Consider the following 72,089-nt stretch of genomic DNA (forward strand, 5'->3'; position numbering starts at 1 on the left):
TAAAGTCCATTAAAAGACTAAGTTTCTATTTGACTGGAGACCATTTTGGATGGCCCTTAGAGCAGAGAGCTGGCTCCATGGAGCTAAGCCAGCCTGCAGAGTCCAGGCTTGGGACTGATGTCATCTTTCTTGACAGACAAGATGAGCACTCTATGTACACAAGATACTTAGTGATATTTCTGGGTATGTTGACCCCTTGATGGTAAGTATCTTTTGTTCAAGTGTCCTCTGACATCTGAGACTCAATTATAAATATATAAAGCTATGGGGTTGGGCTGGAGAGAGGCTAGGCCCTTCTAGGAGTGCCCCTCCCTCCATCAGGGCTTCTGTGGTAGCTCAGTGGTAAAGAATCTGCCTGCAATGTAGGAGCCATGGGTTTAATCCTAGGTTGGGAAGATCCCCTGGAGAAGGAAATGGCAACTCACTGCAGTATTCTTGCCTGGAGAAATCCATGGACAGAGGAGCCTTGCAGGCTATAGACTATGGAGTTGCAAAGAGTTGGGCATGACTGAATAGCTAACACTTTCACTACCTCTATCATGCTCCATTTCCAGCCTACTGATTAAGTCAGGCCTCCTCTGCTGAATCTTAGCCATGACGTATGTAGAATATCTATTCCTAATTTATGTTATGAGATAATGGAACTTCATGGGCTGCCCAGGTGGCTCACCTGGTAAAGTACTTGCTTGCCAATTCAAGATATATAAGATACGCAGGTTTGATCCCTGGGTTGAGAAGATACCCTGGAGAAGGGCATGGCAACTCACTCCAGTATTCTTGCCTGGATAATCCCAAGGACAGAGGTGACTGGCAGGCTACAACCCATAGTGTCACAAAGAGTCGGACACGACTAAAGTAATTTAGCACATATGCAGTGGAGTTTCAAAAGATTGTATGTGTCCTTACTACTTCTCTGCATATAAGTTTTACTTTTTTTCCTAATAAATTCTATAATCTATCTCTAGCACTCGAGTTAAGTATTGGTGACCCTCTTGAAGACACTATTTCATAATTTAACTAAAGCAGATAAAATGGTCAAATCATCTGCCTCATAGATCACTTGCAACTGTTCCATATTCTACAGCATTCCAATAGGCAGACACACATAAAACATTTCAAGAAGCCACACACCACCATACACCAATGGCAAAATCTCATAAAGTCTTCAAGTCTTTCTGAGGAATGAGAAAATGAAAAATCCCCTATTTTTATCAAAATAAAAAACAACAAAAAGTAGATCAAGCAAAATCTGTTCTATCTCCCACTTGCTGCCTACAAATTACCCACAGGGAAAAAAAAGAATCCCAAGATATCCTAGAACTGCTTAACAGCATCTGTAACACAATTTATGTATCTTCACAAAGTTTATGTGTAATGTTAAGTCTCCACTTATTTTAATGTTTTCTTTTTTTCCAGGTTAGCAAAATTGTCTCAGTTCCTTCTAGTTCTAGAAGTCTGCCTTTCTGGTTGCTTATAGTATATATAAGAAATGATACAGGATTCATTGAAACTTAAGATAAAATGCCTGGCTTTCTGTATTTTCCACCCTTTTATCAGATGCTCTAGAAAGGGGGTTTTAACACATTATTGAAATAATGAATAATGTCATTTTGTGTCAGAGCACTACTGGTAGCCATTGCATGTTTCCACAATCATAACCAGAGTGGAAACATGAATTTCCTTAGTATGTCCCAAATATTCCAATATCAGCAATGAAATATGCTCCTTTTGATCAAATGCCAACAATGTATTTAGTAATTTGTTATGAAAGCTGTTAATTGGTATATGATCAGACAGAAATTGCTTTTAAAATAATCCCTGACATTTCTATCATAAATCATCATGTCACATTCCACTCTATCATGGTAGTTTATAAGAAAAGAGCATAAACATGACACAATTTGTCAATAAAATCTAACAGAGTAGAGTACCATATGATATGACACAAGATTGAAGAAGGAAGTCAACAACTTCAGATTAAAATGTGATGGCCAATTGCCATGAGAAGCTAACCTGACTTTTCTGTGACAATAACACTGTTAATGCTGAATTAAATGCAAACATACTTTAGTAAATACTTTAATTTCTTCAAGTGGAATAAATAGAATGCTTTCCCCTTCTCCCCAAATTAAGAAAACTTAATTGCATATATCTTAGTAATAAAAGTATCATTCCAAAATAGACATAGAAAATAAATATGTACAGAAATGAAAAAGTGTTTTATGCCTCAGATACCTGAGGAAAATTAAGTTTCTTAAGGATATTTTGATTTTATCTCATTTTATCAGTGTGCTCATGGGGATGTAGGGAGGTCAGTAATCACATAGAATTACGGAAAGATTGATTCCAGTCCTTTCATAGTAGAATGCAAAATGCCATGTTTTATCTATTCATTTAGCTTTGCTGAATAGATTGTTCTTTCTTTCTCTTTCTAGCTTAGATGAAGAGCTAACCCCAAATGACATAAAGAATACTAGCTTGTGAACGCACCAGATGTTTGATGCAATATGCAAAACCTGTCACACAAAGTAGGAGAAAAGTTATTTTTAAAAGAATATGAATATATAACTCTGATTCATCTGCTTTTTTTTCAGACCATACGCAGATTTCTATATAAATTATAAAAGATGGGTCCTTAGATGAAAGCTGTTTATAATTTGTGGAGACCATTTTCTTGTCAACTTGGTAATCTTTCTCATAGAGGGTTCATTATTAGGCAAACCAATTAAGTGTGCTCAGAGTAAGCCACATATGCTAAGTACACAATTTGTATAAAATTCTAATATGTTCATTACCTTTATACCAGTGATTTTTTTTTCCCCCTGATTTGGAGTAGTGGGTTCATTTTTTAAATAAGAATTTTGTGTTAAAAATGGCATGTTGAAATGCCTGACATGAGAATTCTCAAACTGTCTTAACTAGATTTTGGCATTTAATAAGCTGTAAACTGCTGAAGCTATTTGCAGATGAAGTCTCATTTTTGTCCATCAGCAGGGGGCTGGAAGCATAATTAATTGAGTGAAAGTTAAAAGACGGACAGCACGGTTACATTTATGCAAATACTGCAGCAGAACATCTAATGAAAGAGAAAAATAGCTTGCAACCAATTGGTTTGGTTTTGGACCAAAATCCACAGGGTCCATTTAAACATTGCAGATTGTGCATCTGACAATTAAGACTTATAGTTTTTTTTTTTTTTTAATACTACTGTGATAGTAGGAAGTGTAGGCAAAAAGTTGAAGTCCAGAGAGACAATTCTATTTCTGCTCTCATCTTTCTTACCTCTCATGAATGTTAAAATATCCTTGCAAAAAAATCAGAAACCAAATGATGCATGTGTGTGCAACCATATGCCAGGCTCTGCTATTTGTTTCTTTTATTCATATCCCAGGCATATGTACCCTTGCACACCAAAGGTTCCATTTAATTAAAGTTAGTTAAAAGCTTAGACCACAGAGATCAGGACAGCTGCTGGAGATATTAACCTGGTTGCTGTTTTGGGACAGCACAAAGCCTTTGCTGGTATTCTCATCTCCTATTACATATTTTGGTGGGGTTTATCCCAGTAGTTGTTTGCCTCTGAAGACCACTGACTTTTCCTTGAATGCTTGGGAAACATTAGCTTCTCCAGTGATCAAAGGAAATATCAAATTGAAACTTTGCATATTCCTCATTCGTATGTTTTTCCTCATGACTGTAAGGATGTGCATGACTACCTAAGTGATTGTTTTTTTACTGTCTCTTTGTATGTGTATTTGATTTGTTGGCTATTCAGCAAGACACTGCTTCCCACAAAGAAATTCCTTAAGAACTCTTGTTTTTTGTTCTCATACTTCTGTTCTTAGGGCAGGTCCTGTTTAGGTAGTTGAGATTTAATTCTAACCTTTTTCTTTTCTCTTTTTTTAATGCTACACAATTTAGATTTGTTACCAAAGCAGGAATGGGTTCTATGTGCATGTCATAGAATTTTATATGTGACTCTCTTTGAAGAATCATAAAACACAACTTTTGTGGTAATATCCTTTTCTTCAATTAGAAATGTCACTAATATTTCTATTCAAAGTTCTATGAAACAAAGTTTAATCTTTAAAATCAAGAATACATTATTTCTGATGTCTGTCTGGGGATAACACTGTATTTAAAACAAAACAGAAATAAAAAATGTCCTTGACATGTTCTCAGTAAATGATTATAACATGTTTTTAAAATAATCTAAATTCAAAGATAGGTAAGCATTAAAATATGAGAGCATAGAAAACTTAAAGTATGAATTCACATGGAGGCTTTCCGGATTTAATTGAACTTCACATATTATTTATGTCCCATGAAATTCTACTACTTATTATAAAATGTATTTTTGTATAATTGCTTCCTTCATTCAAATCATTAAGCCCATGGTGAAAATATTTTTAGCATGTTGTCATGATTTTTTTCATAAACATATTTTAATTAATCCTCAGAAGTTTAATTTCAAATGTGGAATATGATTGCATAACTCCCAGAGTTACCAACCACTTTGTTTCTAAAAATAATGTCCCTTTAAAAATATATAGCTACTATATATATTGGGCTTTCTTTTGCACTCTAAATACTGAAATATTTTGTTTTATAAAGATTAATACTGAACAATTTTATCAATAGCATTTCACAAATTAGTAAAATCTGCTGAAGAAATTTTCATATGAACACATGTAGCAAAACCAAGTGCATTATACATATATAGACTAAATTCTATATATAATATAGAGAATCCCATGGACAGAGGAGCCTGGTGAGCTACAGTCCACAGAGTCGCAAAAAGTCAGAAATGACTGAACTGATTTAGCGCACAGCACACACATACACACATACATATGCATAATGATATATCCAATCCTGAGATATTTTTGCTTGCTTTATTTCATTAAGTGGAGGGTCAGGAAAATGTTTCTAAAGTAACTCCTGTTTAAGGCAAGTATTTATCCAAACAAACATAATTTCCCAGTCTTCTAGTTATTGGGCTTCTTTGGAGGCACAGTGGTAAAGAAGCCACTTGCCAACGCAAGAGATGTTGGTTTGATTCTTGGGTCAGGAAGATTTCCTGGAGAAGGAAATGGTAACTCACTCCAGTATTCCAGCCCAGAACTTTCCATGGATAGAAGAGACTGGAGGGTTACAGTCCATGGGGTCACAAAGAGTCAGATATGACTGAGCATGCACTCATCCATACACATATTAGTTATGATTATGCTTTTATATATATTTTGTAAGTGAGATTCTGTTAATATGAAGCACAAGTTTGTTATTGTTGTTTAGTTTAGGCTTTACTTCAACAATAATTTTATTTTTATTTTGGTGAAGGAGAACAGACTTAGATTTGTGAAGACATTCCAGAATTTCACATCATTCTAAAATGTTTAAGCCTCATCATTTTAAATATTCCTTTCCATTAATACAGAGTTTTAATGTTCCATTATGTGGATGTTTCATTCCACAAAGAAAACATGTAAGTTGCTTATGGTGATATAGAACTATTCTTTGGTTGAACAATTTAAATGTAAAACACTATGTTTGTTGCCAAAATATTAATAATACTCTGGCTCATCTGAAAATATTAGAAAGGTATATCTACTTTGTCATTACATTAACATTTTATTTACATTTCTATATATTCTTACCTAAATTACACAAAAATTCTTCTTTACGATGTAAAAGAGGAATTATAATAGCAAATGGGAATTTAAGCCAAATAAATTCAGAGGACATTTATCTTAAAATACAAACCTAGACATTTGAAGAGAAAACATCTATTTTTTATGCTAACTAGTTTGAATGATAACCCATTCTATGCTAAACTAAAGTAATAAGAACTATATCTTGTTTCTTGTTTTCAAAGATGATGGAATTAAAAAAGATAAGGCAAGAAAAGTATATAGCTTTAAATTTTCCAGGTAGTAATTACTTAGCATATATGTTACTTTTGATTAATAGTAAGTTTTCTAGCTAAGGAAAAGAAAAATAAAGAAAAAAAAAGGAATATCTGTCTTTTAGTACTCATTCCTCTGAAATAAGTACCAGTTTAGAATACAAAAAAAAAAAAAAAGGCAATAAAATTTCTGCTGGTTTTGAGTTAGTCAAACTTTTAACTCCTCTTTTCTTGGAAATCTCATAAAGCTGAACATGATAAATAGAAAAGTACTTCTAACAGAGTTGTTTGCCAAACTTAATCTATCAAGGTAGAATATTAAATGTTAAAGACAGTATTATTGTGATGGGATTAAATACTACATTTATGAACACAATTAGAGTTTTGCTAGTATTTACTCTTTTTTTTTTAAACTGTATTATTGAACATGGCCCCACACAGCAGAAGAAGACCCAGATTTCCACTCAGTCGGTCACTCCCATCAGGAAGCTTCTGTAAGCCACTTATCCTTATCAATCAGAGGGCAGACAGAATGAAAACCACAATCACAGGAAACTAACCAAACTGATCACATGGACCACAGCCTGGTCTAGCTCAATGAAGCTATGAGCCATGCAGGGGAAGGCCATCCCAGACAGACTTTTATGGAGGAGAGTTCTGACATAACATGGTCCACTGGAAAAAAGGATGGCAAACCACTTCAGTATTCTTGCCTTGAGAACCTCATGAACATTATGAAAAGGTAAAAAGATATGACAATGAAAGATGAACTCTCCAGGTCAGTAGGTGCCCAATATGCTATTGGAGAAGAGTGGAGAAAAAACTCCAGAAAGAATGAAGAGATGGAGCCAGAGCTAAAACAACACCCAGCTTTGGATGTAACAGTTGATGGAAGTAAAGCTTCCAATGCTGTAAGAAGCAGTATTGCATAGGAACCTGGAATGTTAGGTCCATGAAATCAAGGTAAATTGGAAGTGGTCAAACAGAAGATGGCAAGAGTCAACATTAACATTTTGGGAATCACTGAACTAAAATGGACTGGAATGAGTGAATTTAGCTCAGATGACCATTATATCTACGATTGTGGGCAAGAATCACATAGAAGAATGGAATAGCCATTGTAGTCAACAAAAGAGTCCAAAATGCAGTACTTGAATGTAATCTAAAAATGACAGAATGATCTCTGTTCGTTTCCAAGGAAAACCACTCAATATCACAGTAATCCAAGTCTATGCCCCCAACCAGTAATGCTGAAGAAGCTGAAGTTGAACAGTTTTATGAAGACCTACAAGACCTTCTAGAACAAACACCCCCAAAAGATGTCCTTTTCATTATAGGAGCATGGAATGCAGAAGTAGGAAGTCAAGAGATACCCGGAGTAACAGGCAAATTTGGCCTTGGAGTACAGAATGAAGCAGGGAAAAGGGTAATAGAGTTTTGCCTAGAGAACACACTGGACATAGCAAACACCCTCTTTCAACAACACAAGGGAAGACTCTACACATGGACATCACCAGATGGTCAACACCAAAATCAGATTGATTATTCTTTGCAGACAAAGATGGAAAATCTCTATGCAGTCAGCAAAAACAAGACCAGAAGCTGACTATGGCTCAGATCATGAATTTATTGCCAAATTCAGACTTAAATTGAAGAAAGTGGGGAAATCCACTAGACCATTCAGGTTTGACCTAAATCAAATCCCTTACGATTATACAGTGGAAGTGACAAATAAATTCTAAGGGATTAGATCTGACAGGCAGGGTGCCTAAAGAGCTATGGACAGAGGCTCATGACATTCTACAGAAGGCAGGCATCAAGATCATTTCCAAGAAAAAGAAATGCAAAAAGGCAAAATGGTTATCTGAGGAGGGGTTAAAAATAGTTGAGAAAGGAAGAGGAGCTAAAGGAAAAGGAGAAAAAGAAAGATATACCCATTTGAATGCACAGTTCCAAAGAAGAGCAAGGAGAGATAAGAAAGCCTTCCTCAGTGATCAAAACAGAAAAATAGAGGAAAATAATAGAATGGGAAACTCTAGATTCTCTTCAAGAAAATTAGAGATACCAAGGGAACATTTCATGCAAAGATGGGCTCGATACAGGACAGAAATGGTATGGACCTAACAGCAGCAAAATATATTAAGAAGAGGTGGCAAAACACACAGAAGAACTATACAAAAAAGATCTTCATGACTCAGATAACCACGGTGGTGTGATCGCTAACCTAGAGCCAGACATCCTGGAATGTGAAGTCAAGTGGGCCTTAGGAAGCATCACTACAGACAAAGCTAGTTGAAGTGATAGAATTCTAGTAGAGCTATTTCAAATTCTAAAAGATGATGCTGTGAAAGTGCTGTACTCAGTTCAGTTCTGTTCAGTTGTGTCCAACTCTTTGCAACCCCATGGACTGCAGCATGCCAGGCCTCCCTGTCCATAGCCAACGTTTGGAGTTTATTCAAACTCATGTCCATTGAGTCAGGATGCCACACAGTTATCTCATCCTCTGTTGTCCCCTTGTCCTCTCACCTTCAATCTTTTTCAGGATCAGGGTCTTTTTGAATGAGTCAGTTCTTTGCATCAGGTGGCCAAAGTATTGGAGTTTCAGCTTCAGCACCAGTCCTTCCAATGAATACTCAGGACTGATTTCCTTTAGGATAGACTTGTTGTATCTTCTTGAAGTCCAAGGGACCCTTAAGAGTCTTCTCTAACATCACAGTTCAAAAATCATCAATTCTGTGATGCTCACCTTTTTTTATAGCACTATGTTCACATCCATTCATAACTACTGGAAAAACTGTAGCTTTGACTAGTGGGAAATTTGTTGGCAAAACAATGCCAAATTTTTAATGTCTGATTTTTTAATTTGCTGTCAGGTGGTTCATAGCTTTTCTTCCAAGAAGTAAGTGTCTTTTTATTTCATGGCTACAGTCATCTTCTGCAGTGATTTCAGTTCAGTTTAATTCAGTTACTCAGTCAGGTCCGACTCTTTGTGACCCCATGAATTGCAGCATGCCAGGCTTCCCTGTCCATCACCAACTCCTGGAGTTCACTCAAACTCATGTCCAGTGAGACAGTGATGCCATCCAGCCATCTCATCCTCTGTCATCCCCTTCTCTCCTGCCCTCAGTCCCTCTGAGCATCAGTCTTTTTCAGTGAGTCAACTCTTCACATGAGGTGACCAAAGAACTGGAGTTTCAGCTTTAGCATCAGTCCTTCAAATAACACCCAGGACTGATCTCCTTCAAAATGGACTGGTTGGATATCCTTGCAGTCCAAGGGACTCTCAAGAGACTTCTCCAACACCACAATTTAAAATCATCAATTCTTCAGCACTCAGCTTTCTTCACAGTCCAACTCTCACATCCATACATGACTATGGGAAAACCATAGCCTTGACTAGACGGACCTTAGTTGGCAAAGTAATGTCTCTGCTTTTGAATATGCTGTCTAAGTTGCTCATAACTTTTCTTCCAAGGAGTAAGTGTCTTTTAATTTCATGGCTGCAACCATTATCTGTAGTGATTCTGGAGGCCCCAAAATAAAGTCTGACACTGTTTCCACTGTTTCCCCATCTATTTCCCATGAAGTGATGGGACCAGATGCCATGATCTTCATTTTCTGAATCTTTATCTTTAAGCCAACTTTTTCACTCTCCTCTTCCACTTTCATCAAGTTTTTTAGTTCCCCTTTACTTTCTGCCATAATGGTGGTGTCATCTGCATATCTGAGGTTATTGATATTTCTCCCGGAATCTTGATTCCAGCTTGTGCTTCTTCCAGCCCAGCGTTTCTCATGATGTACTCTGCATAGAAGTTAAATAAGCAGGGTGACAATATACAGCCTTGATGTACTCCTTTTCCTATTTGGAACCAGTCTGTTGTTCCATGTCCTGTTCTAACTGTTGCTTCTTGATCTGCATGCAGGTTTCTCAGGAGGCAGGTAAGGTGGTCTGGTATTCCCATCTCTCTCAGAATTTTCCACATTTTATTGTGATCTACAGAGTCAAAGGCTTTGGCATAATCAATAAAGCAGAAATAGATATTTTCCTGGAACTCTTTTGCTTTTTCCATTATCCAGCGGATGTTGGCAATTTGGTCTCTGGTTCCTCTGCCTTTTCTAAAACCAGCTTGAACATTTGGAAGTTCAGCATTCCGGTATTGTTGAAGTCTGGCTTGGAGAATTTTGAGCATTACTTTGATAGATTGTGACATGAGTAAACCGTGTGGTAGTTTGAATAATTTTTGGCATTTTCTTTCTTTGGGATTGGAATGAAAACTGACCTTTTCCAGTCCTGTGGCCACTGCTGAGTTTTCCAAATTTGCTGGCATATTGAGTGCAGCATTTTCACAGCATCATCTTTCAGGATTAGAAATAACTCCACTGGAATTCCATCACCTCCACTTGCTTTGTTCATAGAGATGCTTTCTAAGGCCCACTTGACTTCGCATTTCAGGATGTCTGGCTCTAGGTAAGTGATCACACCATCATGATTATCTTGGTCATAAAGATCTTTTTTGTACAGTTCTGTGTATTTTTGCTACCTCTTCTTAATATCTTCTCCTTCTGTTAGGTCCATACCATTTCTGTCCTTTATTGAGCCCATCTTGGCATGAAATGTTCCCTTGGTATCTGTAATTTTCTTGAACAGATCTCTAGCCTTTCCCATTCTGTTGTTTTCCTCTATTTCTTTGCATTGATCACTGAGGAAGGCTTTCTTATCTCTTCTTGCTATTCTTTGGAACTCTGCATTCAGATGCTTATATCTTTCCTTTTCTCCTTTGCTTTTCACTATTCTTCTTTTCACAGCTATTTGTAAGGCCTCTTCAGACAGCCATTTTGCTTTTTTGCATTTCTTTTCCATGGAGATAGTCTTGATCCCTGTCTCCTGTACAATGTCACAAACCTCCTTCCATAGTTCATCAGGCATTCTATCTATCAGATCTAGTCCCCTAAATCTATGTCTCACTTTCACTCTATAATCATAAGGGATTTGACTTAGTTCATACCTGAATTTGGAGACCCCAAAATAAAGTCAATCACTGTTTCCACTGTTTCCCCATCTGTTTGCCATGAAGTTATATCACTCATCTAGAGCCAGACATCCTGGAATGTGAAGTGAAGTGGGCCTTAGAAAGCATCACTACGAACAAAGCTAGTGGAGGTGATGGAATTCCAGTTGAGCTATTTCAAATCCTAAAAGATGATGCTGTGAAAGTGTTGCACTCAATATGCCAGCAAATTTGGAAAACTCAGCAGTGGCCACAGGACTGGGAAAGGTCAGTTTTCATTCCAATCCCACAGAAAGGCAATGCCAAAGAATGCTCAAACTACCACAAAATTGCACTCATCTCATATGCTAGTAAAGTAATGCTCAAAATTCTCCAAGCCTGGCTTCAGCAATACGTGAACCGTGAACTTCCTGATGATCAAGCTGGTTTTAGAAAAGGCAGAGGAACCAGAGATCAAATTGCCAACATCTACTGGATCATGGAAAAAGTTGCAGAAAAACATCTATTTTTGCTTTATTGACCATGCCAAAGCCTTTGACTGTGTGGATCACAATAAACTGTGGAAAATTCTGAGAGAGATGGGAATATGAGACCACCTGACCTGCCTCTTGAGAAATCTGTATGCAGGTCAGGAAGCAACAGTTAGAACTGGACATGGAACAACAGACTAGTTCCAAATAGGAAAAGGAGTACATCAAGGCTGTATATTGTCACCCTGCTTATTTAACTTCTATGCAGAGTACATCATGAGAAACGCTGAACTGGAAGAAACACAAGCTGGAATCAAGACTGCCAGGAGAAATATCAATAACCTCAGATATGCAGATGACACCACCCTTATGGCAGAACGTGAAGAGGAACTAAAAAGCCTCTTGATGAAAGTGAAAGAGGAGAGTGAAAAAGTTGGCTTAAACCTCAACATTCAGAAAACGAAGATCATGGCATCTGGTCCCATCACTTCATGGGAAATAGATGGGGAAACAGTGGAAACAGTGTCAGACTTTATTTTGGGGGGGCTCCAAAATCACTGCAGATGGTGACTGCAGCCATGAAATTAAAAGACGCTTACTCCATGGAAGAAAAGTTATGACCAACCTAGATAGCATATTGAAAAGCAGAGACATTACTTTGCCCACTAAGGTCCATCTAGTCAAGGCTATGCTTTTTCCACTAGTCATGTATGGATGTGAGAGTTGAACTTTGAAGAAGGCTGAGTTCTGAAGAATTGATGCTTTTGAACTGTGGTGTTGGAGAAGACTCTTGAGAGTCCCCTGGACTGCAAGCAGATCCAACCAATCCATTCTGAAGGAGGTCAGCCCTGGGATTTCATTGGAAGGACTGATGCTAAAGCTGAAACTCCAGTACTTTGGCCACTCATGCGAAGAGTTGACTCATTGGAAAATACGTTGATGCTGGGAGGGATTGGGGGCAGAGGCAGAAGGGGACGACCAAGGATGAGATGGTTGGATGGCCTCACTGACTTGATGGACTGCAGCCATGAAATTAAAACACACTTGCTTCTTGGAAGAAAAGCTATGACCAACCTATTGGTCATAGGTCACCTATTTAAAGCATATTAAAAGGCAAAGACATTACTTAACAGCAAAGTTTCATCTAGTCAAAGCTATGGTTTTTCCAGTGGTTATGTATGGATGTGACAGTTGGACTATAAAGGAAGCTGAGTGCTGAAGAATTGATGCTTTTGAACTGTGTTGTTGGAGAAAACTCTTGAGAGTCCACTGGACTGCAAGGAAATCCAACCAGTCCATCCTAAAAGAATTCAGTCTTAAATATTCATTGGAAGGACTAATGCTGAAACTGAAACTGCAATTCTTTGGCCACCTGGTGGCCAAACCAGAACCAACTCATTTGAAAAAAACAGAAACAACTCATTCAAAAAGACCCTGATGCTGGGAAAGATTGAAGACAGGAGGAAAAGGGGACGACAGAGGATGAGATGGTTGGATGAAATCACTGGTGTGATGGACATGAGTTTGAGTAGGCGCCAGGATTTAGTGATGGACAAGGAAGCTTGGCATGCTCTAGTCCATGGGGTCATAAAGATTTGGGTACGACTGAGCAACTGAAGTTAGTATTTACTTTATTGAAGTGATGTTTCCGGAAGTAAATTTGAATAAAAGTTCAATTACTAGGCCAGATTTTTTTTTTTGCTTTCTCACTTATGTTAAACTTATATTATTCAACCATCTCTAATAAATTGGTGATGTCATTAACAATGGATGAACTGTAACACCTAAGAATAAAAATATTACACATAAGTCTTCAAGTCTACTTTTCCAGGTAGTCAAAAGATTTAGACACAGAAATCCATTTTATACTACTTATAATGTCTTAGATATAGAAAGAATCACCTACACTCCAGAAACAATAAAAATTTTTGTTGGAATGTGTGAGTCAATAATGATAAAAATTTAGTATTTCTTTTTTTGGTGGATAAATATATAATATAATAAGAGAAGAGTAAACATATTTGGATATTGGTCAGTGTCTTTTTAAATACAGGATAAATCTATCTTAAATAAATAAAATAAATGATATGAAGATGAGATTCTTGTGACTTTTCTGGCAGCCCAGTGATTAAGGCTCAAAACTTCCACTGCAGGGGCACAGGTTTGGACCTTGATTAGGAAACTAAAATCCCACATGCAACGTGGCACAGTCAAAAAAAAAGATAAAATTCTTTTTTATTTTTAAATTTATTTTTATTTTTTTAAATTTAAATTTATTTATTTTAATTGGAGGCTAATTACTTTACAATATTGTATTGGTTCTGCTTAATATTTAGCAGACATCAAACGTTGTCTTAAGGTCATTTTCTTATTTAATTTTACAAATGAGAACACTGAAGCAGAAAGAGATTAAACTATTAGGTTTAAGGTAATACACCTAAGAGGAAGATGAGGCAGGATTTGTACTCAAAGTTCAAACTTTTAAAAATATTAAGAGCTGCCAATGTCATGTTTCCAAGGAAAATTAAATATCATCATTTTGTTGATGTGGATAATTTCTTATGTTTCAGATATTTGTAAGAATTTCTTATTTCTTTTTCCTGACTGACCAAAGTTATGTTGTAAGAATATCAGTCATTCAAGTTTTGTTCTGGCCAGAGTACTTATTAGCTGAATGGTTTTGAGTAAATTATTAACATTTGTTTTTCAGTGATGTTATGACTTAGGAAAACTAAAGTGACTACGTATATATTGATTAGAATCTCAATATTGAAGTATATGTTTCACTTATATTGGTGTGTGATTAGCATGATACAGACAGAAATTCAAGATGCCTGCCTTCATTGAACTTGTGGTCTAATAGTAGGAGGCTGCAAATGTTATCCAAATGCTAAGTCATTTCAGTCATGTCTGACTCTTTGCAACCCTACCAACTATAGCATGCCAGGCTCTTTGGCCTATAGGATTCTCCAGGTAAGAGAACTAGAGTGGGTTGCCATACTCTCTTCCAGGGGTCCTCCTGACCCAGGGATCAAACTCTCATGTCTTATGTCTTCTGCACTGGAGACATACCACTACTTTACCACTTTAACACTACTGCCACTTGGCAAGCCCTCATTCTAGGACACAGGAATCTAAATCCAGAGTCACAGAGTTTGCAACCATGAGGAAACATACCAAGTAGATCCGAAAAGTACTAGGCTCCAGATTTGGTAGAAGCATATTAATGGCTTTTTACTGTTTATGCCAATATGACTGTCGTACTCTCAATGAATGGGCTAAACATGGCAAGAATTCATAATATATAAATACTAGAATATCAGACTAACAAGAAAATCCAAAATCAGATGCCAGGTTACACAGAAACACAAAAACCAAAGGCAAGACAAATACTATAAGTGATATATTCCAGATGGACAAAGCAGAAGTAGAAAAAGCAAGAGTTCACACTAGCCATTTGAGTGAAAGATACTGATGGTTTTCTAACTGATGATTTAAAGGAACTTGCTGTTCTTTTCTTTAGCTAGTTAATAATTTTAGCTATGAAATATAGAGCTAATAAGTGACATAAAGTGAATGGTACCAATAGCCAAAAAGGAAAATATTTTAACAAATAGTACATCTTGATCCATGTTACAGTTATTATATTTTCTCTCCCATGGGGGAAAAATATGGATTTTTTGTAAAACTTAATTGGAAAAGTCATCATGAGTAATAATAATATTATATGATTATCACAATCCTATTGGATTTTGAAATCTAACTCTGGATCATCTTTGCATCCATACTAAGCAGATTTGCTACTGAAAGAACTGAGTTAAAATCATTCAGTATAGATATCAGAGACGGCAATAGCACCGCACTCCAGTACTCTTGCCCAGAAAATCCCATGGACGAAGGAGCCTGGTGGGGTGCAGTCCATGCGGTCGCTAAGAGTTGGACACGACTGAGCAACTTCACTTTCACTTTTCAATTTCATACACTGGAGAAGGAAATGGCAACCCACTCCAGTGTTCTTTTTTTTTTTTTTTTAAATGTTAGCTCATATGTTTATTAACCAATGTACAATTACAAAAATATGGAACGCTTCACGAATTTGCGTGTCATCCTTGCGCAGGGGCCATGCTAATCTTCTCTGTATCGTTCCAATTTTAGTATATGTGCTGCCGAAGCGAGCACCACTCCAGTGTTCTTGCCTGGAGAATCCCAGGGACCGGGAGCCTGGTGGGTTTCTGTCTATGGGGTCGCACAGAGTCGGACACGACTGAAGCGACTTAGCAGCCACAGCAGCAGCAGCATTCAATATAAATATAAACTACATTAACTTGTTTTCAGATTTTCATACCCTATGGAAAAGTTAAATCCAGAAAGAAAAAAAAAATCCTCATAAATATAAACATATTTAATTGGAAAATGCAAAGAGGCTAATCAGTCCCAGGTTTTAAATTCCTAGATGTGTTTATTGGTTATTCTGAGTACAGATTAGTTGAAAAGAAAAATTCAAGTCAAGATTTCGCTAATGCATTGGAATTCAGTCTATGTTTATCTACTCATAGTAATAGACATAGTTTGTTTTGTGATGAGTTCCCCAGTTTTCTTTCCTTTTCATTTCTAGTCCTGTTCCCTAAGAAAATCAGTATCTAGAAATCCTAGCTCCAAACTATCTCCGGTGAAGAATCTGTTCAATTGTGATTTACTAGCAAGAGACTGAAATAAGAATAGTGAGCAAATTGGAAAAGTGATCATATGTTTACATATTACTTTTTCTGGAAAGAATCTTGGATAAACAAACTGAGATCCATGAATGACCTAGAGAGCAAGGTCTGGGACTCAAACCCATCTCTTTTTACTTCTAGGCTAAGGTTCTTTCATGGGAGCCTGAATGAAGCAAAATAAAACATCTTTACCTTAACTTTAAGAAAATCAGAAGTAATTCTGATACAATGTCCAGCAAATGGAAGAAAATATATACAGCAGAAATGGAGAAATTTTATTGGGTCAAGATAATAGAATTTAGATATATATAACTGAAGTGAGAGTCTGTGGTATATGTTCATATGTATATATATTACAAATAATATCATAGCACAGAAGATTTACCATTTTATTTGAAAATGTCTTCTTGTTTTAACAAATGTTCTTTATTTTTCATTTACTTTTTTAATTGAAGTATAGTTGATGTGCAGTGTCATGTTAGTTCCAGGTGTACAGTACAATGATTGAGTTGTACAATAGATAAACACATTCCTTTTCATATTGTTTTCCTTTATAGATTATAACAAAATATTCAGTATAGTTCCTTTTGCTATGTAATAGGTCCTTGTTGGTTATCTATTTTATATACAGTAGTGTGTATATGTTAATCCCAACAACTGTACTTTAAATCGGATTGTTTTCACTAATTGCTTTGAAGAATGCATAGCAGAGAGCCTCCTAAATCAGGTCTTCATTAGGATATACTCAAAACAGATCTGGCCCCTGTAGGCAGTGAATTAAATATGGTAGAATGATTCAAATCCCAGTACTTAATACCTACTCTAACTGAATAAGATTAGCATTCTAGACTTACCCTTTCTATATAGACTAAATACATCCTAAACTGCTGAATAATTCAGTAGAATTTGATGAAATAAAAGCAAATACTTCATTCTAGCTTTTATGGTTAGAGTGGTGTGCTTTTGAACAAAACAGAAAATTGTTCTCAGTCCATGCATAGACAACCAATCTACTGTTGCCTTTTGAAAAGCAGTACAAGATTCAGCACAAAAAGAGCAACACATCTGGTGCTAAGCTCTGATGCTTAAGTGAGTATGCAAAGAATTATTTATTATACAAGGGAGATATACTGTACACTCATGGTAAGTGCAGTGTATCAAAGGCCACTGGTGTAAAAGGCTGGGCAGGTATATGATTAAGAAGACTTTACATTTACTGTGAGGTTGTTTAGAAATCCCTTATCTATTTTTTATGGCTTCTGTTGAATAATCTGGAGACCAGCTAATAATTTCATGACACTATAATACTAGTTTCAATTTTCTGACTAGCTTATTCAAGCTTAAATACCCTCCATGGGCTTACATATGAATAACATTTGTTCAGAATCCAAAATGGGCTGAAATGATTTTTTTTTCCCCTCACAGCACTTGTTGATGTGTCCCAAAGTGGTAAAAGCAAAATTTAAAAACAGAAAAAGGCAGAAAAGAGGATATGATATTATAATAATGAGTTTGCATAAACCACTAAAATTTCATCATCTGAGTAAAGTACTAATAACTACAGTAGATATTTTAAGAACAAAAATTGACTAAATGCTACTAGATGCCTGACCATGTTTTATACTTAATATAGATTATATAATACAAACAGTAATAATCCAAACATACTGCATTTATCAGTCTCATTTTGTAGGATATTGAAAGTGAATTATGTAGAGTAAATTACCAAGATTATCCATATAATGAAAAACGAGTGAAACTCTTATCTGTTGCACTATTTCGTGTTAAATCTTAGTACCATACACACTTGTATATTTGCTTCTTTTTAACATGAGGCATGAAATGGAAGGTGTGGAACTTGTCCTGAAGTACATACCTTTAAGAGAAGGATATAAATAATCTAGAGCAGTGCTGTTCAATAAACTTTGAAAGTGATGGAAAACTTTTGTGCTGTTTAATAGGGTAGTCACTAGTCACATATGACTACTGAGAACTTTAAATATTTCAAGTAAGACTAAAGAACTTACTTTTAAATCCTATTAAAGTTTAATTTTTAATGCAAATAGTCACATGTATTATATTGGACAACACTGATCTATAGCAGTAAGAAATTAGGCTAATTAAGTTATATACCTATTCTGATAAACAAAATAACTATTGGAACAATGAAAGTATTCCATTGCCACTGCAACCTTAAAAATAGAAAACTGAGTAAAGGAATTGCACACGATTTATTGTAGTAAAATATTCTCAAGTTTTCAAGATGATAGGGCATTATTGAGTAAAAAAGTACTAATTTTCCATTAAAAAACTAAAGATTTTCATTTATGATACTGTCATTTTTCTCCTGCTGCTGCTGCTGCTGCCACTGCTAAGTCACTTCAGTCGTGTCCAACTCTGTGCGACCCCATAGACAGAAACCCACCAGGCTTCCCCATCCCTGGGATTCTCCAGGCAAGAACACTGGAGTGGGTTGCCATTTCCTTCTCAAATGCATGAAAGTGAAAAGTGAAAGCCAAGTCTTTCAGTTGTGTCCAACTCTTAGCGACCCCATGGACTACAACCTACCAGGCTTCTCCATCCATGGGATTTTCTGGGCAAGAGTACTGGAGTGGGGTGCCATTGCCTTCTCCGTTTCTCCTGCTAAATATGCCCAAATTTAAAAACACTGAAGCACTTCCATGTAAATAACATAGTGCACTTCAAAGTACTTTTTAACGAATGAGCTCCAATTATAAAACTTAAAATTTGTATTTCATAATGAGGATTTATGAATAAGTAGAGATAATAGTCATAAAAGGAATATTATTTATATGACATGGTGGGTACACATGTTCATATATAGATAGTATATGATGACACATTTGGGCTATAAGAATAGTTATCTTTAAAGGAGATACAATAAATTTGACAAATTATACAGATATTATCCGTATTTTTTGGTCAGGCTACATTTAGGATGTCCAGAGAAATTTTTAAAGAAGATAAAAATTGTCTTCTCTATATACTTTACTTAATGTGTTATTATTAGCTAACATAAGTCCCTTCATGTGTAATATCACGTAAGTTCATTCTTTCCCTATTCTAGGTGAAAGGGCTTTGGATATGTTATCAACATATAATTATATAATAGAAAATGACAATAAAATTACTCTGTCATGTTTTTCCATGACAAACAACATATTATTTTTCTCTGTTTAGAAGCTTACTTGATGTCCTTGCATTTTGGTAGTTTAATTTCATAGTTACATTTTATTTACTTTCTAGAATTCAAATTGCATATGACATAACATGTGAAAATATATGACTACTGTAGCTTCTCTGTGTACAGTTTTATTATCACTTGTAGGTCAGTTTTAAATATTAAAATTAAAATTTTAATTTTAATTTTTAATGTTAAAATATTAACAATAGTAAATAAATAATAAGGTTCAGCAGAAACATTTAATCTGGACTTAAGTGGACATAATTTATGGCATAATTTATTTATATTTATAGAGAAAATACTCTACATTTTCTACCTTTTCCTTTCTTTAAGAATTCAGTAACTTGAACCCAGGGTATTGGACAGAAAATGTTACTCATACATAAGCATAACGATTGTGATAGTGAATAACAAGATTTAAAGTCAATAGAGAAACATTTCTTCTTGCCCTTCCTGTGAACAAAAGAGGCTTACTGAATTTATAGCTGCAGAGGTCAAGCAATATTAAAAATGTGAAACAAATCTTTAAAAAAATCAAATTCACCAAAAGCAAAGTATTTGAAAATTATTAAAAGTATATCAGCTCATTTTAGGGTGTTCTGACAACTTTATTCATTTTGATGAAAAATTGAGAAAGTCAAGAAAAAGCTATATATAACTACAAGCTTGACTCTCAATATAATTATAAGGGCACACAACATCTATGAAAACAGTTTATGAACAATATAAAACACACAAGAGAAAATAGTAGTTACACTGTGTTGATACTTATGTTGCCCAAATTCAAACTGAGCAAACTGCCAACAAGACACAGGTGCATAAAAGATGAACAGGTGAAAGAAATAAAATGTTATTGTGGAAAAAATGTTATCTTTGTCCATTATGCATTTACCTTAGGAGACATTAGCACATCTGTTTTGTATTTACTAGAGATATAGGTTTATATGAGCAAGTTTTATTAAGATGATTCCAAATCTATATTTTCCCCCAGACCTATGTATGGTACACTGAAGTTATACTATCTGAGTTATGGCAATAAATTCATTCCTGTTAACTGCGTTGAAAATTTTTCTAGGCATCTGATATATCAGTGAATTCATTCCAATATTAAGTTGAATATTTAGAATAGAAAATGTTATTATATGGTTTTGAATAATATTGTCACGTTGTTATCATTTTGAGTTTGAGTCTATACACTAATCACTCTGACTGACAACCTTTCTAATCAGTTTTTACAGACCTTAAGGAGAAATGCTATGTGAACAAACTAGACTTGTGGCCATTGGGTATACAGCAAACCTTGACAGTAACTTGCAATGAAATATAAGTTTTTAAAAGTAGAATATTATTTTACTTACTGTTTGTTTAAAACAGTATTTAAGTTCTTACCTTCAAGTACCAAGCAACCTAATTTTGTAGGATATATATATATATACACACATATATATGCATAAACATATATATTTATGTAAGGAAAATTAATTTTAAAAATGTACTTTATTTATGTAATAGAATTGAAAAGAGGCTATACTCAAATCTAAAGAATTTTATAATTAGGCTGTTTGACCTGGAGAAAGTTTTTTAATTTCTCCACTAGAGTTCTGAATTAGTTGATTTCCAAGACCCACTCTAGGCATTTATACATACATACAAAAACACATGTATGTATTCCATATATATGTACATACTTTTGCGTATAAACTGCATTTTATTTTTTGAATATAATTTTAATTAAAGTTAACTTTCTCAGTATAAAAATGTGTTTAGTACAGAAAATTAGGTTCAAATAGACATAAGCAAAATAAGTTTTAATCATAATAACACTTTAAAATAAAGATTGCCTGTATATTTAGTCATACTTCTGCACAAAAAATACATTAATTTATTTATTTATTTATTTTATTTTTTAAAATTTTTAAAAAAATTTTTATTTTTACTTTATTTTACTTTACAATACTGTATTGGTTTTGCCATATAAGAAGATTGAATCACTAATCAAAAACCTCCCACAAAACCAAAGTCCAGAACCAGAAAGTTTTGTTGGTCAGTTCTACCAAACATTCAAAGAATTACTACCAATCTTTCTAAATCTCTCCCAAAAATAGGAGGAGAGAGAACACTTCCAAACTTGTTTTACAAGGCTGGTATTACCTTGGTACAAAAACCAAGAAAGGACAATATAAGAAAAGAAAATTACAGGTCTATATACCATAACAGAGACGTCAAAATCTTCAACAAAATAATAATAAAATAAATTATATGATACATTAAAAGAATCATATAACATGATTACATGGAAGTTACTCTAAGGAAGCAAGAATGGTTCAATATCTACAAATCAATCGATGTGATACACCACATTAAAGTAATACAGAGTAAAACCCACATGATCATCTCAATAGATGCAGAAACAGCATTTGACAAAATCCAGTATCAGTTTATGACTAACTCTCAACAAAATGGATATAAGAGGAAACACACCTCAACATAATAAGGGCTATATATGAAAAGTCCACAGATAACACCATACTTAATGGTGAAAATCTGAAAGCTTTTCCCCTAAGATCAGGAAAAGGGTGTCCACTTTTGCCACATTATTTAACATAAAACTGGAAATCTTAGCAAAAACAAATCAGCAAAAAAATTAAATGAATATGCAAGCAAGTTGGAAAAGGGGAAATAAAATTGCCACAGTTTGTAGATGATATATTATGCATAGAAAACCCTAAAGATTCCACCAAAAAAGAAAACAAAAACAAAAACCCAAAACTGTTAGAACTAATTAATTTAGTAAAGTTGCAGAATATAGAGTATATAAAAATCTTTTGTATCTCTATATAACTATAGTGAACTAACCAAAATAGAAATTAAGAAAAAAGAATCACGTTTACAATTGCATCAGCAAAGATAAAATATCTAGGGATAAATTAAACTGAGTGAAAGACCTGTACACTGAAAACTATAAGGCACTGATGAAATAAATTGAAGAAAACACACAAAAAAATGGGAAGATACCTCATGCTCCAGGATTTTAAGAATTAACAATGTTAAAATGCCCATATTATCAAAAGCAGTCTTCAGATTCAGTGTAATATTTATCAAAATATCAATGTCATTTTTCACAGAAGTAGAACAATCCTAAAATTTGTATGGAACCGCAAACACCTTGAATAGCCAAGTCATCTTGAGAAGGAAGAACAAAATTGGAGGCATCCTTCTTCATGATTTCAAACTATGTTACAAAGCTATAGTAATGAAAACAGCATGGAACTCACACAAAACAGTCAAATTAATGGAACAAAGTGGAAACCCCAGAAATAAATCCATACACCTATGGTTTTATTATAATAAAGGAATTAATGATATACAATGAGGAAAGGACAGTCTCTTCAATAAAGGGTGTTAGAAAAACTGGACAGCCATATGTAAAATGATGAGACTAGATGAATCCTATACCACTCACAAAATTTACCTCAAAATGAATAAAATATTAGAATGTAAGACTTGAAATCCTGAAACTCCTAGAAGGAAACAGAGGATAAACTCCTTGATGTGGGTCTTAGCAGCAGTTGGTGGGGGGAGGGATCTGATTCCAAATCAAAGACAATAGAAGCAAAACTAAACAGATAGGACTACAAAGGGAATTATCAAGAAAATTTAAAGGCAACCTACTAAATGGGAGAGAATACTTGCATAGCATCTATCTGAAAAGGAATCAATATTCAAAATATATAAAGAAGTCATATTATTCAATAGGTAAAAAATAAGTGAATAAAAGCAATCTACTTGAAAAAAAATAGGCAGAGAATACAAATAGACATTTTTCTAAAGAAAGTCTTATATGGCCAATAGATACTTGAAAAAAGGGCTCAGCATTCCTAATCATGAGGGAAATGTAAATTAAATACCTCAATGAGGTATTATCTCACAACTGTCAGGATGTTTATTATCAAACACAATAAGACATGACAAATGTTGGCAAGGATGATATAGCGAACACTGGTGTACTATCAGTAGAAATATAAACCAGTGAAGTCACTATGCAAAGTTTATTTTAGTGGGTTTAGCAGACCAAGTAATCTTCTGCCACATCATACCGAAATTGTAATTATAATAGTTATAACACCTTCCTGATCCTGACTTTAACTACATTTGGCCCATCCTGAATATCTTACCCAATGTGAGACAATATGTTCTTGGGTAGACTGGGTTCTGGACCAAGAAAGGACTATATGAATATCACAGAAAAGAAATTGTGAAGCTGAGAATGCATATCTCCCCTTCTTATGTGTATGGGGAAATAGTTTGCAGAGAGAAAAAAAGATTAAGAGACTCAAAAAAGATTTTTGGTGACACTCAAGAGTCTGGTTTCAAAATTTATTGTCTCTCAGGTATATTCATGTTCTTGGGGGATGGTGGAGGAAAGGTGGATGGTGGGTTGAAGAGGAAGGGGATAAAAGGTGGTGAGAAATGAGAAGCAGATTTGCATATGATAAATATTTATATGTATCAATAGATACTGTGCTTATTGTACAATTTTGGTCAAAATGGGAATGTGTGCTCTGTAGGAGAAAAAGGTGAATTTAGACCCAAACTTTACAAAGTGAATTGCATATGTTGTTTTAGATACACTTTATAAGTATGTTACTAGCAGGAGGTATAGTTCATGATTCATAATAATTATTTAAAGTTTCACAGGTTATAATCTATATAATACTTTCAGAGGGTGCCACTTTAAGAAATTGATGAAAAATTCTCCAGTCAGTACAAAATTTCTCATTGATTGTATGGAGATTAACATGTAGCCAAAGACAAAATCATGAAATTCTACTTATGAAGAAATGGAAGAAGGTTGAAATATTTCATCCTATATGAATTTGTAAGAATTGATATTAGAAAGGATGTACTATGATGAAGATACTGAATATATAATTAATAAATGATACTAATTTGTTGTAGCTACATGCAAAATTATCTGAAATTGCCAATTTTAAAATATAAATTTACAATTGTAAAATAATAGTAACATGCCAATCAAAATGGGAAACAAGATGGTGGAGTAAAAGAACATGCACTCATCTACCCCTGGGATAACTCCAAGGTTACAACTTACTGAAGAACAACTGTTGACAGGAGAATGTTGGATCCCACCAAAAAAAGATACCTCACACCAAAGGAAAAGCCCCTGAAAGATTGTAGAGGGGCAAAATCACATTTAGAATCAAACTCCATACCCACCAGAGACCCTCAGAGGGCTCAAACAAAATCTTTTGCTCACAAGGACCCAGAGACCCCACAGAGACTGAGCCAGAACTGCCTTTGAATGTTTGAGTGTCTCCTGTGGAGGTACAGGTCAGCTGTGGCCTGCTGCAAGGTCAGGAGCTCTGGGTACAGCAGACCAAGGTCACACAGCATGTGGCATAAGCCCTCTTGGAAGAGGTCGCCATTAACCCCACCATGGAGCCACAGAGCAGATGACCCACAAACCGCAGAACAATTACACTAAAGAAATTCTTGCACTGTTAAGAAAGTTCTAGGACCCACATAGATTTCCCAACCTGGGGATCTGGCAAAAGGACTGAGAATGCCCATGGAATTTGACTTTGGAGGCGAGTTGGATTTGATTACAGAACTTATACAGGACTGGAGAAACAGACTATTGGAGGGAAAAAACAAAGCCTGGTGTGCAACCAGACTCAGGAGAAAGGAACAGTGACCCCACAGGAGACTGATGCAGGATTGCCTATGAGTGTCCAGAAGTCTCCAGTGGAGGCGTGGGTCAGCAGTGGCCAGCTGCAGGTTGGTGGCACTGAGTGTGGCAGTGTAATCATGCACAGGAACTTTTGAAGAAGGTCGACATAATCTTCATTACCTCCACTGTAGTTTGATCTCAGATTAAACAATAAGGAGGGAACATAACCCCACCCATCAACAGAAAATTAGATTAAATATTTGCTAAGTACTCCCTGGTGGCTCAGAGGGTAAAGCATCTGTCTACAATGTGGGAGACCTGGGTTCAATCCCTGGGTCAGGAAGATTCCTTGGAGAAGGAAATGGCAACCCACCCCAGTACTCTTGCCTAGAAAGTCCCATGGACAGAGGAGCCTGGGTGCGGGCTACTGTCCATGCGGTCACAAAGAGTTGGACACAACTGACCAACTTCACTTTCAAGCATAGCCACACCCATCAGAGTAAGTCCCAGTTTTCCCCACAGTCAGTCTCTTGCATCAGGAAGCTTCCATAAGCCTCTTATCCTTATCATTCAGAGGGCAGACAGAATGAAAACCACAGTCACAGAAAACCAATCAAACTCATAACATGGACCACAGCCTTGTCTAACTCAACGAAACTATAGTCATGCAATGTAGGGCCACATAAGATGGAAAGGTCATAACAGAGCATTCTGACAAAATGGGATCGACTGGAGAAGGGAATGGCGAATTACTTCAGGATTCTTGCCTTGAGAACCCCATGTACAGTAGGAAAAGGCAAAAAGGTATGACACTGAAAGATGAACTCTTCAGGTCCATAGGTGCCCAATATGGAGAAGAGTGGAGAAATAACTCCAGAAAGAATAAAGAGATGAAGCCAAAGTGAAAACAATGCCCAGTTTTGGATGTGACTGGTGCTGGAAGTAAAGTCCAACGCTGTAAGAACAATATTGCATAGGAACCTGGAACATTAAGTTCATGAATCAAGGTAAATTGGAAGTGGTCAAACACGAGATGGCAAGAGTTAACAAGGACATTTTAGGAATCAGTGAACTAAAATGGACTAAGTGGGCAAACTTAATATAGATGACCATTATATCTACTACTGTGGCCAAGAATCCCTTGGAAGAAATGGAGTAGCTCTCAAGTCAATAAAAGAGTCCGCAATGCAGTACTTGGGTGCATCTCAAAAATGACAGAATGATCTTTGTTTTTTTCCAAAGCAAATCATTCAATACCACAGTAATCCAAGCCTATGCCCTAACCAGTAATCTTGAAGAAGCTGAAGCTGAACTGTTCTATGAAGACCTATAAGACCTTCTAGAACAAACACACCCCTAAAAAAGATGTCCTTCTCATCATAGGGGACTGGAATGCAAAAGTCGGAAATCAAGAGATACCCAGAGTAAAAGGCAAATTTGGCCTTGAATACAAAACAAAGCAGGTCAAAGGCTAACAGAGTTGTGCCAAGAGAATGCACTAGTCATAGCAAACAGGCTCTTGCAACAGCATAGGAGACTACTCTACACATAGACAGCACCAGATGGTCAATATCAAAATCAGATTGATTATATTCTTTGTATCCAAAGATAGAGAAGCTCTGTACAGACAGCAAAAGTAAGACCAGGATCTGACTGTAGCTCAGATCATGAACTCCATATTGCAAAATTCAGACTTAAATTGAAGAAAGAAGGGAAAACCACTAGACCATTCAGATATGACCTAATTGAGATCCCTTACAATCATGCAGTGGAAGTGACAAATAGATTCAAAGGATTAGATCTGATAGACAGAGTGCCTGAAGAACTATGGGTGGAAGTTTGTGAAATTTTACAGGAGGTAGTAATCAAGACCATTCCCAAGGGAGAAAAAAGGCAAAAAGGCAAAAAGGCAAATGGTTGCCGGGGTCCAGCCCCTGCGGATCCAGGGAATTCGAAGGTGGGGACGGTGTCAGTGTCTTTGGAAATAACTTACTTAATTACAGATAGAGAGGAATTAGAAGATTAGCAGAGAAAAAGAGGCTGAATAACTTGGTTCACATGGAATACCAATCACCACCTACGCAGGCCTCAGGCATCTTCCCGTTCTCCTGAAGGAGAGGAGGCACTGAGGCCCCCCTGGTCCGATCTTAGAAGCCCAGGCAAAATTAATAGGCTTGGTGGGTACCCATGCACCAGATGGGAATTCAGCCAGAAAATAGTAGGAGAGAAAAAGGGGCTGAATAACTTGGTTTACATGGGATACCGATAAAATTCCAAGACAAGGAATTTGCACCATCTACGTTGGGCCACTGGTGCCACTTGAATATCAGAAGGTGCCCCTCCTTGGGCTCCTTCTCTCGTGGGCTTGAAAACTGGGGCAAATAAGTAGACTTGGAGGACACCCACGCTCCAGATGGGAATTCAGCCAGAAAAATGGGGAGCAGAAAAGAACGACATGAGGGAATCAGTCTTTCCGGAAACTGATCCGATTTCTTTATTTTGGGGCTTGCTAATATACCTTTTGTTACATATAGGGATGAATACAGAGTCACGCGAGGGTCAGCAGTCCTGACCTTTATCAAAATCAGGTGCTTCACATAAAAAGGTCTTAGGGATTTTATGATCCTTTCTTTCTGATAACCAAAAACTTATTTGTTCCAAGGGTGTTTTCTCTTAAACCAGGCACCACCCTCCAAATAAAGTTGCATTCCTATAGGGTGAGGGTGTAGTGAGTTGCAATCAATAAAGGAATTTATTTAACCCCAGGTTAACATGACTAATCTCAAAGGTTAATACTTATTTCTCCTATATGTTAGTTATATTCATTATAAGGGCAGGGAATATGGAGATTTAGCAGCAAACATCAGCCCAACAAATGAAAATCCTTTCACCAATGTTCCCCTTAAGATCTATTTAGTCTTAAGATAGTGATAAAGTTACATTTTTACATAGCAAGGACACAGTAATTTATAACAAAGTACAGTGATCTATTACAAAAGAGAAAATTCATTAACTCAAAAAGTCTAGTATTGCTAACATCAAAAACTACTATATTTCCTTTTCTATATTCCAAATACATTGATTAATATATTCCCAGGTGCCTAAGGATATGGAGGCCTGGCGGCAATCATTGACTCAACAAGAAGAAAAAGCCCTATGCTAATTAAGACTCTCAAAATACTCCAAAACTCTCTGTGCTGTTTATGGTTGAGAGGTAGTAAACAATCATGTGGCAGGAGTATGGATAATCCTGTCACACAAGCTAGTCTGTCAGCAGAGAGGTTTGACCTAAGACATCCTTGTCCCACCCAGAGCAGGGAATTAGCAGCAATTATTGACACAACAAATGAAAAAAACCCTTCACCAATGTAATTCCTAACCAACCCATTATACTAATAATTTCTAACTGCCCAAAAGAATTTGCCTTTAGTAAGTCTAAAACATCTCATGCCTCTCAGATCGGGAGGCTGTAAACAATCACATGTGGCCAGACAAACCTATTCAGGTGGGCTAGATAACCTTCAGAGGAGTCCGTAAGCTGAAAACACTCTTGTCACGCCCAGGAATTTTTATTGCCTTGGAGCTGCACGTTTACTCCTTCTCCTAGAGAAACGGTTATAGGGGAGAGCCCCCTGTAAAGTCAGAGGTGTAGGTGAGAGCATAAAACAGACTCTGGTTTTGGGGTTAGGTGCTTGGGAACAGGGGGTTTTCTGAGGCTTGATCATGCCTTTGCGTATGCCAAGCCTCCTTCCTCATGACCTTTGCCATGGGCGGAGTTCCTCACGCTGGCCCCGGGCAAATGGTTATCTGAGGAGACCTTAAAAAGAGCTGAGAAAAGAAGAGAAGGGAAAGGCAAAGGAGAAAAGGAAAGATATACCCATTTAAATGCAGAATTCCAAAGAATAGCGAGGGGAGATAAGAAGGCCTTCCTCAGTGATCTATGCAAAGAAATAGAGGAAAACAATAGAATGGGAAAGACTAGAGATCTCTTCAAGAAAATTAGAGACACCAAGGGAGCATTTCATGCAAAGATGGGTACAATAAAGGACATAAATGGTATGGACCTAACAGAAGCATAATATACTAAGAAGAGATGTCAAGAATACACAGAAGAGCTATACATAAATGATATTCATGACCCAGATAATCACTCACCTAGAGTCAGACATTCTGGAATATGAAATGAAATGGGCCTTAGGAAGCATCACTACGAGCAAAGCTATTGGAGGTGATGGAATTCCATTTGAGCTATTTCAAATTCCAAAAGATGATGCTGTCAAAGTGCTGCATTCAATAGGCCAGCAAATATTGAAAACTCAGCAGTGGCCAAAGAACTGGAAAGGATCCGTTTTCATTCCAATCTCAAAGAAAGGCAATGCCAAAGAATGTACAAACTACCGCACAATGGCACTCAACTCACATACTACCAAAGTAATGCTCAAAATTCTCCAAGCCAGACTTCAACAGTATGTGAATCATGAATTCCAGATGTTCAAGCTGGATTTGGAAAAAAGAGAAGAACCAGAGATCAAATTGCCCACATCTGTTGGATCAAAAAAGCAAGAGAGTTCCAGAAAAACATCTATTGCATCTTTATTGACTATGTCAAAGCCTATGACTGTGTGGATCACAACAAATTGTGGAAAATTCTTAAAGTGATGGGAGTACCAGATCGCCTGACCTGCCTCCTGAGAAATCTGTATGCAGAAGCAACAGTTAGTACTGGACATGGAAAAACAGACTGGTTCCAAATTGGGAAAGGAGTACACCAAGGCTGTGTACTGTCACCCTGCTTATTTAACTTATATGCAAAGTACATCATGAGCAATGCCCAGCTGTATGAAGCATAAGCTAGAATCAAGATTGCCAGAAGAAATACCAATAGCCTCAGCTACACAGATGACACCACCCTTATGGCAAAAAGTAAAGAAGAACTAAAGAGCCTTTCGATGAAAGAGGAGAGTGAAAGAGTTGGCTTAAAGCTCAGTATTCAAAAAACTAAGATCATGGCATCTGGTCCCATCACTTCATGGCACATAGATGGAGAAACAATGGAAGCAGTGACAGACTTTACTTTTGGGGCTCCAAAATCACTGCAAATGGTGACTGCAGCCATGAAATTAAAAGACACTTGCTCCTTTGAAGAAAAGCAGTGACAAAACTAGACAGCATATTAAAAAGCAGAGACATTACTTTGCCAACAAAGCTCCGTTTAGTTGAAGCTATGGTTTTTCCAGCAGTCATGTATGGATGTGAGAGTTGGACCATAAAGAAAGCTGAGTGTCAAAGAATTGATGCTTTTGAACTGTGCTGTCAGAGAAGACTCTTAAGAATCCCTGGACTACAAGGAGATCAAACCAAGCAAACCTAAAGAAGATCAGTCCTAAATATTCATTGGAATGACTGATGCTGAGCTGAAACTCCATTACTTTGGCCAAGTACTTATTGATGCGAAGAACTGACTCACTGGAAAAGACCCTGATTCTGGCAAAGTTTGAAGGCAGGAGGAAAAGCGGATGACAGAGAATAGATGGTTTTATGGCATTGCTGACTCGATGGGCATGAGTTTGAGCAAGCTCCGGGGGCTGGTGATGGACAGGGAAGCCTGGTGTGCTGCAGTCCAGGGGTTGCAAATAGTTGGACACAACTGAATGACTGAGCTGAACTGACCAGTGAAAATAATAGCAATTTATTTCCTACATACGCATTTTTAAAAGAGAAAACACTGAAGTTTTGACACTACATTTAGGTAGTCTGTGGAAGGATATTTTTTCAGCTTGTTCCAAAAAACATCTCAAGAAAACAGAAGAGAGACCATGAATTCATATATTTTTCATTGATTTTACTAGAAGGATATGACTTCAGCTAATTAAGTTAAAAAAGTTGAAATATATTCGATTTTCAATGCTTATTGGTTTCAGGTGTACAGCAAGTGATTCATATACATATATATATTATATGTACTAAAACTTTAAACAACTTATAAATCTACAACATCTAATAAATTATATAGTTATATATTAAAGATTGGGACTTCCCTGGTGGCTCAGATCATTAGGAATCTGCCTGCAATTCAGGAAACCTGGGTTCCATCCTTGGATTGAGACAATCCACTGGAGGAGGGCATGGCAACTCCCTCCAGTATACTTGCCTGGAGAATTCTATGGACAGAGGAGCCTGGCAGGCTACAGTACTCTACCATTTGTTTAAAAGTATATATGGAGTCATATCAAGAATGTGGACATTCTATCAACATACTAGAGCTTGAGAGAAGAGGCTAAGGAGAGGAATTACTATATTTTACTTCCATACAGTGATTATGTAAAGCTGTAAGGGGAAAAATATTTTAAGCAATAATTTTTCCTTAAGATTTCTAATTCATTATTCTCTTTTTAAGTTCAATCTGTCATCTTAAAATTTGATCTTCTATATAAGATGGATCTAGGAGAGGTATTGCCAAGTTCTGAGATCATTTATTCTAACCAATTTCTCTTTATCAACCTTAAGAATCTTTATCAAAAATCAATAGAGATTAGAATGCATCCACATGAAGTCTGGCAGATCAAATGAAACCCAAAACACTTGTTCAGTCTTGTCAATGTACAATCTTTTGCTCAATATGCAGAGCTTGTTCTCGGAGAAATCAAAATTTCCCTTGTCTTCAAGGGTCAGAACCATAATTTCTATTTCAGAAACATAGTTGATTAAAATAAGAGTATTAGGTTTTATCCAGAATAGTCAAATGAAATAAGTGTCCAATTATCTTTCATTCTACTCATTATGTGTATGTACATAGTCTGCATGAGGATACTGTCAAACTAAACTCTTTATTTGGGCTACCTTGAATAGAATTTGCCATTTTGTGAGATGCTATCTCCAAAGTCATGAAAAGAAAAATTTATCATAAAGCATATTACTAAATACGGCAATTTGAAAAATTCTAAGACCAGTGAAAAGCAATTTTTGAGTTCTATGTTTTATAATATCTTTATCTTTCACAGCCATTATGTGTCAATGACTACTAACCTTTACTTAATGCTCTCTCTGTTATTTTGGAAAGCCTAAGCAGTGGTAGTCAATAGACCGTATGTCTATAATCCAAAAAGTTGTCCATCCAGACATATATATATAATATATATTCAAAAAATAGAATCTTGATTTTTATTTTTAAAATCTGAAATACCATCCCATTTCTTTTTTATATGTTTCATACATCAAGATATATTTTTGAAATTTGTAAATAGAACTGCCTTCATCTAGATATCATTTCAGAAATATTCTCTTTGTGAGTTTAAATGCTTTTTTAAAAAACTACTTGATTAATAAAAGATAACTTCAGTGGATATTTCAAATAAAATGCTTAATTAAAAAAAAACACAACAAAGATAAGACACTATGCTCATTTAAGGTGTGAGTCTTCATGCTGTATTCCATTTGGTTCAGAGTATAGTTTTCAATATGTATAATGGCTCAAACACAACTGGTGATCATTCTTGCTTTCATGGCAGTGCAAGTACATTTTCCCATTTGTAGTGATTCCTTACAGAAATTCTGGGGTCCTTATTTCTTCTGTTTTGTTGATTTACTATTGTCATCTGCATTCATTTAGAAGTAGGGAAAAAATGCAGGAGGTGGCACAGCCACTCTTTAAATGGCATAGAAATGTTACAAACCGCTTATTCTCACATTCCTTTATCTAGAAATTGCCATAAGTGTAAGTAAGTAAGTGTTAGTCACTCCATCATGCCTGACTCTTTGCAACACCATGGACTGCAGCCCACCAGGCTCCTCTGTCCTTGAGATTTTCCAGGCAATGATACTGGAGTGGGTTGCCATTTCCTGCTCCAGGGGATCTTCCCAACCCAGGGATCAAACCCAAGTTTCCTGCACTGCAGGCAGATTCTTTACTGACTGAGCTACAAGGGAAACACCTAACCACAAAGGTGGAAGGAACATACAGCCTTACAGTAAGCAAGATGACTATATCTCGAGATGAGTATTTTGCAGGATTTTCCATAAACCCACATTAAAAAATACTTTTCTCAAGTAGAGGTTTTTGTTGATATTAGTTTTGAAAAGAAAAGTATTATAATATATTAAATTTATCACTGTGAGATAATTTTTAAATGTGGCAAGTTCCAGTAAGGCTTAATCACAAAAGAAGTAAATGCATATTTGTGACAACATCTATTTTGCTTAGAATTTCACCCTTTTAGTGATTGGTGAGTCTTTTCTACTTTCACTTATTCAGAGAATAAGCAATTATATTAATAATATTCAATCTAATGTGCATCTCTTATTGCTTAAGATGAAAACTTTCAAATTATTTTTGCTATAAAGACTAGACTGTATTGACTTCTCCCAGCTTAATTAAATAACAAATCCTTACATAATAAAGGGAAAATTGACCGTATGTCTATAATCCAAAAAGTTGTCCATCCAGATATATATATAATATATATTCATAAGATAGAATCTTGATTTTTATTTTTAAAATCTGAAATACCATCCCATTTCTTTTTTTATATGTTTCATACATCAAGATATATTTTTGAAATTTGTAAATAGAACTGCCTTCATCTAGATATCATTTCAGAAATATTCTCTTTGTGAGTTTAAATGCTTTTTTAAAAAACTACTTGATTAACAAAAGATAACTTCAGTGGATATTTCAAATAAAATGCTTAATTTAAAAAAACCACAACAAAGATAAGACACTATGCTCATTTAAGGTGTGAGTCTTCATGCTGTATTCCATTTGGTTCAGAGTATAGTTTTCATGATTTATTGACAGCTTCTGTAGATGGCTTTTTATTTTCAACTCATCCCAACCCTGGTCAAACAATACAACCCTCCTGCTTTTTCAATATTTTCCTAATATCTCAGCTCATTTAATTCTATTGATCCACTGAAGAGTATAATGGCACTGAAACTGGAATTAATAGCACCTCCCTTTCCTAGTGCTAAGAGCTTTCCTATTGAGTCTGTGGACCATCACATGAAATCATAAAAGTAGACTAAAAAGTAGAGTGACCTTTATCAGCTACTGTTGTACTGTAAAATTCAGCAAACCTCAGAACATCATTTTCAATTTTATGGCACTGTTTTCTTAAATAATAAGAGAAGGGGGGGGGGGGGAAGGAACAACTGACCCCTGCTCAGCATTTACTTAAGCAGAATTGGCATTAATAGAGTATTCTGTCAAAAATTCAAGCTCAAGAAAATGTATGGCTTTGTCCACAGCAGCAGCTATCTTAGCCGATTGCACTGTCACTGCTTCACACAAAGCGCATTGCAACACCATTAGTGGCCATAAATAATGCACAAGCTCTTATGCAGTACTCAGCTAAGTGCATGGAAACCTTGGGCTCCTGTTGTCAGAAATTCAATGGATTAGTACCTAGATTTATTTTAAGTCTGTAAAGCACTTTGTTCTTGACAGCGTTCAAAGTAGAAAGACTGCTATCCTGAATGTGCATCTTAATACTGTCATTCCTGTCTTGTAAGAGTAGATGATATATGGGCTGCAATATTTCGTTTTAATATTTAAAGTTTTCATTGTGCAGATGCAAAGAAATATATTAATAGTTATCTGCTGTTACTTTATTGATCTAGAAAAGAACAAAGATAACCTGTAAAGTTTCACAGGGAGGTTAGTAAAATGGAGGCATTACAATTATTTACTATACACAAATTAGAAACATGATATATCATCTTCAGAAAATAAAGGCCTCTGAACATTGGATTTCTTCTTTCTGAATGAATATTCTATGTTTAGGGGGCTAATTTAAGCACACTTTAACCTAATTAGATGTTATTTACGTTATATTTCCTTCAAGTGCATGACACTATTGTTTCTTTTTTGAAGGCTGATTTTACATGGTTAATATTTTGCTGAGCAAGAAATATTCTAGATGTTACTTAGAATTGCTTCTTTATAACTCCAGAGGTTGAGGGCAGTTTCTGTCTACAGATAAGTTCAGAATTTGAGCCTGATAATCTTCTATGCATTGAAAGGATAAAAACACTCTTGTATAGATTAAAAACATTTTTCTATTGATACTGGAGATGTAATAGAAGTACAGAGATACCTCATGCAAAGGTCAATCTTTCTCAGATCTATGAAGACATAAAATCTTATTTCAAAATAATAACAGTTATCTTTTCATTCAGCCTACATGGTCCATGAATTTTAATACAATTTGTTGAAATGTCACTCAGTGAATTAACTATTCATTATCAAGCCCTCAGAATTTAAAGTTAAATATGTAACCAATGACTGTAATTACATACATTAAATGCATTTATTAAACTACATGCATGATGTCATGTCAAGCTATTCCTGTTTGACCATATCTGACTCCTTTAATAAAATATGATTTTTAAATACCAGTATATTAGACTCATGAAAACACATTTTATTCTACTTACAAAGTTCACTGTTGAATAAAAAGGACATATGTTTGTGTTTCATTATTTCAAAAGACAATCCATCAAACATACTGTTGTTGAGAAAATTGTGATTTGCTGCTCATAAAGACAATATGATGAAAAGGACAGCTGAAATTAGGTTTTGAAATATATTTAATATATACTTAAATGGAAATATCATATTCTTCAGAATAAAAAGGATTTAAAGAACTTTATATTCAGGAGATAAAGTCTTTAACCTAGCAAATTCTTTTACTCCAACTCAGTTAACAAAGCTAAAAGTTCAAGGACCAACAATTTGCATATTCTGATCAATAGGTGGCGCTTTTCCCCTTTCTGATAGGCTTGAATACTGAATTCTGGTAGACTACAACCTTTTATTAAGTGTTGTGAATTTTCAATACTACCTGTAAAATACCAAATACTTCAATGAGTCAAAAGTTAATTTTTAATCTTTACAAGTTTACAAGGATTTACATTATTGCAAGCTTTATAAAGTTATCTTTCGATACATCATCAAGTTTTGCTACCAATAATTGTATTTAAGAGAGAGCTCTCTGTTATTTTTACAATTCAGAGATTTAGAAAAGTGCGCTCAGCTTCTTTAATCTTTAAATTATTTCTTACTCATTCACAAAGAAAATTTCTGCAAAGCAGAATATAGAATATCTGAAACATAGGGCCTCTTAAAATATCTCTGTCATGATAAATGTATTTATAATTTTTAGGACATTTGTCCCAAAAATGAAAGCTGAATTTATATTATCATAAAATGTATCTTGAAAATACAGCTAAAATGGTAAACATAAGAAAGTCATCAAGAGATACACTGTAAGAGACACATCTTTATATTTTAATAGATTATGAGTTTGATTTATTTACATTGAGTATTATATAATTAAATCTAAAGATTATTTGCCATTTAAAGATTTTGTTAATGGTAGTTGATAGTTTTTGGAATTTGAAGCAAAGAAGAATTTATAAAAGTATTTCTTTCAGATAACTTTTACCTAAATTTATACTAAAAATCATGTGTCTAAATTGCTTTCTTTTCAATAAACCATCAAGTTACGTATAAATATACAGTAACTAGCTTATAATATTGGAGAAGGCAATGGCACCCCACTCCAGTACTCTTGCCCGGAAAATCCCACGGATGCAGGAGCCTGGAAGGCTGCAGTCCATGAGGTCGCTAAGAGTCGGACACGACTGAGCGAATTCACTTCCACTCTTCACTTTCATGCATTGGAGAAGGAAGTGGCAACCCACTCCAGTGTTCTTGCCTTGAGAATCCCAGGAATGGGGGAGCCTGGTGGGCTGCTGTCTATGGGGTCTCACAGAGTCGAACACGACTGAAACGACTTAGCAGCAGCAGCGGCTTATAATAGCTAGATAATGTATTATAGAAAAATAGTTTCACTTTTGTTATTTAAAATATGATCAGCTAGTGACAATTAGTTTAAGTTATGAGCAACATATTCAGTAGTGAATTTTTTTGATATACTTAAATAAGAAATTCTCACTTATAAAATATAGCTAGTCAGAAAATTAAGAAAAAGTTTTCATAGCCCTTGTATTCTAAGTAGTCTGACTCCTTTTTACATTATTAAATGAAAGCATATTCGTGTGAATTCCATAGCAAAATTTAAATTTTATTTTCCCCAGAATGTACAATGTGACACTCCTAAATACAGTGGAAAAAAGAAAAAGAAGAAAGGACACACACATTTTACAACTATTTTAGGTTTCTAACAGAATGGTTTAAGTTTTATCCTCAAATGAATGCTATCATAAAGAGACTGAAAACAGTTTTGCTTTTTGATAAATCCTCAGCTGTATTTCCTTCCTGAGCGTGACTGTTCCCAGATTCAAGGACAGTGAATGAGGACCAAACCACTTCCCTCCATCCACCTAAGTGTCCTTGGCTACTCTAGAGTTCTCTTATATCTCTATGTCTCAGCAACTTTCTCTTCCTCAAGGTAGTAGGAGTTAATATCAAATTCAAAACAAGTTTATCTGTATTTTCTTCTAGAATTTAGAGTCTTCTCTAGAAGATATTGCATTCTGGAATTGATGTTATTTTATGACAATGATGCAGGAAGTTTTGTTGATTTGAGGCACTATATTTTAGGTATCTTAATAAAGTTTCCTAGAGATTTTTGGGAGAAAAACATATCAGAATGTAGAGCACAGCTTTAGGAGGTTCATTATACACAGGCTAGATTTTAAATAGCATCATTTTTTTTCTGTATAATTATGGGTTGTTCTTATATAGCACTGGGCACTATAAAGTAATAGTTTAAGACAATTCAAGCAAAAATTCTATACTCTCCACATATAAAAGGATCAATGCTACACTGATAAATGAGAAGTATCAATAGTACAGGCTTAAACAGTCCTGAAGAGACAAAAACTGATATGATAGGCACAGAGCTGCATTATCAAGACAGCAATGATAAAGTACAACACTTAAGAGATTTTACTAACAGTTTAAGAGTTCTGGCACACTACAGGCTGTATAATGAGGCTTCTAAATGTTCAGCTCGCAGAACTTGCATTTGAAGAGATAAAATACTCTACAAACTCTATTTCATTAATCTTCACAATATCTCTGTGAAGAATTATGAACACCAATCAACAGATTACAGAGTGACAGCACTGAAATACTGAATGAATTGCCAGTCCTCTCAAAGAGAGACTTGAAAGTTCTCCTTACAGTGGAAGGGCTTGTTTGTTCTTTTTTTTTTTTTTTTGCAAGGTGGGGGACGGTGGTGCTGGAAGGTATTTTTCTATTTTTTCAACTGCTAGTTCTCTAAGACCAAGTTAACGTATGGTAAATCCTGTGAAGTAGCAACATATTATACCTTCTTGGGCAGAAGGAAAAGTAGAGAAGGTCTAACATTTCAGGATTTGGAATTTAAAAATAGGTTAAATCAATATTTTAATGTCAAAATACTTGAATACACAGAAGTGTGTCTTTTTAAAAAGGCACTGTGTGTTACTGTGACTCTTTACAAGGCCTATGCTATATTTTGCATTAATGCCAGATAAGATTTCAATCTTGCAGCAAATTAGTCATCATATTATTAAATACCCATTCAAGTGACTTCAACAGCACATGGTTTGTATTGTATTATTAACAGCTCTTCAAAGGCAGACAATATCATCACCATCAATAAATAGCTATTGACAACTTACTGTGTTTAACTTGAGTTTTTGAAAGATCATGTTGTTTCCGATTTGTTAAGCTAATCATTTATAGAATTTTTTCATGTTGACAAACCAAAGTCAAATCATATCCATAGGGCGAATACTAGTACAGGGGATTTAAAATATTTAAAAGGCATTTTAATACATGAATTTAAGAAATTATGCAACTGTTCATTTTCTAATAATAAATGCAAAAATGAGTATAGAGCAGTCAAAACTTAAGTGGGCTTCCCTGGTGGTTCAGGAGTAAAGAAACTACCTGCAAGGCAGAAGCTGTAGGAAATGCATGTATAATCCATGGGTGGGGAAGATGCCCTGGAGGTGAGCATGGCAACCCACTCCCATTCTTGCCTGGAGAATCCCATGGACAGAGGAGCCTGGTGGGCTACAATCCAAAGGTTCCCAGAGTCAGACATGGCTGGCTTTCTTTTTATTTTTTTTTTTTTATTTTGTATATTTAAAGTTTATTTAGATATACGTACATATTTTTATCATTATACCTATTTCTGTTGCTCTTCATCCCTTCCTCTATTTCTTTCTCTTAATCTTTTTTTTTTAATTTAATGAACTTTCTTTTTTTTTTTTTTTTTAGTCTCTCCAATACTTGTTATTTTGCATTTTATTTTTTTTTTTAATTTTTAGTTTTTTATTTTTTAAATTTTAAAATCTTTAATTCTTACCTGCATTCCCAAACATGAACCCCCCTCCCACCTCCCTCCCCAGAACATCTTTCTGGGTCATCCCCATGCACCAGCCCCAAGCATGTTGCATCCTGCGTCAGACATAGACTGGCGATTCAATTCACATGATAGTATACATGTTAGAATGTCATTCTCCCAAATCATCCCACCCTCTCCCTCTCCCTCTGAGTCCAAAAGTCCATTATACACATCTGTGTCTCTTTCCCTGTCTTGCATATAGGGTCATCATTGCCATCTTCCTAAATTCCATATATATGTGTTAGTATACTGTATTGGTGTTTTTCTTTCTGGCTTACTTCACTCTGTATAATTGGCTCCAGTTTCATCCATCTCATCAGAACTGATTCAAATGAATTCTTTTTAACGGCTGAGTAATACTCCATTGTGTATATGTACCACAGCTTTCTTATCCATTCATCTGCTGATGGACATCTAGGTTGTTTCCATGTCCTGGCTATTATAAACAGTGCTGCGATGAACATTGGGGTACATGTGTCTCTTTCAATTCTGGTTTCCTCGGTGTGTATGCCCAGAAGTGGGATTGCTGGGTCATAAGGTAGTTCTATTTGCAATTTTTTAAGGAATCTCCACACTGTTCTCCATAGTGGCTGTACTAGTTTGCATTCCCACCAACAGTGTAGGAGGGTTCCCTTTTCTCCACACCCTCTCCAGCATTTATTGCTTGCAGATTTTTGGATCGCAGCCATTCTGACTGGTGTGAAGTGGTACCTCATTGTGGTTTTGATTTGCATTTCTCTAATAATGAGTGATGTTGAGCATCTTTTTGGCTTTCTTTTTAAAAGCATTGTGGGAATGCATGTAAGAATTAAAGATTTTAAAATTTAAAAAATAAAAAACTAAAAATAAATAAATAAATAAATAAAAGCATTGTTGTTTATTTTAATTGGAGGATAATTACTTTACAATATTGTTATAGTTTTTGCCATACATCAATATGAATTGGCCATAGGTATACATGTATCCCCTCCGTCCTGAACCCCCTTCCACCTCCTTCCCACCCTATCCCTCCAGGTTGTCCCAGAGCTCTGGCTTTGGGTACACCGCATCATACATCAAACCTGCAGTGGTTATCTATTTTACATATGGTAATATATATGTTTCAGTGCGATTCTCCCAAATTATCCCACCCTCTCCTTCTCCTTCTTTGTTCAAAAGTCTGTTCTTTATGTTTGTGTCTCCTTTGCTGTTCTGTACTTAGTATTGTTGTTAACATCTTTCTAGATTCCATATATGTGTGTTAATATATGGTATCTGTCTTTCTCTCTCTGACTTCACTCTGTATAACAGGCTCTAGGTTCATCCACCTCACTCAGTTCAGTTCAGTTCAGTTGCTCGGTTGTGTCCGACTCTTTGCAACCACATGGACTGCAGCACGCCAGGCCTCCTTGTCCATCATCAACTTCCAGACTTTACCCAAACTCATGTCCACTGAGTTGGTGATGCCATCCAACCATCTCATCCTTTGTCACCCCTTCTCCTGCTGCCTTCAATCTTTCCCAGCATCAGGGTCTTTTCAAATGAGTCAATTCGCATCAGGTGGCCAAAGTATTGGAGTTTCAGCTTCAGCATCAGTCCCTCCAATAAATATACAGGACTGATTTCCTTTAGGATGAACTGGTTGGACCTCCTTTCAGTCCAATGGACTCTCAAGAGTCTTCTCCAACATCACAGTTGAAAAACATCATTTCTTCAGTGCTCAGCTTTCTTTATAGTCCAACTCTTAGATCCATACATGACTACTGGAAAAACCAAAGCTTTGACTAGACGGACATTTGCTGGCAAAGTAATAGCTCTGCTTTTTAATATGCTGTCTAGGTTGGTCATATTTTTTTTCCAAGGAGCAAGTGTCTTTTAATTTCATGGGTGCAGTCACCATCTGCAGTGATTTTGGAGTCCAAAAAAATAAAGTCTGTCACTTTATCCACTGTTTCTCTATCTATTTACTATGAAGTGATCGGACCAGATGTCATGATCTTAGCTTTTTGAATGTTTAGTTTTAAGCAGGCTTTTTCACTCTCCTCTTTCACTTTCATCAAGAGGCTCTTCAGTTTTTCTTCACTTTGTGCCATAAGGGTGGTGTCATCTGCATATTGGAGGTTATTGTTATTTCTCCTGGCAATCTTGATTCCAGCTTGTGCTTCATCCAGCCCAGCGTTTCTCATCATGTATTCTGCATATAAGTTAAATAAGCAGGGTGACAATATAAGCCTTGACATATTCCCTTTTCTATTTGGACCAGTCTGTTGTTCCATGTCCAGTTCTAACTGTTGCTTCCTGACCTGCATACAGATTTCTCAAGAGGCAGGTCAGGTGGTCTCGTATTCCCATCTCTCTCAGAATTTTCCACAGTTTATTGTGATCCACACAGTCAAAGGCTTTGGCATAGTCAATAATGCAAAAATAAATGTTTTCCTGGAACTCTCTTGCTTTTTCAATGATCCAACAAATGTTCCCAGTTTGATCTCTGGTTCCTCTGCCTTTTGTAAAACCAGCTGAACAACTGGAAGATCACAGTTCATGTACTGTTGGTTTGGATAATTTTGAGCATTACTTTACTAGCATGTGAGATTTACAATTATGCAGTAGTTTGAGTATTCTTTAGCAATGCCTTTCTTTGGGATTGGGATGAAAACGAACCTTTTCCAGTCCTGTGGCACTGCTGAGTTTTCCAATTTGCTGCCATATTGAGTGTAGCACTTGAACAGCATAATACTTTAGAATTTGAAATGGCTCAACTGGAATTCCATCACCTCCATTAGCTTTCTTCATAGTGATGCCTCCTAAGGCCCACTTGACTTCACATTCCAGGATGTCTGGCTCTAGGTGAGTGACTCACACCATTGTGGTTATCTGGGTCATGAAGATCTTCTGTGTATTCTTGCCAACTCTTCTTAATATCTTCTCCATCTGTTAGGTCCATGCAATTTCTGTCCTTTATTGTGTCCATCTTTGCATGAAATGTTTCCCTTGTATCTCTGATTTTCTTGAAGAGATCTCAGGTCTTTCCTATTCTATTGTTTTCCTCTGTTTATTTGCACTGATCAATGAGGAAATTTTTCTTATCTCTCTTTGCTACTCTTTGGAACTCTGCATTCAAATGAGTATGCCTTTCCTTTTTTCTTTGCTTTTCACTTATCTCCTTTTCACAGCTATTTGTAAGGCCTCCTCAGACAGCCATTTTGCTTTTTTGCATTTCTTTTTCTTAGGGATAGTCTTGATTCCTGTCTCCTGTACAATGTCATGAACCTCCATCTATAGTTCTTCAGGCACTCTGTCTATCAGATCTAATCCCCTGAATCTGTTTGTCACTTCCACTGTATAATCAGAAGGGATTTGATTTAGGTCATACCAGAATGGTCTAGTAGTTTTCCCCACTTTCTTTGATTTAAATCTGAATTTGGCAATAAGGAGTTCATGATCTGAACCACAGTCAATTCCAGGTCTTATTTTTGCTGACTATATAGAGCTTCTCTATCTTTGGCTGCAAATAATATAATTAATCTGATTTTGGTATTGACCATCTGCTGATATCCATGTTTAGAGTCTTCTCTTGTGTTGTGGAAGAGTATGTTTGCTATGACCAGTGCATTCTCTTGGCAAAACTCTATTAGCCTTTGCCCTGCTTCATTCTCTACTCTAAGGCCAAATTTGCCTGTTATTCCAGGTGTTTCTTGATTTTCTCTTTTGCATTCCAGTCCCCTATAAACAAAGGGACATCTTTTTGGGTGTTAGTTCTAGAAGGTCTTGTAGGTCTGCATAGATCCATTCAACTTCAGCTTTTTCAGCATTACTGCTCAGGGCATAAACTTGGATTATTATGATAGTGAATGGTCTGCCTTGGAAATGAACAGAGATCATTCTGTCATTTTTGAGATTGGATCCAAGTGCTGCATTTCAGACTCCTAGGACTGACTCAAATGCATTCCTTTTTATAGTTTAGCAATATTCCATTGTGTGTATGTACCACAACTTCCTTATCCATTCTTCTGCCAATGGACATCTAGGCTGCTTCCATGTCCCAGATATAGTAAAAGCTGCTGCAATAAACATGTGTTTTTTCACTTTTACTTTCCTCAGGGTATATGCTCAGAAATTCCTGGGATTTTTCAGTTGTATGATAGTTTCATTCCTAGTTTTTTAGGAATCTTTGTACTGTCCTCCATAGAGGTCACACCAGTCCACATTCCCACCAACAGTGCTAGCGTGTTCCTTTTTCTCCACATCTTCTCCTCTTACAAATTTGTAAATTTACAAATGTCTTGTTTGTAAATTATCTTTCAAATTGTAAAAAAACAAAAACAAACAAACAAACAAAAAAACCTCTCCCATTTCTCTTGATTGCTATTCACATAATTAAAAGGCTTAATTTGTTTTTTACTCTATATATTTTTTCTGCCAATTTTCTCCTTCTCCGCTATTACCATCCCATTCCAAGAAGGGTCGTTGTATGCATTTTTGCTGTTCTTTATACAATTCTATAATAGAGAACCATTCAAGTTGCAGTCTGTGAGAATGGTGCCACCTATAGGTGGAGCAATACAAAAACAGCACAGCAGCCATGCGTCCAAGTCAACATCCTCTCTCATCAGTACTACTGCAATCCTGATTTCATTTGCTTCCATTATTAGTTCCTCCAATCACTGTCTATACTGAAGCTAAAGTGATACTCTGAAAGTGACAGTGCACCATAGTATTTTCCTATTTGCTACTGCATTTCACGTACAATTAAAGTCCCTCACCTTTTTATTTGCTGTGTCCCTGACTTATGTTCACTAGCCATGGTTAACTCAATTCAAGTGTCCCCTCATCAAAGCAGCATTATCTGACCACTCACTTTTAATTCACAGCTCAGTTTTCTTCTGTTCATTCTATGTCTCTACAATAGGTTTGCTTTCTTTGTGGTACTATTTATAACTAACAATTAATCTTATATTTTTTCATTTGCTTTGGAATGAGTGAGTCTATCTTACTCTTTAAACACTAGACTTAAAGAAAAGAACAGGAAATAATTTTCTTGTGAGTAACTGACAATGCCTGGTACACTAGATAACTTCATCTGTATTTCTGAATGAATAAGTGAATGAATGCAATATTTAAAATTATGAATGTTAATATCATGCTCTATCACGGTATATTATAATTTTATGTATATTGAATAACAAAATTTGTTTCAACTAAAGAAGAAATTAAATTATTGCCATTGTAGGAATAGCAAAATTTAATAAGAATGAAAAAGGAACTATAAAGTAAAATATATGAAGTAATATAATTATTCTTTTATACATGCCATAGGAAATTCACCAGTTTTATCTGAACCTCAATTTTCTCATATGGAGAATGAAAAAAATAGAGCAAGTAATCATTAACATTTTTTTCAGTTACAAAACTTGATTCTATGATCTCAGGCAATTATTTTAAGTCTTTGTCCCAGTTTGCTCATAGATCTAATTCAGTTTTGCAATTCTCATACTATTGGCAAAAAGAATAACCAACAGAAGTAAAATGATTTGCATCCACTAAATTGTTATATGAGTATAATGGGTTACTAATGTTATTCTCTGGGTAACAGTAAATTCAGCCCATAGTGGAAGCCCATTTATGTTAATGAAACTCTCATTTATGTAGTCCCTCATGATTTACAGAATACTTTTGTATTTAACGCTGCTTCAATTCCCACATCCTATGAGACACAGCAAATGTTATTATCCCCATTACACAGATAACAAAACTAAGTTTCAGAAATGTTAGTCTCCTGCCCACAGTCATTCAGGCAGTGAAATGCTAGATCATGACTGGAACTCATGACTCTTTTTTGAGTCCATATCTAGAAATCTTTCTATTACAGTAGCAAAGTTCTAAACAACAGAACAGTTGATTCCTTTGAATGGCCACATTGAGATATTGAATTATGATATTGTATTCTCAGCCTACAAGGAACATGGTAGTCATATAAAGAATGAAATGCTATTATGATCTTACAAACTATAGATTACATTACAAAGAACTTTGAATCTAGTTCTAAATTTGCACCACAACAGGTATATGAATTCCTAAGGTCACTTAGTTTTCAAAACTATCATTTGCTAAAGTATTCTTCATGTTAGTAAAAATAAACTGAATCATACTTAATATAAAAAGTGCACATAACACCCTCTGTCAATTACTTAATCTCATTTTAAAAAATAGTTCTGTGTATTTGACACCTGTCAAAAATTTAGTTGACAGACTTCTTTTTTCAATCTATTACACCTTCTAAGAATCTAATCAATGTGTCCAATTTGCTATTCATAATTTGCATAGCATACTTATAGCTTTATTCCATATTTATCTTCTACTTTCTCATCACCAACTTTCAACATTCATCAGAAATATTAATGAAAATCCTATTACCTCAACCATACATTTGGGTATATAATAATGCCTTTATTAATGAAAAATTATAAACAATGTTAAGGAAGCTTTCTTAATTTGAAAAATTAACCAAAACAATAAAAATATGTATTTGATTTTACTGTTAATATTGTAATAATAATTGTACAAATTTACCACATACTCTACCTTAAAGAAGGAGAAGAATCTTTCATGATAATAAAAACACAACATTTCAGGGTTTATATCAGAGACAGATACACAATTTATGGGCCACTGGGCAAAAATGCATATGCCCAAGCCTTTGTTCAAAAAACAGGGGGAAAGTACCACACTTTTCCACAGTCTCTGTTCCTGCCTCTCTCCCTTCCTCTCTCCTTTCCTCCCTTAACTTGTCATGGTATTTTTTGCTATTTAATATTGTTCTAAGAAAGGGAAAATTAAAAATTTTAGCTATTAACATGAATTTTACCTTTCATCTTCATATTGGCCAATGGCAGTTTTAAGTGGAAATGTCAGAACATTTCACTCATACATGGAATTATTGAAATGTCCCAATTTTTATGTCGGCTCATTCCCAGAGGTATCTCAAGCTGAGCAAGAGACTGATGCAAGCCAGATGCAAGAGGTTTGGAAGGCAAAAGAGATGCTCCCCACCCCTGGATCCAACCACTACCTTTCCCCATGTGCCATTGTCTTACTTAACTTAAAAAACACCATTTCTAGATAAAGTTGCTGAACATTTCAAGATGTAAATGCAGAACATTAAACCCTAGGCATGAAGTCCTTTTACTCAACTGTTCTGGTTGCAGGCCCATGAAGTTGCCTTGGTTCTTATGCTCAGTGAGTACATAGGTACTGTCATTCCAACAGAAAATATTCCAACAAAGGAAAATATTATGACACAGTGAGATTTAATAACAGGCCTGAGGTCTCAGACTAGTTACTAATATTCTCAGAGGATTATTTTCATCTCAAATATGAGCAGTGTCTATGTACATGAATTATTACATTAGATTTAGCTGAAATACCTTTGACAAATTTTTGTATTTGTAGTATATTGCACATGCCCACTATCTCCTCTTTCAGTTCAGTTTAGTTCAGTTGTTCAGTTGTGTCCAACTCTTTGTGACCCCACGAATTGCAGCACGCCAGGCCTCCCTGTCCATCATCAACTCCTGGAATTCACCCAAACTCATGTCCATCGAGTTGTTGATGCCATCCAGCCATCTCATCCTCCATCGTCCCCTTTTCCTCTGGCCTCCAATCCCTCCCAGCATCAGAGTCTTTTCCAATGAGTCAACTCTTCGCATGAGGTGGCCAAAGTATTGGAGCTTCAGCTTTAGCATTAGTCCTTCTAAAGAACACCCAGGACTGATCTCTATTAGGTTGGACTGGTTGGATCTCCTTGCAGTCCAAGGGACTCGCAAGAGTCTTCTCCAACACCACAGTTCAAAAGCATCAATTCTTTGGCACTCAGCCTTCTTCACAGTCCAACTCTCATATCCGTACATGACCACTGGAAAAACCATAGCCTTGACTAGATGGACCTTTGTTGGCAAAGTAATGTCTCTGCTTTTTAATATGCTGTCTAGGTTGGTCATAACTTTCCTTGCAAGGAGTAAGCGTCTTTTAATTTCATGGCTGCAGTCACCATCTGCAGTGATTTTGGAGCCCCTCAAAATAAAATCTGACACTGTTTCCACTGTTTCCCCATCTATTTCCCATGAGGTGATGGACCAGATGCTTCCTTTTTAAGTATAAGCAAATTTGCACATAAATTTGAATCAGTTCAGTTCAGTTCAGTCGCTCAGTTGTGTCTGACTCTTTGCGACCCCATGAATCACAGCACGCCAAGCCTCCCTGTCCATCACCAACTCCCAGAGTTCACTCAGACTCATGTTCATCGAGTCAGTGATGCCATCCAGGCATCTCATCCTCGGTCGTCCTCTTCTGCTCCTGCCCCCAATCCCTCCCAGCATCAAAGTCTTTTCCAGTGAGTCAACTCTTCGCATGAGGTGGCCAAAGTACTGGAGTTCCAGCTTTAGCATCAGTCCTTCCAGTGAACACCCAGGACTGATCTCCTTTAGGGTGGACACCTTGGATCTCCTTGCAGTCCAAGGGACTCTCAAGAGTCTTCTCCAACACCACAGTTCAAAAGCATCAATTCTTCGGCGCTCAGCCTTCTTCACAGTCCAACTCTCACATCCATACATGGCTACTCAAAAAAACATAGCCTTGACTAGATGGACCTTAGTCAGCAAAGTAATGTCTCTGCTTTTGAAATTACTGTCTAGGTTGGTCATAACTTTTCTTCCAAGGAGTAAACGTCTTTTCATTTCATGGCTGCAATCACCATCTGCAGTGATTCTGGAGCCCCAAACAATAAAGTCTGACACTGTTTCCATTGTTTCCCCATCTATTTCCCATGGAGTAATGGGACTGGATGCCATGATCTTCGTTTTCTGAATCTTGAGCTTTAAACCAACTTTTTCACTCTCCTCTTTCACTTTCATAAAGAAGCTTTTTAGTTCCGCTTCAATTTCTGTCATAAGGGTGGTGTCATCTGCATATCTGAGGTTATTGATATTTCTCCCGGCAATCTTGATTCCAGCTTCTGTTTCTTCCAACCCAGCGTTTCTCATGATGTACTCTGCATAGAAGTTAAACAAGCAGGGTGACAATATACAGCCTTGACGTACTCCTTTTCCTATTTGGAACCAGTCTGTTGTTCCATGTCCAGTTCTAACTATAAATATATATAAATCTATAAATACACAGTAAGTATACATATGTATAAATGCTGTTGTTGTTTAGTGGTGTTGTTGTTTAGTCATGTCTGACTCTTTTGTGACTCCATGGACTGTAGCCCACCAGGCTCCTCTCTCCATGGGATTTTCTAAGCAAGAGTACTGGACTAGGTTACCATTTCCTTCTCCAGAGGACTTTCCTGACCCAGGAATCAAACCGGTATACCCTGAATTGTCAGGCAGATTCTTTACCACTGAGCCACCAGGGAAGCCCATATGTGTTTTTATATACAAACATTTGTACACATATACTGGAGAAGGCAATGGCACCCCACTCCAGTACTCTTGCCTAGAAAATACCATGGATGGAGGAACCTGGCAGGCTGCAGTTCATGGGGTTCCTAGGAGTCAGACATGATTGAGCGACTTCACTTTCACTTTTCACTTTCCTGCATTGGAGAAGGAAATGGCATCCCACTCCAGTGTTCTTGCCTGGAGAATCCCAGGGATGGGGGAGCCTGTTGGCCTCTGTGTATGGGGTCGCACAGAATCAGACACGACTGAAGTGACTTGGCAGCAGCAGCATACACATATACACTGGAAATTATCCTGTAATGAATTTGTTAGACGCCTTCACAACTTATTTGTAAATTTCACTCTTGTAAATATATTGACTGAGAATAAAAGTTAGCCATTTAGAAGAGTATATTTGCCTTCAAAGACATCTTTTTATTTTAGGTCTGTCTATAGTTTGTGCACTATGTTTCTATTGCAACTAAATAATATAATGATCAAATTTAAAGTTTTAAATATTTAAATCTTTAAGCCTCTGTCATCTTTCTTCCTGACCATTTAATATTATATAGCCTTCACATTGTTATATTTCAGGGTATGGTAAAATTTGGATATGTATGCATTCATATATTTAAAAATATATCTACTTTTACCACAGTTAAATAATGTACATATTCATTTTAATAAATTTAAATTTTTGACATGTGTGTATAATGAGGAAACAAGAAACATTTTTATTTTAGTTATGATTCATATCTGGAACAGATATATTCAATGATATATGTTTTAATAATTTTTATGTTGGGACAAGAATTAAGCATTCAAAGGAAAGTGTTCAATGATTTAAGATAAGAACTGAAATTTACATTATTGTACTTAAAAAGTAAACTTGGATATCTATGAAACTTTAGAAAATGCAGACTTTAGTATGAAATAAATTCAAATAGCTGGAGGAAATAAATATATTTCATGTATTAAAAAAATAAAAACAATAACAGAAAACTATCTTACAGCCTTTGTTTTGCAACTTCACCATCTTAGACCAAATGTGTCCCACAGTGGACTTGTTTTGTTGAAGTTCTCAGTTAAGGATATGCTTTATTTGTGTAAATGAGTTGTTTTGGGGGAGATTCCTAATGGAATTCAGTCTTGTACTGCATAACACATCTGAGGATCTGTGTTATTTCTACATTAAAATACACACTATCATGTCTAATTGCTTAATTATATTCTGACACTAAAATGTGGAGAGGAACAGGACCTATTCAGTACATTCCTGCTAATGTCAGGAATCTCATTTAGAAGTTAACACACCCTTCAATTCTGCAAGAATGAAATGTGTTCTGCTAATAAAGACTAAAAAAAATGTTTAATACAATTCATGCATGAATATATCGTATTGATTCAGGATATTTTGTCAAGAAAATGAATAAAAATAAAATGTTTCATTTTTCAAGAAGAAAACATATGAGTTTCAGCTTAAACAGAATTGTTTTGTCAATATATTCTGCATAAGTTTCCATTGAGAAATACAGACAGATTCCATAATGTTTAAAACCTAGACTCAAGGTTATTGAGGAAATTATACATATAGAATTGAAAAAGAAATAAAAGATGATACAAAAACTAAAAAAGCTAATTTGAGAAGAGAAAGACAATAAGTCACTTGAAAAGTATTGCATTTTAAAATACTTTGTTCATTTTGTCTGTAATAAAATGATGCATATATTGGAAGTATCATATTTTCCTCTAAATTTGAAAATCTCTATCAGTAACAAAACTCATATCTTGTCAGTTGTCACAGCTCCCTGTTTTGACTGAAATACCCTAAGCCATTTACTATCTGACCTTAACAACTTTAGTCTCTTTCTGAGTGAGTGAATGAATGAGTGAAAGTTGGTCAGTCATGTCCAACTCTTTGCAACCCCATGGAATAGTCCATGGAATTCTCCAGCCCATGATATTGGAGTGTGTAGCCTTTCCCTTATCCAGGGGATCTTCCCAACCTAGGGACCGAACCCAGGTTTTCCACATTGCAGGCAGATTCTTTATCAGCTGAGCCACCAAGGAAGCCCTTAGTCTCTTTCTAGATCTCCCAATTACTTTAAAAGTAAGTGTCAAGAATATCTTCAGTGAAGCAACATATGTGCAATATTTTGCAAATACTTTGTTAAAAATCATATGCCTGGATTTTCTGTGAGACAAAATGGTATAGAAAATAAATTTTGTAAATCCTTTTACTGAGAGAACCTCAGTGGTTACTAGTTGTCCTTTTTAAGTATGTGGCCATCTTCCTTTGTTTTCTGAGGCTATTCTCACCTAAGAAAAGGGAAATGGTACATTATACGACTATCCAGAGGCAAACTAACACTGCTAATTAATATTTTTCAAATTCTCCCTATGTCACTATGTTGCAGGTATCATTAAAAGCTCCATTGTACATATACAGATACAGCTTTAAACCAATTAAGCCAATAGTCCAGTGGTGCCTAACTAGTAAATGAAAAACTAAGAGGGAAAATTGAGATGGATCTGATTTCTAAACACCAGATTTCAAAATTCATTTTCCAACTGTTTACTGCTTTATCATCTCTATCTTCTAACCTTCTAATTGGTTTCTAGAGAGATTTATTACAGACATTTTAGATACATAAAAGGTATGTATCAAGAATACATACCTCGCATGAAACACAGAAAATGTTATTATCCCCATTACACAGATAACAAAACTAAGTTTCAGTAATGTTTGTCTCCTATTCATAGTCAGATAGTTAGATTCTAGAAGATGATTTGAACTCATGATACTTTTGAGCCCATTTCTAGAAGTGGCTTAGATATCCAGACAATTTTTAGTCCATATCTATCTATGATTCTGTCTCAGATAACTTTTCATTCTTACATCGTTTTCTTTACTTGAGTTTCTCTCCCATGCCATTTCAAGAATTACATGTTTTTTAATATTATAAGTTTATTTTCAAAGATAGTGTTATCACCTTTGTCTTACTCTCTTCACTGCTATGTATGGCCACATGCAAAGAACATGTTATGTAACAACTATATAGAAATAGACACAAAAAACATAGGTAAGAATGCATGTATAAATATACATATATTTGTTTCATTTATTTGCATTTATGTAATTTCAGTTCAGTTCAGTTCAGTTCAATCACTCAGTTGTGTCCTAGTCTTTGCAAACCCATGAACCGCAGCATGCCAGGCCTCCCTGTCCATCATCAAATCTTGGAGTTTAACCAAACTCATGTTCATCGAGTCAGTGATGCCATCCAACCATCTCATTCTCTGTTGTCCCCTTCTCCTCCTGCCCTCATCTTTCCCAGGATCAGAGTCTTTTCAAATGAGTCAGCTCTTCGGGTCAGGTGGCCAAAATATTGGAGTTTCAGCTTCAACATCAGTCCTTCCAATGAATACCTAGGACTGATCTCCTTTAGAATGCACTGGTTGGATCTCCTTGCAGTCCAAGGAATTCTGAAGAGTCTTCTCCAACATCAATTATTTTATGCTCAGCTTTCTTTATAGTCCAATTCTCACATCCATACATGACTACTGGGAAAATATACCCTTGACTAGACAGACCTTTGTTGGTGAAGTAATGTCTCTGCTTTTTAATATGCTGTCTAGGTTGGTCATAACTTTCTTTCTAAAGATTAAGCGTCCTTTAATTTCATGGCTGCGATAACCATCTGCTGTGATTTTGGAGCTCAAAAAAATAAAGTCACCCACTGTTTTTTTTTTTGTTTGTTTTTGTTTTTTTTTTAGTCACCCGCTGTTTCCACTGTTTCCTCATCTATTTGCCATGAAGTGATGGGACCAGATGTCATGATCTTTGTTTTCTGAATGCTGATCTTTAAGCCAGCTATTTCACTCCCCTCTTTCACTTTCATCAAGAGGCTTTTTAGTTCTTTACTTTCTGCCATAAAGGAGATGTCATCTGCATATCTGAAGTTATTGATATTTCCCCCGGTAATCTTGATTCCAGCTTGTGCTTCATCCAGTCCAGGATTTCTCATGATGTACTGTGCATATAAGTTAAATAAGCAGGGTGACAATATACAGCCTTGACGTACTCCTTTTCCTATTTGGAACCAGTCTGGTGTTCCATATCCAGTTCTAACTTGCTTCTTGATCTGCGTACAGATTTCTCAAGAGGGAGATCAGGTGGCCTGGTACTCCCATCTCTTTCAGAATTTTACACAGTTTATTGTGATCCACACAGTCAAAGGTTTGGGCATAATCAGTAAAGCAGAAACAGAAGTTTTTCTGGAACTCTCTTGCTTTTTCCATGATTCAGCAAATGTTGACAATTTGATCTCTGGTTCCTCTGCCTTTTCTAAAACCAGCTTGAACATCTGCAAGTTCATGGTTCACGTATTTCTGAAGCCTGGCTTGGAGAATTCTGAGCATTACTTTACTAGCATGTGAGATGAGTGCAATTGTGTGGTAATTTCAACGTTCTTTGGCATTGCCCTTCTTTGTTATTGGAATGAAAACTGACCTTTTCCAGTCTTCTGGGCACTGCTGACTTTTCCAAATTTGCTGACATATTGAGTACAGCACATGAAAAGCATCATCTTTTGGGATTTGAAATAGCTCAACTAGAGTTCCATCACCTCTACCTGCCTTGTTTGTAGTGATGCTTCCTAAGCTCACTTGACTTCACATTCCAGGAAGTCTGGCTCTTGGTGAGTTATCACACAATCATGATATCTGAGTTGTAAAGATCTTTTTTGTACAATCCTTCTGTGTATTCTTGCCATCTCTTCTTAATATCTTCTTCTTCTGTTAGGTCCATACCATTTCTGTCCTTTATTGAGCCCATAAAATATTCCGTTGGTATCTCTAATTTTCTTGAAGGGTTCTCTAGTCCTTCCCGTTATATTGTTTTTCTCTATTTCTTTGCATTGATTGCTAAAGAAGGCTTTTTATCTCTCATTGCTATTCTTTGGAACTCTGCATTCAAATGGGTATATCTTTCCTTTTCTCCTTTGCTTTTTGCTTCTCTTCTTTTCACAGCTATTCGTAAGGCCTCCTCACACAGCCATTTTGGTTTTTTTTGCATTTCTTTTTCTTGAGGATAATCTTGATCCCTGTCTCCTATGCTATGTAACGAACCTCTGTCCATAGTTCATCAGGCACTCTGTCTTTCAGATCTAGTCCCTTAAATCTACTTCTCACTTCTACTGTATAATCAGAAGGGATTTGATTTAGGTCATACCTGAATGGTCTAGTGGTTTTTCCCACTTTCTTCAATTTATGTCTGAATTTGGCAATAAGGTATTCATAATCTGAGCCACAGTCAGCTCCTGGTCTTGTTTTTGCTGACTATATAGAGTTTCTCCATCTTTGGCTGCAAAGAATATAATCAATCTGATTTCAGTGTTGACCATCTGGTGGTGTCCCTGTGTAGAGTCCTCTCTTGTGTTGTGGAAGAGGATGTTTGCTATGACCAATGGGTTCTCTTGGCAAACCTCCTTTAGCCTTTGCCCTGCTTCATTCTGTATTCCAAGGCCAAATTTGCCTGTTACTCCAGGTGTTTTTTGACTTTCTACTTTTGCATTCCAGTCCCCTATGATGAAAAGGACATCTTTTTTGGGTGTTAGTTATAAAAGGTCTTGTAGGTCTTCATAGAACTGTTCAACTTCAGCTTCTTCAACATTACTGGTCAAAGTGTAAACTTGGATTACTGTGATATTGAATGAATTGGCTTGGAAATGAACATTTTGCCATTTTTGAGATTGCATCCAAGTACTGAATTTCATACTCTTTTGTTGACTATTATGGCTACTCCATTTCTTTTAAGGGATTCCTGCTCACAGTAGTAGATATACTGGTCATCTGAGTTAAATTCACCCATTCCAGTCCATCTTAGTTCACTGATTCCTGGAATGTTGATGTTCAATCTTGCCATCTCTTGTTGACCACTTCCAATTTGCCTTGAGTAATGGACGAGGTTCCTATGCAATATTGCTCTGTACAGCATCAGACTTTGCTTCTATCACCAGTCACATCCACAACTGGGTGTTGTTTTTGCTTTGCAATGATGCAATTTATGTACATTTGTAATTATGTACAAAATTATGCAATTTATGTTTTTTCAAATGTGTATTGAATATATGTATGCATGTTTTTACATATACACACCGTCCTCATGGCACTTCATAAATGTTCTGCTTTTTGAATCATTATTACATAAGAGATTTGTATGCCTGAAAATAGTTGAGCTTTAATCTATATATTTTGTGCTTCAGAATTAGTAGTAAAAACTATTGTTTATTTGCTTATTACTATTTTTGTTGTTGTTGATTAGTCACTAAGTTGCGTCCAACTCTTTTGAGAACCCATTAACTGTAGCCCCAGGCAAGGATACTGGAGTGGGTTGCCATTTCCTGCTCCAGTTATTACTAGTATTAAAGCTTTAAACAGTTAAATAAAGTCTTAATGATCTTCGAGTGTAAATGGAATTGCTCCATACCATCTGTTTAACAAAAATTTGCAAGATCCATGGTAATTCTTTTTAAGAACTTTTTAATTATAAAACACATACTTTCCTTTCTATAAAAACTCTATAAGAAATCAATGACATATTCAACTACATAAAAACATATGTGACATATATAAAGACATACCTTATCTTATCTAAGGAAACTCATTTTCTGAGATCTTACATATGCAATACACTGAGGATGCTTGAATTATAAATGTGTGTGTGTTAGTTGCTCAGTCTGAATAATAAATGCATATGTTTAAATATTATATGCATGTTTATCCTTCTATAAATGAAATGATCTTAAGATTGTATAGAATTCTAGTCCCATTTTCTTCCCTGCTGAAAGAAATTTTAGAATGTACATCAAATGAATTTTTTTCAAAGTGAAACAATATATATTTTTGAGTTAAAAGGTTTCTTAGTAAAAATGTCCAATATCATATCACTGTGTCAAATAGGAACAAAGTTACACCAACTAATCCAGGAGTTTCAGTAATATGTTGCTGTTTAGTTGCTAAATCCTGTTTGTCTCTTTTGCAACCTCAGCGACTGTAGCCCACCAGGCACCTCTGTCCGTGGACTTTCCCAGGCAAGAATACTGGAGTGGGTAGTCATTTCCTTCTCCAGGGGATCTTCCTATCCAGGGATTGAACTTGTGTCTTCTGCATTTCAGGCAGATTCTTTGTTGCTGAGTCACTAATAATATAATTAACATCTATTTACATAGCCACAGTTTCTATTTCACTAGTGGTGAACTAGTGAAAGAAAACACATTCTATACTTTTTAAGCTTTCCAAACAGAGATATAACATTGATAGATTTTTGGTTCTTCCTTATTAAATATTAACTTTGGAGCTAACTGAGGGTTTGTTGATCAGCTCTAAATCTTCATTGATAGTTTAAAGTATAAATATTTTCAGCTTAAATTGAAAGAAAAAATAAAGATCTGTCTCCACATAAAGCCATATTTTACATTGATGATGGCATGCTGCAGTCCATGGGATCACAAAGAATTGGACATGACTGAGGGCCTGAACAACAACAATTACTAATTCTATACATAGCAACCATAAAATGTAATTGTAATATTGTATTTATTGTGTCCTACTGTTATTAGAAAGTTTTTAAAGAAGAAAAGAGTAAAAATAGATGAAAAAACTTATTTTTAAAATACAAAAATAATTTGTCATTGCTGTAGACAATGCTTGGGTTCCCCTCAAATTTTATATTGAAATCTAATCCCCAGTGTAATGGTATTTTGAAGTAGGGCCTTTGGGAGGTTAACTAAATCAGTCATAATGAATGGGATTAATGCCTTCGAAAGGAAATTCCTTCCTAAGAGTTTCTCTTTCTGAGGTAGATTTCTATCACCTCTTCTACAGCCACTTATGAACTAAGAAAGAAAACAGTAACCTATGAACTAAGAAGCAGATTCTCACCAGACACTGAATCTGCTAGCTCCTTTGTTTGGGGCTTCCCAATCTCTAGAACTATGAGAAATAAATTATTGTTCCTAAGACACTTTCACACATTGGAGAAGGAAATGGCAACCCATTCCAGTGTTCTTGTCTGGAGAATCCCAGGGATGGGGGAGTCTGGTGGGCTGCCATCTATGTGGCGTAGAGTCGGACATGACTGAAGCGACTTAGCAGCAAGACACCCAGTCTATGGTACTCTGTAATTACAGCTTGAATGGAATAAGACATAAATTGATTCTGAGAAGTAGGAGTGTTGCTATAATAAACACCTAAACATATGGGAGCTGCTTTGGAACTGGGTGATGAGTAGAGGCTGGAAAATTTTGAGATGCGTCTTTTAAAAGGCTACATTGCCCTGAATGGACCACTGTGGGTAATTTCTGATAAGAGCTCAGACAGAAAAATGGGGAATTGTAGAGAATATACCTAAGTATTCATGAATGGAATGTTGGTAGATATGTGGGTGGCAACCTGAAATGGAAATTAGGAACATCCTATTAGAAACTAGAGGAAACATGGAATTGGGACCTTGCAATACTGTGGCAAAGAACTTAACTGGATTTCTCTAATGTTAACTCTTTATTCCTCTTATAACTTCTACTCAAGTCACCCATGACTTTGCAGACTGATAAAAAAAAGCTCTTTTCCTATGTTTTAGTAGCATTCATCACATTGTCATGTACTACTAATCTGTTTCATGCTCCATTTCCACTAGATTGTAAATTACTTAGATCAAAACCCAAGATTAAGAAGAATGCTGTTATTGTTGTCACTAAGTTGTGTCTAACTCTTTGTGACTCCATGAACTGCAGCATACTAGGCTTCCTTATCCTTCATTATCTCCTGGAGTTTGTTCAAACTCATGTCCATTGAGTTGGTGATGCTATCTAAACATCTTATCCTCTGCTGTCCCCTTCTTTTGCCCTCAATCTTCCCCAGCATCTGGGTCTTTTCCAACGAGTTAATTCTTCTCATCAGTTGGCCAACATAATGGAGCTTAGACTTAGCATCTGTCCTTCCAATGAATATTCAGGGTTAACTTCCCTTAGGATCAACTGGTTTGATCTCCTTGTAGTCCAAGAGACTCTCAAGTCTTCTCCAGCACCACAGGTTGAAAGTGTCAGTTCTTTGGCGCTCAGCTTCTTTATGGTTCAACTCTCACATACATACATGACTATCAGAAAAAAACATAGCTTTGACTATTTATTTGATAAAATTATGCAAATATACTTTTCAATACCCTTCAAAATTCTTGATTTATTCAAAACATTTTCCCCCAGTACTAATTAACTGTAAAAACTATATAAATTATAGATAGTCATGTAAAATTTTTTAAACTTACATAAATAGGCTATCTGATGGCTTTTAGAAATGTTGTTGAACAGAAAATTTTACTAATATTAGATATGTATGAATTTCTAACTATTCTATGGGCTGTTGTAAACATGTAAGGCAAGTGATGTTTAAATTTAAAAAAAAAGAGAAAGAAAGAAAACTATAGAGTTTGTTTTCAATTGTCTCTGTCTTTTTTTCATATAAAATATAATTACTGAACATTTAAAGTTTTTGAAAATATTAACCAAATTGTCTTAAAAAATGTGAACAATGTTAATAGGCATCCAACCAACATTCCTGATGTGATGAATTTTCACTATTCTAACTTTTTACTTCACTAAACATGATGATGACTCTTCAAAAAAAAAAAACCAACAAACAAAGAAATCTGCCGCCAGTAAATAAGTATTTTTTACAGCCTTTGAGAAGAAAGACAAAAGTATGCCTTGATAATTACAAATGTGATTACTAAGAAAAATGAGCCAATAGAGCTCAAAAATGTGCTTGAAAAATGAACAAACTCATCACTGGTATTTCTTAAGAGATTGTTGGTATCCCTGGAAAGTAACACTGTAAATAAACAAACAAAAAGACCACTGTGCTTTCATTTCTTATCACAAATGTTAAATGCATAATTTCTTAAAATTTTCTTACAAAATGCTTTTGGTATTGTTTTAGATTCACAAAAGAATGTTTGTGTCTTACTTGAGTCACTGATATAGATTTATCATTATTACTATTCTTTGGGAAAATGTCAAATGCTATTTGGATCAATTTCCTTTTTTATTGAGAAATTTTTGTTCTCTTCAATCCTAAAAAACATTATTATCCATATTCTCCTTCTTTCTTTGCCTGTCTCCTCCTTGTCTCTCTCTACATATGACTATGCTTGACAGAATAAGTACAAGTAAAAAAATTTTGAACAGAAATATCATTGAAGGGTAATAATACTAGATTCCTAAAATATTGTGTAAATTTTACCAATTCTATATTCACCTTTAATTTCATGAACCCTTGGGAAATTCCCTTTGATTTTATGGGAACTGCATATGAACTCATTATCTAAATCTGATTCAAAAACTATTTCTAAAATCAAATATCTAAAGAGAAGCCAAAAATTATTCATACACCATGAAGAAAAAAAATAAAAATTAAATCTAAGGTGACTTCAATGTGAGCCAAATAATATAATGAACCTATAAAATGCTTAGTGAAATGCAGTCAGGCTTGTAGATGTGTTTACCAAAAAGGAATGCTCTGCTTTCATATTTATTATTATCATTCGCTGATTTAAAACTCTTATATACTGAGACTCAGTAAACATTTTTAATTTACATAAACCACAGCATAAAAAAATGTAATATAAGAATAAATTTGAAAAGCAGTAGTTTATTGCACCAGCCTCAGCAATTACAAAAAGAGAGAGATGTTATTGAGGCTAAGGAATATTTAATAAAGAATATTATCAATATATATTTCCTTAAGAGTTAATAATACTGCAGTGGGATTCATAAATGCCATCTACCTTCATTTCATTGCTTGAAATCAATGAACTGAATCATCAGAGTAAAATTTCAATGACATATTTAAGGGACAAAAAAAGCATCATTTTTTTTACTTCTATTAAGTTGAAAGGGAAACGGAGAGTCTAGTTTACTTGTAAGGAGTTTGTTCTGAGTAAGATTTTACTTTTCAGACCGCTGGACTAATGATTAACGTCACATACCGTACATCTTCGTCTAGAAACTATGGTGTCTATTAAATGTAATTACCTTTCCCCATGGCTTTAAATTGACGGCAGATTCAAAATGAAGGTGGCTTCTATTAAATTTAATTACTTCCCCCTGAAGCTTACTTGGCAAAACTGTGACTAGTAATGAAAGTGGATTCTATAAAAGAGCTGCATGGTCAAGGTGTGGTTATTAAATTAGTACTGTTGCTAATGAAAAAATGTGAAACAATACATGAAATAGGATATTTTATCACTCATGTATTTTTGTGATGACTGATTCAGTTCTCAGTTTTTTACTCACAGGTTTCAACATTCAACCAATAAATTATAACATATTGGATTTTATTGGGATGTGTTCAGTCTTCAGTTGTAACCGACTCTTTGTGACTCCATGGACTGTAGCCCACTAGGATCCTCTGACAATGGGATTTCCCAGACAAGAATACTAGAGTGGGTTGCCATTTCCTCCTCCAGGGGATTTTCCTGATTCAGGGATTGAACCCGCATATGCTGAGTCTCCTGCCTTGGCTGGCAGATTCTTTACCACTGCACCACCTGGGAATCCCTATAACATAATAGTTGATTATATTAATAATTAAAGAAGGAAATCCATATGGAGGTCAAGAAGTTAGAAATAAACATGGAAGAATGGACTGGTTCAAAATTGGGAAATGAGTATGTCAAGGCTGTATTGCCACTCTGCTTATTTAACTTACATGCACAGTACATCATGCAAAATGCAGGGCTGGATGAATCACTGTCTGGAATCAAGATTGCCAGGAAAAATATCAATAATCTCAGATATGCAAATGACAATACCTTTATGGCAGAAAACAAAGAAGAACTAAAGAGCCTCTTGACAAAAGCGAAAAAGCTGGCTTAAAACTCAACATTCAAAAAATTAACATCATGGCGTTCTGTCTCATCACTTCATGGCATATAGATGAGGAAAAAATGGAAACACTGACAGACTTCATTTCGGCCCCAAAATCATTGCAGACAGTGCCTGCAGCCATGAAATTAAAAGACACTTGCTTCTTGGAAGAAAAGCAATGACCAACCTAGACAGCATATTGAAAAGCAAAGACATCACTTTGCCAACAAAGGTTTCTGTAGTCAAAGTTATGGTTTTTCTAGTAGTCATGTATGGATGTGAGAGTTGGACCATTAAGAAGGCTGAGTGCTGAAGAATCGATGCTTTTGAACTGTAATCTTAGAGAAAACTCTTGTGATTCGCTTGGATTGCAAGGAAATCAAATCAGTCTATCCTAAAGGAAATCAGTCCTGAATATTCACTGGAAGGACTGATGCTGAAGCTGAAACTCCAATACTTTGGCCACCTGATGTGAAGAACTGACTTGCTTGAAAAGACCCTGATGCTGGAAAAGATTGAGGGCAGGAGGAGAAGGGGACGATAGAGGATGAGATGGTTGGATGGCAACACCGACTCAATGGACACATGAAGTGGAGTCACTCAGTCATGTCTGACTCTGCGACCTTGTGGACTGTTGCCTACCAGGCTCCTCCGTCCATGGGATTTTCCAAGCAATTTGAGGAAACTCTAAGAAATAGTGAAAGAAATGGAAGCCTGATATGTTGCAGTCCATGGAGTCACAAGGAGATAGACACAACTGAGCAACTCAACAACAACCAAGGAGAGGAAAAGGCAAAGAATTAGAAAAGCAAATCCTATTCTCACTGGATATGTATTTAATTCTTTCTTGCTCATCTGATTCATCTGAAAGATAGATCTAAGAATATATCTTATCTATATGAGGTTAATATTAAGAAAATTAGAGGAACATGTATTATCTATTACTGCTCTGCAAATAACCTTGACGTTAAAAAAAACTGTCATTTTTGCACTAGTTTATTTTAGGTAATCATTTTTTGGAATCTATATCTATTTCTCAATTTCTCATATATGCATTCATAATTCAATATCAAATTTATTATATGTTCACAATGTGCTAGCCATATGTGAGAGGTATAAACATACAATATCTATAGGATCCTTTATTCAAAAGAGAGTGATACAAAGATAAAAGACAATAGATATTTTGTTACTATGGGAAGAACCTGCAAAGGCTTTTGAGCAGCTCTCCTGACCCTTGGGAAATATTCACCCCTTCCCTCATCGTTTGATAGAAATGTACTCTGGCCAAACTTAACATCTATTCACTGAATCAGTCACGGCACAGGCACAAAACTTCTCAGAATTTTTGTGGTAGGGAGATAATAACTTCCATCCTTCTCCCTGGGAATGAGGGATGCTCTGAGAATCAGAGAATGGCAACCATTCATTCAAGCGAATCTGGTAGTTAATTCTCCCATTTTAGTCACACAAATATGTTTTATACTATGTTATACTTTTAAACCTGGAGGGAAGCATGGCAACCCACTCCAATATTCTTGCCTGGAGCATCCCCATGGATGCTGGGAGGCTAGAGTCCCTGGGGTCGCAAAGAGCCAAACAAAACTGAGCGACTGATCACAGCACATACTTTTAAAAAGATTCATTTATATCTGACTTAGTTATGAACTGGTTCTCAGATACTTCTTTTTATGTTCTAAATATCTGTTTCTGTCTCATACTTATTTTTTCATCTGTTTTCTATTATAATTTTATGAAATTTTTCATTTTAGTATTTTTAAAATGTGATAATAATGAGTACCGGAAATGGTGGTAGCACAAGCACAACTAAATAAACTAGGCTAATAAGAGGGTAAGGGAAACTTCTTTGATGCAGTTAAGTCTGAGGGGAAATGAAAAAGAACTTGCCAAGTTAAAAGCATAGGGAAGGACGCATCACACAAAAGGAACAGTACATGTAAAGACCCAGAGGCATGCAGGAGCATCATTTATCTGGAGAACCTGGCTTGAATGTAGAATAAATCTTTGTGAAGGGAAAGATATGCAAATAGATTAATTTTGCAATTGCAACAGTGTGACTGAAAGCTTTTTCTGCCCAATATCCTCAGATTTGCTCCACTAAATCTTCCTCTATATCAACAAAAGTTTTAAAATTAAATGACAGTTTGAGGACTTCACTTTCATTTCTTTATATAAAGTATTATATCTGATGAACTTGCTTTTATGGTTAATAATAAAGTTAATATGCTGGAAATTCTATGTTATTATGTATTCAGTGAGCATCAGTATTTCTGTCTTACTGTTGCACCTGGAATTTCTAGCGAAGTGTTTTGGATCTAGTATCAGCTAGTTCTTCAATGTTTATTAATACATTTCCAGATGATACTAATAAAATATGTCAGTTATTGAAAGTATACATTTCACATAATACACTGACAAATACCACTGCATTAGTGTTCTCTGTAACAAATCACCATGAACTTTAAGCATCTTGTAATATATAGATGCATCAAATTATCATGTATAATAAACATATACAATGTTATATGTCCATTATGCATCAGTAAAGCTGGAAGTGGAAAGAAGAAGAAAGACACACATACGTCACCTGGGTTTCCCAGGTGGCACTGGTGGTAAAGAACCTGCCTGCCATTGCAGGAGACATGAGATGCAGTTTCAATCCCTGGATCAAGAGGATTCCTTGGAGGAGGAAATATCAATCCACTTCAGTATTCTTGCTGGGAAAATCTCATGGACAAAGGAGCCTGGTTGGCTACAGTCTATGGAGTCACAAAGAGTCAGACACAACTGAACAACTAAGCACAGCACAGCAAATCACCACCAAGTAAATGGTTTAAAACATCAAGTTAAATGTTTCATCTTACCTTTCTGGAAGTCAGAAGTGTATCTTGGGTATCAAGGGCTTACACTGAAACTGTCCACAGAGCTGCTTTCCCTTCTGGGGGTACTAGGGGATATTCAATTTCCTGCCTTTCCAGCTTCTAGCAGCCATTCCTTGGACGTTAGTACCTTTCCTCCATCTTCAAAGCCAACATTGCATCTCTCTAAACACTCTTCTGTGGTCACAGCTCTCTATGATTCTCTTCTTTGCCTTCTTTTCCACTTTTAAGAATGCTTTTGATTACACTGCTCCCACATTGGTAATCCAGATTACTCTATTTTCATAAGGTCAGCTGATCACCAAAATCATTCATATCTGCTACCTTAGTTCCTTTTTGCTGTGTTCAAAAACGTTTTATTCTCCAGGTTTAGAGGTTGCAGGAAATTGGATGTGACTTTTTTTGGTTGGCAGACAGGAGCATTGTTCTGCCTACCACAAACAAAAATGGTAGAATCATTTGTTTGACTTGCAATTTGATGTCTAAGTCTGTGATGGCCACTCTTTCAGTCAGACTATGCAGCCATCCCAAAGAAACACCAAAAATAAAGGCTTATTTCATTCTAATTCTATATAATTCTATGACTCAGTCTGACAAAGCAGTTATTATTTGCTTGCTGCCACTGGGAGAATAAAAAAGTCCTTGGGAGCTGTGAGAGTTTTTCACACCAAGAAATGAATACTCTGTCCTAGAAGAAACATGTGTCTGCTCAAAATTTACTCATCAAAACTATTCAAAATTCTCCACCCATGGAAGGAGACAAGGAAATGCAATCCCAACTACGTACCCCTGAGGGCTGAGAGTTGAAGATGTCTGGTGAGTATCGCTGATGATTAACAGTTTTCTTCTCATTCTTATAATGTATATCTCGAGAAAGAAGATTACCAGTTTTTTGGTAGATAATATTGGAAGCACACAAGTAGTAAAATGTTTAAAATGTGACCAATTTTAAATGTCTTAAAATCCAAATCTGTTTATGAATGAGGACAATTAAGTAGACATGTAGGGGTCGCACAGAGTCGGACACGACTGAAGCGACTTAGCAGCAGCAGCAGCAGATATGTATCCAGGTTTACCACAAACCATAGAGAACAGAAATAAAATTTAGACACCAGAGAAAGAAACCACAAACATACTATTTAAATGCTTTAACTAGAAAGTAGAATTCAGTTTTGGAATGTATTTTGATATGATTGATACATGTTAAATGCAGTTATCTGTAGCTAACAGGAATTTGATTGGCTTGTTGCACTACATACTTGGAAAAACCTTTGTATGTTAGACAAGCGAAGTGAAGCAATTTAATAAGGCAAGTTCAGCTGAATTTAACAATCTGATATTTTGGTAAATTTGAATTATTTTGGAGAAATGGTAAATACTCCTTTAAAGAGTAATTAGGGAGTAAAATTAAAAGGCATTGATTGATATTAAAAGGACATTTTTTTTTCCTCACTATGTTGATGCAGTCTGTTATATTTTGTTCTTTAGGTTTTCATTGGATACAAAACCTGGCTTTAGGTTTTGAAATCTAAATTGAAAGATTAGACATGAGTGTCACTTTTCATACTGAAATGAAATGCTGAAAAAGTAGGAAGAAATAATTAAATATAAAATGAAATATAAATACAATTCATTGCTAATTTTCCACACATACACAAAAAAGTGAGATCTATTCTGAATCCCCAAAAGTAGAATCTGGAACCCTGAAAGTAAAAAAAAAAGAACCAAATTTACTTTTCATCTTGAAGATTCACCTTTAGTGTATCTGCTGATTGCTAGAGATCTTGAGTTTGTGTTTTTGAAGACTATTTTAAAGACTGTAAGGGACAGGGAAAAAAATTCTAGCATAGCATAGACACGCTTAACAGGAAACCTCTATGTAAAACTAGAACATCAAAAGACCAGATGCCCTAAATAATCATTAATGAAAGATAAAAACTCTTTTTGCTAAAAACAACAGCAAGAAAATGCACCTTTTTCACTTCTGGAACAAAATGGAAAAGAACAAATCTCTGGAAAATTTGTAGCCACAAGCTGGCTTTTATACATATTTGTTTTAGGAAGTTATACTGACAATATGTGTCTAAAACCTTGAAAGAATTTAAAAATGTGACTGGTATAAGTAAATAATGCCCTTTTGGGGAAATTCAAGTTTCTAAAAATAATGTTTCACAGAAAATGATCAATTCACAGTAAAAAAAAAATTACAAAACTTGAGAGAAGGTAAGGCTCTTGGAGTCAAAACAATTATAAATAGATTTCCATTATGACTGAAATTATTAGACAAAACCCAAAATGTTACAAATTTATATATCAGTTGCATGTAGCATATATATGTATTTGTTAAAATATAATAAAGACTTGAAAATAAGAACAGAAAACTAGCATATTAAAAATCATTCAATACAACCCCAAAATGAATATTTTTTAAAAATTCAAATGTAAAGCTCTATGTTTGCATTAGCAAGCAAATTCTGAAAAGAGATGGGAATACCAGACCACCTGACGTGCCTCTTGAGAAATCTGTATGCAGGTCAGGAAGCAACAGTTAGAACTGGACATGGAACAACAGAGTGGTTCCAAATAGGAAAAGGAGTACATCAAGGCTGTATATTGTCACCCTGCTTATTTAGCTTATATACAAAGTACATCATGAGAAATGCTGGACTGGAAGAAGCACAAGCTGGAATGAATATTGCCAGGAGAAATATCAATAACCTCAGATATGCAGATGACCCCACCCTTGTTGCAGAAAGAGAAGAGGAACTAAAAAGCCTCTTCATGAAAGTGAAAGAGGAGAGTGAAAAAGTTGGCCTAAAGCTCAACATTCATAAAACGAAGATCATGGCATCTTGTCCCATCACTTCATGGGAAATAGATGGGGAAACAGCAGAAACAGTGGCTGACTTTATTTTTTGGGGCTCCAAAATCACTTCATATGGTTACTGCAGCCATGAAATTAAAAGATGCTTACTCCTTGGAAGAAAAATTATGACCAACCTAGATAGCATATTCAAAAGCAGAGACATTACTTTGCCAACTAAGGTCCGTCTAGTCAAGGCTATGGTTTTTCCAGTGGTCACATATGGATGTCAGAGTTGGACTGTGAAGAAGGCTGATTCTTTTGAACTGTGGTTTTGGAGAAGACTCTTGAGAGTCCCTTGGACTGCAAGGAGACCCAACCAGTCCACTCTGAAGGAGATCAACCCTGGGATTTCTTTGGAAGGAATGATGCTAAAGCTGAAACTCCAGTACTTTGGCCACCTCATGCGAAGAGTTGACTCATTGGAAAAGACTCTGATTCTGGGAGGGATTGGGGGCAGGAGGAGAATTGGACTACAGAGGATGAGATGGCTGGATGGCATCACTGACTTGATGGACGTGAGTCTGAGTGAACTCTGGGAGTTGGTGATGGACAGGGAGGCCTGGCATGATGCGATTCATGGGGTCGCAAAGAGTCAGACATGACTGAGTGACTGAACTGAACTGAACTGAAGGAGAATGTTAGAAACCTGGAAGAATAAATGGAAAATATGTAACATGGAAGACAGGTAAAAGAGAAGAATTAAGTCCACACAACAGGACCAGCTCTGACTAGCCTACAAAAGCTGATTGTGCATATATTTTTCCAAACTCTGGATTCATGAACCTCACCATGGTATTTTGAAAGTGACCATGATGAGGGTATTCATACATGGAAATTTTCAAAAGTTACAATCAGGGTTTTTACAATGAAAAGCCAATTATCAAACATTTACCAGCACATCAAAATGTCCATAAAAAATTCCAAAGCATTTAACACAGAGAAGAATAAAAGTTGTAGTATCCAAAGACAACGGATGATAACTTTCTATTGTTAAAAGATATCAATCCTGGAAACTCTAGCTAGTCCAAAGGAGGAAATGTAAAATGAAGTCCATTTCTAGATGAAATATAGTGAAGACACTGAAGAAAAATAGGATTGTTTAAAAATATAGAGAATAAAAAGTAAACCTCTTGAAATGAATGGTGATTATACACAGTTGCTGAAATCTCATCAACAAGAAAAGAAAGAAAATCCGTATTTATAAAGAAGTTAGTTATCAACTTGGAATTTTATACCCAGAAAAATATTAAGAATGAGGGTTAAGTGAAGATATTATCATCAAGGAAAAAAAAAAGAATAAGGAAATTCTAAAGGAAACATTTAAGCAGAAAGTAAATACAAAGAATGCAAAATATCTGCTGATTTCCTTTGTTCTTCAACATCAGTCTTTGGTTAGAGACCAAGCCTAGATACTTAGTCTCCATCTACACCCAGAATCAGGAAGTTCCACCTAGGGAAATGACAGAGGCCACAGTTTAATGATTGGGTTGGCCAAAAAGTTAGTTTAGATTTTTTCAATAACTTCTTAGACAATTCTGAAGGAACTTTTTGGCCAACTCAATACTTTGCTTTGTCATCCTTCCTTTTTATGATTGATGATTGTATTATTTTCTCTGAATCATCTTCACTGCCCAAAGTTGCAGATAGAGGTTATTCCAAGGCCAGTGAGCTTTACCTACTGTGTAAAAGGAGGGAATGATAGGGAAAAGCTCCACTGCATTTAACTACAGAAAAAAAATGTTGGCTTAAAAAAAATGTTTTTAATTCTATTATGAAGAAATTCAGAGTCCATTTAATTCTCCTAGGACTTTCATCTCTGTTTTTATGAAGGTCTCCACCTACCTCAACCTTATCCCTCAACATGGATCTTTGCTTTTTAAATGACAGTGAACTTTACAAGATTTTGCTCTAATTTTCAGAAGTTTACTTTCAGTCTAGCATTTTAATCCACTGCATTGCCTCAAAATAGAGTACATCTTGTGGAAGAAAGGACCAGACATTTTAGGACACTCAGTTGTGTAGTTTGTCACTCTAGTCCCACGTGACCACCAAAAAATTGTCAGTTTTGCTTTCCCCGAAAGAGATTCCACCTGGACCAAGTCAGGCTTAATTTTTATTTCAAACCAGGAGAGACAACTGTGTGTTTACTTTGGAATGGGTCTCCCCTCTGTGGAATGCTAGCCCATCTAGTTCTCAAACCTCATTTCTCTGTGATGCTTTTACAATCCTTGTAATTCATAGTAATTTTTCTAATTGTTTTAAGCAGGAACATTGGGCTGCCACATCCTACTATAAAAAATCAGGAAACACAAGCACATTTAATTATTAATTATATTCTTAGAATGTACAGACACATTATATATACTCTTGTTTATGAACATAATGACAAATTAAATAAATATATAGCATATGAGCAATTAAAATATACACATCCTGAAAAACAAAGCTAATCAAATAATCTGTCAATAAAGCAAAGCTGAAGTCATTGCTTACTAGAGCAGAAGAAACTGCTAACTTAGTTTCAGTGCCTCTCTGAAAGTGGGAAGATAAGGGGAAAGTATTTAGGGTTTAGCATAAAGTAGATATTTTAACTAGGATTTGATCAAGATTGGGAAATATTTTTTAGATAATGGTAAAATTACACACAGAATGAAGTAAGGAGGTTTTGATAAATGTCTTGAAGAACTCTTGGGACATTTAGTCTTTGAACTCCTTTGAACAATCTATTACTCTGGTAAGGATCCTTGATGAGAACTAGTTCTATTATTAGATAAGTGAATTTTCAGAAATTTCCTAAACAGTAAAGTTATCTGTAACTTACAAATATAATTGTGCTTCCTGTAAAAGTCATATCAAAATCATACCAATAATTGTCAATTGAATATTAAAATCATATAATGAAGATACTCTCTTGATCCTTCATGTGTTTAAGATGTGTTGTTAGTATCATTTCACAAGAAAGAGAAATCAAGGGTAACATTCTAAAGAATCATTTTTGTAGGATGATAACAAGAATTTACAAATATGTCAAGAAAGGGCATAATATTTTCAAGAATTTTTCAACTATTTTCTATTTTCACAATAGGGAGGAAAGAACCAGAAGCAAAATGATTAGAGGTGTTGAAAGATATTTTGTTGTTTATTTTGGTTTGAAATACTATTCTCCCTAGAAACTGCATTTGCCTTTGATTATTAAGGATATGCTAAACATGACTTTGTGCTCACTGAAGGCACTTCTCTGTCCATGGAATTTTCCAGGCAAGAATACTGGAGTGGGTTGCCCTTTTCTTCTCCAGGATATCTTCCTGACTCAGGAGTTGAACCCTGTCTCCTGCATTGTAGTCAGATGCTTTCTGAGCCACCAGGGAAGTCCTTCCCTCAGGGAGGGCATACAAAGAAGCTTAGAATGACCACTGATTCTTCACTTCATCTTTAGATATAATAGGTTTGACACCTCAAAATGATTTGCAAGATGTTCCTCAAAACAGTAACAACAACAGAAAGCAACCATTGAGTTTATAAAGGAAGGAGGTGGAGAACCCACTGGAAGCATGATTTTTATAATTTTGATGGTTTAAAGAGTTCATTGTGCTTGGGTTAGTTCAGTTAAAACTGGATGATTAAATTTTAATCATCACTCAGTTAGATGGATGTGGAACTGAAGTTAAAAGACTCTGCTTTTCCTCTATTTTAAAGTAAAACTGTACAAAGCATTGGATGTGAATCTCAAAGGGACAAAGGGATTCTTTGTAAGATTCCAAATAGTAACTCATTTTAATTTAGGCATCTTCTGGTTGGGAAACTCTCTGAAAGACAGTTACAGTAGATATGTATAAAGCTGATTTTAGAAAGCTGAAATCTTAAGACTTGAGTAAGTTTAATATTGGGGGAGTAAGATCATTCTCTCAGAGGGATGAATTCCTGCATATGTTCTGGTATCTGGAAGAAAATAACTGAATCATAGCAGTTTAATAGCGGTATCTGATGCTTTAATTCCAAATCAGAAGTAAAATACCCCAGGATCTGTACACAACCAACTACATACAGAAATATATAAAGAACATATTAAAAATTTTCGTTTTCAAATTTTCATTAAAAAAGGTGTTACCTTTTTAGTACTAATTGACATGACAACCTTTCTTAGGCCTTATTTCATAGCAGTTGTTGCATTTATAATGAAAAGTTTGAGAAATTAGCAGGATTTCTGCAAGGCAGAAGAGCTAAAGGAACTATCCTTATGGGTTTGGTGTACTGCTACATATTTCATGGATATTTCCATAATTAAGTGGATTTGCTACTTAATCATCCAGTTTTAACTGAACTAACCCAAGGAGAATGGACAAATGGGTTAAACAAGATTTCTACCTGATAAAGATTAATGATAGTCTCAATTATTTAAGCACAAGAAGGCAATGGGGTCACAGGAGAGCTGACTGTTTACTGCCCAATGCTCTCCTCATCTGTCTCATTCTGAGAAAAAAATCATTTGTGACATAACTATACCTAACAAATTGTTCAAAATAATTCAAAATTATCTGGAATACCAACTAGAAAGTAGGTCTATATTCACAGGCATTGATAGTCTTGCTCAAAGTATATATTTTCCCTTGAAATATTAGTCATAGATAATATTAAGCCATTATTATTAGGAAGACATCAATTCATAACACATGAGAGTGCTTTTATAGAAATGTCATGTTACTATAAATGTTCATATATGTACTTTATGCAACACACACAGAATATATGTGAGGCATGTAATCTAAAAGTGCATATACTTATTTAGAATATTTAGATTCAATGTAGAAAAGCATAGAATTTCTCATTTCCATACAAACATTTTCAGGCGGCAAATGGGTATAAAACTGCTTATTTCAGAAATATTCAAAATATTTGAGATATTCAAAATATTCAAAATAAGTTGGAATACTAGAAGTTTTCAAGGATAAGAGATGGGTGTAAGTTTTAGAAGTAGTTAATTATGAAATCATTGAAACTATCAAAAAAGGTGACTGCATCATCTTGAAATTTAGCTCATTTGTAAATTTTTCTTTGAACCATAAAGATTTATTTTTACAGTCACACTATGTAACAGTAAGAAAGCAACGGTGAGGTGATCAAACTAAAGATCACTTAAGTGAGGAAACCTAATTGCAATTTGGAAGACATAGCCATGAGGTTCAGGGGTGCTAACAGCCTCTGGGTTAGTGGTGTAGACTGATTAAAGGGATCAGAACCACAGCTAAAAGTATTTGATTTGCATGCTACCAGATTCCAATGCTTTACATATACTATCCTTGCAATAATTAATATGGATGTCACCTCACTATCATCACCATGACCACTACCACCACCACCAACAAAATAGGTATGGGATATGTAAAATTTCTAAAGTAATACACATACATTGCATACATAGAATTTTAGGCTCTAGGTCTCTTTGGCTTCAATCTTCATGATTTCTAACAACACCAGCCAGTGCTGTAACTATTCTGCCTAAATCCAAGCATCCTCAGGGAATCCTTTAGGCTGCTATGATGATGGGAAAAAGTAAGTTTATTATAATTAATTTGACTTTACTCTCTGGTCTCTTTTACAAGCATAATTCTTTGATATTAGATCATAAT

The 72,089-nt window shown here is 35.6% G+C and overlaps 1 non-coding gene across 1 annotated transcript; it reads right to left on the reverse strand.

The window, feature by feature from the left end:
* Nucleotides 1–15,456: 15,456 nt before the first annotated feature.
* LOC138446996 (U6 spliceosomal RNA) lies at nt 15,457–15,563 on the reverse strand. Its single transcript, XR_011259633.1, has one exon. It is a non-coding gene; the product is annotated as a U6 spliceosomal RNA (small nuclear RNA).
* Between the last annotated feature and the right edge of the window lie 56,526 nt (nt 15,564–72,089).

Source organism: Ovis canadensis, chromosome 10 (genome assembly GCF_042477335.2).
Source record: "Ovis canadensis isolate MfBH-ARS-UI-01 breed Bighorn chromosome 10, ARS-UI_OviCan_v2, whole genome shotgun sequence".
Classification (NCBI taxonomy): domain Eukaryota; kingdom Metazoa; phylum Chordata; class Mammalia; order Artiodactyla; family Bovidae; genus Ovis; species Ovis canadensis.